Genomic DNA, 72,089 nt, shown 5'->3' with positions numbered 1-72,089 from the left:
TGAGCACGCAAGGAAGTTCCCCCTTCTGTCCCAGAGAGTCAACTTGTGCGGGGGGGGGGGGGGGGGCAAATCAGCAGAGCCAGGCCTTTGAAAACAGGGTATTAAACCAGCCCACAGCCTAGGCCCCTCATGGCATGTTCCAACACAGCCCAGCATGCAGGAGGCAGCTTGTTGGCCCCGACACAATGAACCCAAGGCGATTCTCCAAGGAAGAGAGCACCTGCTTTTACCGCACACAAAAGGCTATTCTATTGCACAGGCCATGCAGTGTGCTCCTGAGACCCACCACACACTCCATGGCAGGAGAACACTGCCAAGCTGCAGGGCCAGGCCATCAGCCCCCTGTCTCCTGCCTCCTGGCCTGGGGCATTGATCATCAGAGGTGCAGAAGGATACGCTGGAACTAAGTGTTCGAACAAGATTGAGGTAAGGGACCAGGGCAGAGGCAGTCTGGCCTAGCGGTCACTAGGGTTTGCCAACCCTCCAGGAACGTCCTGCAGTCTCCAGGAACTAAAGCTAAATCTTTAATTAAATATGATGTCATGTGGTGAAACCTCCAGAAATACGTCCAACCGAAATTGGCAACCCCACACGTTAGGGACAGCAGGCACTGAGCAGGAGTCGGAGGAATTCCAAGAGCCAGGTTCAGTGAGCAAGAGTTGGGGTCAGAGCCAGAGACTGGAGGTCACAGGTACCAGGCTGGAATCAGGGTCAGAGTCAGGGTGAGATCAGAGACCAGAGATCAAGTGAGATCTGGAGTTGCAACAGGCCAAGGTCTGTGTGGCTGCCCAGACAACTTCCTGTGCCAACCCCCGGGGTTAAATAGGGTGCTTGGCCGATCAGAAGGCTGCAGGATGCTGTCATTCTGGCTCCCTGGGGTGGGCCTTCCTGCGGCGTGTGCTCTCCACAGCGCTCCTGGGGGTGGCTATACACAGCTTCCTGCTGGCACTGTGGGACCATCAGTTCCCCCCGCCCCCAGCTCTTTAGACCCGGGTTCTAATCCCCAGGCCCTGCCAGCAGAGCCCTCTGCCTCACCGTAGCTAGGCCTGGAGGCTCTTGTTACTGGCCTCTCAGTGAGTGAGCCCATGGTTTGTTTCTGAGCCGAACAGAGAAGTTTTGAGCTGGGGGAAATCATTAGCCAGTTTAATTAGGAGGAAGAAGGGTGACAACAGGCCCCCAAGGTGGAGAATCAATTACTCAGCGCTGGGAAGGAGCGACCGTCTAGGGCCCTAGCCCATCCCTGGGAGCCATGGGCCAGCGCAGGACCCTGCCGTGTGTATTGCCCAGGCTTGGCTCATCATTTGGACATGGGGATCCAGGCCTGTTCCAGACCCCTTGGAGCTCTCACCTGCCTTTGACCAATAGCTATGTTTACAGGCTTCCTCGCTCCTTCGCTGCCCTGGGGTATGGAAACCCTAGGTCAATTCAGCCCGGGACTCCTGGAAGCCATCTTTGGCACATGCTCTGCAGGTGGGGGCAAAGGATGTGGGGGTTCACTGGGCTGCTGCAAACTTCTGTGGTTTCAGAGTAGCAGCCGTGTTAGTCTGTATTTGCAAAAAGAAAAGGAGGACTTGTACATTAGAGACTAACCAATTTATTTGAGCATAACCTTTCGTGAGCTACAGCTCACTTCATCGGGTCACTTTCTAGCACGCTGGCATTTCTCAGTCCTTTGCCCTTGCTGAAGATAAGCCGGGAGGGAGAAACGCAGCTGTTAGGAGTTTGAACATCCCTGGCTCCCAGTGGACTCCCTGGGCTGTTAGAGACACCACTGACTAGTGCTGTGGCTGGTGAGGCAGGAGGCGCCCAAGGAAGCTGATGAATTATGGGGCATCTACGTTATTAACAGATGGCCAGATCACCCAGGGCTTCAATTTCCATCCTCGGGAGACACGCTCCCATCACTCCAGCATCACAGTTCCCCCAGGCCACGCTCTGATGAGCCGGCGACACAGCTTCGCCCCATCATAGAATCATAGAATCATAGAATATCAGGGTTGGAAGGGACCCCAGAAGGTCATCTAGTCCAACCCCCTGCTCGAAGCAGGACCAATTCCCAGTTAAATCATCCCAGCCAGGGCTTTGTCAAGCCTGACCTTAAAAACCTCTAAGGAAGGAGATTCTACCACCTCCCTAGGTAACGCATTCCAGTGTTTCACCACCCTCCTAGTGAAAAAGTTTTTGCTAATATCCAACCTAAACCTCCCCCACTGCAACTTGAGACCATTACTCCTCGTCCTGTCATCTTCTACCACTGAGAATAGTCTAGAACCATCCTCTTTGGAACCACCTTTCAGGTAGTTGAAAGCAGCTATTAAATCCCCCCTCATTCTTCTCTTCTGCAGGCTAAACAATCCCAGCTCCCTCAGCCTCTCCTCATAAGACATGTGTTCCAGACCCCTAATCATTTTTGTTGCCCTTCGCTGGACTCTCTCCAATTTATCCACATCCTTCTTGTAGTGTGGGGCCCAAAACTGGACACAGTACTCCAGATGAGGCCTCACCAATGTCGAATAGAGGGGAACGATCACGTCCCTCAATCTGCTCGCTATGCCCCTACTTATACATCCCAAAATGCCATTGGCCTTCTTGGCAACAAGGGCACACTGCTGACTCATATCCAGCTTCTCGTCCACTGTCACCCCTAGGTCCTTTTCCGCAGAACTGCTGCCTAGCCATTCGGTCCCTAGTCTGTAGCTGTGCATTGGGTTCTTCCGTCCTAAGTGCAGGACCCTGCACTTATCCTTATTGAACCTCATCAGATTTCTTTTGGCCCAATCCTCCAATTTGTCTAGGTCCTTCTGTATCCTATCCCTCCCCTCCAGCGTATCTACCACTCCTCCCTGTTTAGTATCATCCGCAAATTTGCTGAGAGTGCAATCCACACCATCCTCCAGATCATTTATGAAGATATTGAACAAAACCGGCCCCAGGACCGACCCTTGGGGCACTCCACTTGATACCGGCTGCCAACTAGACATGGAGCCATTGATCACTACCCGTTGAGCCTGACAATCTAGCCAGCTTTCTACCCACCTTATAGTGCATTCATCCAGCCCATACTTCCTTAACTTGCTGACAAGAATACTGTGGGAGACCGTGTCAAAAGCTTTGCTAAAGTCAAGAAACAATACATCCACTGCTTTCCCTTCATCCACAGAACCAGTAATCTCATCATAAAAGGCGATTAGATTAGTCAGGCATGACCTTCCCTTGGTGAATCCATGCTGGCTGTTCCTGATCACTTTCCTCTCATGCAAGTGCTTCAGGATTGATTCTTTGAGGACCTGCTCCATGATTTTTCCAGGGACTGAGGTGAGGCTGACTGGCCTGTAGTTCCCAGGATCCTCCTTCTTCCCTTTTTTAAAGATTGGCACTACATTAGCCTTTTTCCAGTCATCCGGGACTTCCCCGGTTCGCCACGAGTTTTCAAAGATAATGGCCAATGGCTCTGCAATCACAGCCGCCAATTCCTTCAGCACTCTCGGATGCAACTCATCCGGCCCCATGGACTTGTGCACGTCCAGCTTTTCTAAATAGTCCCTAACCACCTCTATCTCCACAGAGGGCTGGCCATCTCTTCCCCATTTTGTGATGCCCAGCGCAGCAGTCTGGGAGCTGACCTTGTTAGTGAAAACAGAGGCAAAAAAAGCATTGAGTACATTATCTTTTTCCACATCCTCCGTCACTAGGTTGCCTCCCTCATTCAGTAAGGGGCCCACACTTTCCTTGGCTTTCTTCTTGTTGCCAACATACCTGAAGAAACCCTTCTTGTTACTCTTAACATCTCTCACTAGCTGCAACTCCAGGTGTGATTTGGCCCTCCTGATATCATTCCTACATGCCCGAGCAATATTTTTATACTCTTCCCTGGTCATATGTCCAACCTTCCACTTCTTGTAAGCTTCTTTTTTATGTTTAAGATCCGCTAGGATTTCACCATTAAGCCAAGCTGGTCGCCTGCCATATTTACTATTCTTTCGACTCATTCGGATGGTTTGTCCCTGTAATCTCAACAGGGATTCCTTGAAATACAGCCAGCTCTCCTGGACTCCTTTCCCCTTCATGTTAGTCCCCCAGGGGATCCTGGCCATCCGTTCCCTGAGGGAGTCAAAGTCTGCTTTTCTGAAGTCCAGGGTCCGTATCCTGCTGCTTACCTTACTTCCCTGTGTCAGGATCCTGAACTAGACCAACTCATGGTCACTGCCTCCCAGATTCCCATCCACTTTTGCTTCCCCCACTAATTCTACCCGGTTTGTGAGCAGCAGGTCAAGAAAAGCTCTCCCCCTAGTTGGCTCCTCTAGCACTTGCACCAGGAAATTGTCCCCTACGCTTTCCAAAAACTTCCTGGATTGTCTATGCACCGCTGTATTGCTCTCCCAGCAGATATCAGGAAAATTAAAGTCACCCATGAGAATCAAGGCATGCGATCTAGTAGCTTCCGTGAGCTGCCAGAAGAAAGCCTCATCCACCTCATCCCCCTGGTCCGGTGGTCTATAGCAGACTCCCACCACTACATCACTCTTGTTGCACACACTTCTAAACTTAATCCAGAGACACTCAGGTTTTTCTGCAGTTTCGTACCGGAGCTCTGAGCAGTCATACTGCTCCCTTACATACAGTGCTACTCCCCCACCTTTTCTGCCCTGCCTGTCCTTCCTGAACAGTTTATAACCATCCATGACAGTACTCCAGTCATGTGAGTTATCCCACCAAGTCTCTGTTATTCCGATCACGTCATAGTTCCTTGACATCACCAGGACCTCCAGTTCTCCCTGCTTGTTTCCAAGGCTTTGTGCATTTGTATATAAGCACTTGAGATAACCTGCTGATCGCCCCTCATTCCCAGTATGAGGCAGGAGCCCTCCCCTCACAGACATTCCTGCCTGTGCTTCCTCCCGGTATCCCACTTTCCCACTTACCATCACCCTTTTCTCCCCGAAAACAAGGAATATTCAGAGCTGCTCACGCCAGTGTGAACACAGAATGTCCTCAGTGAAGGGCAGGCTGGCACCTGAGCAGAATCTGGCCCCTAATACCAGCTGACCCCAAGACTCTGGAATAAACGAGGACACAAAACCCCACTGCCTACAACAGTGGTCCCCAAACTTTTTACCTTGGCCCCCCACCCTCCTGGAGCCTGGCCGCGGCTCCAGGAGTGGGGGACATGGACAGGGATAAGGGGGCTGAGGCCTACACGATCTGATTCTACAGCATCCAAGAGTGTGGTTGGGGCTTTGCAGAGCACACAGGCAGCCCCAGTACCCAGCTCTACTCTTGACCTGCCCCCTTGAGTTCAGTGGAGTCATCCCAATATCTACCAGTATGAGCAAAAGGAGAAGCAGGCCCATGACCCATTGCCCCCAAGAGCTCACCAGCTAACAATTGATGCAAGAAGTTGTGGGGGAAGCAAGGAGGGGACGGGATGAGGAAAGACAAAGTTTCCTCCAGGTACTTAGATACGCTGTGATGAGGAAGGAAAAAGAACCTAAGTAACCACTGACCTGCTCTGGGCCTGAGGGTGAGTCCCTGCCCCACTCTGGTCTTGTAGCCCCTTCTATCCATTGTCTGTTCAGACCGTGAGCCCTTTGGGGCAGGGCCTGTCTCCCCTTGTGTCTGAGCAGTGCCCAGCCCGAAGGGCTCCGAATGCAAGTCCAGACTCTCGGTGCAGATGTTGCCTGCGTGGAGTGGAGCAGAGCAGGGTAGGAGAGTGGCTGAGGGGACAGCACTGGGGGGACTCTGCACAGCATGTGCACCTCAGTGGGTTAAGGTCTGCTGGGTTTTCTGATCATCTCTGTGACGTTGCACCCCCTAGTCTTCATAGAAATATTGTTATGAGTATGGCACAACTAAGATGCTTTTTATGCAAGAGGGGTCATGTAAGGGATCATTGGAATGGTTCTGATTTACTGAATGTGTTTATCCAATGTGTATGCAGGTATCATATCTGTATCTAGAGTTAGGAATATCGTCTATGTAACAATTATAACTGTGGATATATGCTTTGGAAATGCCCCCCGGACATTAAGCAATCAGCCTTACTAGCCCCTTAGGAAAAGACAATGAGTCTTTGAAGATCTTCCCAGGAGTTCCTTCCTGTGGACCTTGCAAATAAACCTTGTCTCATAGTTGCCCTAACACTGCAAGGTCATGTGATGTCACCTGGTACAAAATACCACTGTGGGCACTGCTGGTACTTGTCCACTGGAAACCAAGCCTTCCCACCTTATGTAAATTCTATTTATGGCTGGGAAGCAAGGCATTCAGGGCTCTCCATTTGCCTCCCCACCCAAGAAGGAAGACCGCTGAAAGCTCCTGAAGAAACCAAGGAACTAAGCTAGGAAGGCAAGGGCTGAGTCCAGGGGTCTAGCCTGTAAAGAGACGTAACTGGAACTCTGAGCTGTAGAAACTCTACAACCTGCCTAAACAACATTTAGGGTGAGAAATTACTGTATGTAACCTGCTTCTTTAGTGTATTAAGCTTAGTTGGCATGTTTTGTTTTATTTGTTCAGTAATCTGCTATCTGTTTGCTATCCCTTATAATCTCTTAAAATTTACCTTTTGTAGTTAAACAAACTTATTTCTTGTTTATTTCAAAACCCAGTTTGTACAATTCATATGTGTGTGTGGGGGGGGGGAGCTGTGCATGTCTCTCTCCATATTGAGGGAGAGGGTGAATTTTTATGAGCTTGCGCTGTGCAGATTTTTCTATATAGTGCAAGACATTATTATTTTGGGTTTATACCCCAAAGGACATGTGCAAGTGAGTGCTGGGCAATCCTCAAGCTGATCCCTCCCACACAGAGCTGATCTCAGTGTCTCTGTCCATTTGCAGCTGGGTGTGTTCCTACCGGTGTCTGTGTGCTGGAGAAGCTTGAGGGCCTGGCCCAGCAGAACAGGGTGAGGAAACCCAGACTGGTGGAAATGGCGGGCTCAGTGCGACCCCAGCACATCAGGTAACATCCCGGACAGGGGGTTCAATCTATCACAATTTCCTCTGCTGCTCTGCATCCTTTGGGCATGGGGGAAGGAGTGAGCCACTGCTGGGGGGTGAGTGAGACGAGCCTGGGCAGAGTTGCATAGGGAGCAGCATGGGAAAAGGCCAAGATGCTGTGAGAGAGGCAGGCAAACAGGTCATTGAGGCTAGTGCCACTGGCAGAACAAGGGGCTGTGCTGACATAGCCAGAAAATGGGTCTGGTAAGTGAGCAGAGACCTACCGATATCACTGTTCCTGCAGCTATAACATGTCCCCAACTTACATCTTGCAGAGACTTGGAGCATAGCTCAGTCTAAGGATAACTGGACACCGCAAAGACTTGGGCTTCTCAAGTGCAGGCTGGTGCTAGAAGGCCAGATTTCCAGGAGATTCCCTGCTGGTCCAGTGCAGCCTAGAACACGGACTCGTGTCCAACTTTGCTGGCAGGGCAGGCAGCTTTGTAAAGCAAGGAGGAGTTCCCAAAGGCACCTGTTTCACCCTTAGGAGAGAAGCAGAAGGTCAAGACCCATTTCCATTCAGCAAAATGGTGGGGAGGCCTGTTCTGACCGACGAAAGACTCTGGCCTGGGGAAGGATCTCACATGGCAGATCGGGGCTTCAAGTTTCGGTTAGCACTAGGGATTTGTTACTAGGTTCATTGGTGGCTTTAGTATCCCTGCTCAGGGCTGGCCTGGGGCTATATATGGCAAAGTGCTGGTCTTGGCCAGGACTCCCAGAAGGGCCTAGTGTCCGCAGCACATCAGGTGCTGAGCTCCTTGGAAATCCACCACTAAGGGTCCCAGTGGGAGCTGCTGGTTGCTCAGTGCTTGGATATCCAGGCCCATGTACCAAATCCTCCTGGTGGTGAAAGCTGCGGGAAGGCAGGAGAAATTGTCCCCCCCCCCCCCCAGCCCCTCCATACAATCCTCTCATTTTCTTTAAAAGACAGTGCAATGTGTTCAGGCCAGGGTCTCTCCACGTGCAGTCAGCTCACCCCACATAGCAGAGCTCAGAGTCCCATCTGGGCACGCACTCACCTTCTTGGTGCACTCATGTAGCTCAAGCAATTTTAGAACCCACAGGCCCAGCCATCCTTGTTGCTTCTGCTCCCAGTGGGATGTCCAGGGCCCCACGTCACACTTCAGGTGGGGAAATCTCATTGGATTATCTGAAGTGGCGAAAGCCACCCCCATTTCTCCTGGCTTTGGAAAGGTCAGCCCTGGTTTATTAAAGCAATAATCCTCATCTGCTTGCTCTGTCCCCTTCAGCTGCTTCCTTTCAGATGGCAGCACAGGGGTTGGGAAGATGCTGCCAGACAGCGTGGAAGATTAGGGACAACAGGAAAGACAGGAGGAGCCTAGTGAAATTGCAGCTGCTGAAAGAATGGGGAGATGGGGCAGCCCCGGGTCTCGGGCTGTGCAGAATGATCAGTCAGGCAGCAGCTCTGGAGTCACCACTCTCTCTCCCCTTTGCTGAACCCGGGGCATTCCAGGTTTCTTCCAGTTTTACACCAGAGCAGGTTTTCCAAGTAAAATCTTGTCAGACCACAGTGCAAATTTCATGTCTGTAAAGTTTTCAAAAAGTTATGGGAAGTGAGACATATAAAGGCCACTCCCTATCATCCCAAAACTAACGGTCTGGTAGAAAGATTCAATGGGGCTTTGAAGTCTCTGCTGAGGATGTACATTACTCGGAGAGAGAATGACTAGGATGTGTGGCTCCCTTATTAGTTATTTGTGTACAGGAGTGCACGCAGGGGCACTGGAACCGGGGAGGGGGGGACCAGCACCCGACCACTTTTGACCAGATAGAAGGGTGAGCAATTGGGGTTGGGGAGGAGGGGGCGGGGGCGGGGCCTCAGAGGAAGGGGTGGGGGCTTGGAGAAGGGGCGACACAGGGAGGCGAGGCCACGGTTCAGGAGCTGGTGGCCCCCCACTTTTAGGAAGCTTTCAACACTCCTGAGTGTACCCCAAAAGTCTAGGGGCTTGTCCCCCTTTCATCTACTTTACAGGAGAGGGGACCCCTGGCTGTATTTTGAGGCTCTTGAGAGGGAGTATAGGAGAGTCAGGACAGTGTGGAGGGGAGTATGTCACTTGTTTTAAAAAGAATGTAAAAGCTACGGTGGACTTAGTGGATCAGAACCTTGGAAGGACCTGGTGTCCCAAAGCTTGGTATGACAGGCACTCCGGAGACAGATGCCTTATCTAGAATAAGAAAAGGAGGACTTGTGGCACCTTAGAGACTAACCAATTTATTTGAGCATAAGCTTTCGTGAGCTACAGCTCACTTCATCGGATGCATACCGTGGAAACTGCAGCAGACTTTATATACACACAGAGAATATGAAACAATACCTCCTCCCACCCCACTGTCCTGCTGGTAATGGCCCAACTTGATGATCACTTTAGATAAGCTATTACCAGCAGGACAGTGGGGTGGGAGGAGGTATTGTTTCATATTCTCTGTGTGTATATAAAGTCTGCTGCAGTTTCCACGGCATGCATCCGATGAAGTGAGCTGTAGCTCACGAAAGCTCATGCTCAAATAAATTGGTTAGTCTCTAAGGTGCCACAAGTACTCCTTTTCTTTTTGCGAATACAGACTAACACGGCTGTTACTCTGAAACTTATCTAGAATAGGGGAAGCCCGAGGCATATTCAGGAGAGCCAGAGACACCCCTTCCTACACTGTTTTTGCACTGCGGGTTTGAGGCTGGCAGACCAGGTTCCAGCTCATACCAAGGTCCCCATGTCTCAGCTGAACCCTGACAAACACAGAGCTGGAATCAGGCTGGCTACCATGTCATATTGTTAAACCAGGTATCAGGGTTATACAAATGTGTTTAGGGTTTAGACTTTACTGAATGCTTGTGAGCTGCTGCCTGCATTAATCTCACTTATAAAAAATGGTTACCTACCTTTCGTAACTGCTGTTCTTCTACACGCGTTCCTCATGTCCATTCCATGTTAGATTTGTGCGCGCCCATGTGCATGGCTGTTGGAAATTTTTCCCTTAGTGGTATCCATAGGGCCAGCTGTGGCAACCCCGGGAGCTGCTCATGTGCCAATCTATGAGGCGCCACCGGCCCTGCACCCTCTCAGTTCCTTCTTGCCGGCAACTCCAATAGTGGGGAAGGAGGATGGATCATGGAATGGACACAGAAGCACATCTTGAAGAACAGTTACGAAAAGTAGGTAACCGTCTTTTCTTCTTTGCGTGCTTGCTCATGTCGATCCATGTTAGGAGACTCACAAGCGGTAACCCTGGAGGTGGGGTGGGAGTTCAGAGATGTGCGGCTTGCTACGCTGCTCTGCTGAAGCTGCTGGATGATGGTGTAGTGGGACGCAAAGGTATGGACGGACAACCAGGTAGCAGCTCTACAGATGTCTTGAATTGGCACCTGGGCCAGGAAGGCTGCTGATGAGGCTTGCGCTCTGTTGGAATGGGTGGTTACAATCGCCAGAGGTGATACCTTTGCCTGTTCATAACAAAACTTGATGCAGGCAATTATCCACAAAAAGATTCTCTGAGAAGAGACCGGTAAACCTTTCAACCTATCTGCCATGGCGACAAAGAGCTGCACTGACTTGCGGAAGAGTCTGGTCCTCTCGATGTAGAAGGCTGAGGCCCACCTAATATCCAGGGTGTGCAATCTGCATTCCTCACCAGATTTACAAGGTTTGGGAAAGGACACTGGAAGAAATATGTCCTGATTATTGTGAAACTGTGACACAAACCTTTGGTAAGAAGGCAGGGTGAGGTCGCAGCTGGACCTTATTCCTGTAGAACACTGTGTAGGGTAGTTCTTATGTAAGCACTCTAATTTTGGAGATTCTTCAGCCTGAAGTAATTGCAACCAGGAAGGAGACCTTCCACAAGAGAAGTAGCAGCGATCATGAAGCTAACGGCTCGAAGGGGGGCCCGTGAGCCTTGCCAGTACCAGGTTTGGGTTCCAAGGCAGAACAGGGTCACAAACTTGAGGACAAAATCATTCCAGACCTATCCGAAATCTTATTGTCATATCACTGGAAAGAACGGATCTACCCTGAACCAGAAGATGGAAGGCCAGGATGGCTGGCAAGTGAACTTTGATAGACGAGAGCACTAGACCTTGGTGCTTGAGATGTTACAGGTAGTCTAGGATGGATTGTAGTGAGGTCCAGTCAGGAGACGGATTCTGGTCCAAGGCCCAACATGAAAAACGTTTCCTGGCGCAGGTCTTAGCATGCTTCCTCCTCCACCTTCAGCCATGCAGCAGCCACGCTGCCGGGGGTAGGGATGCTGGGTTCTGGGTTCTGGTGCAGCAGACGGTCGTGGCTCTCGGACAGTAAGTCCGGCCGGAGAGGGACTACTGGCAGTGCTATTGAGAGCTGCAACAGTGCTGGGGTGGCCTCACTGGAGCTATCAGGACAACCTTTGCCCTGTCCCTCTTGATCTTCAAGAGTGCTCTGTACACCAGCGGTATCGGCAGGAAGGCACAGAGTAGTGCCCCCAACCCTGGAAACAAGAAGGCATTGGACAGGCAACCTCTATTAAGCCAGTGGATCGAACAGAACTGGTGGCACTTCCTGTTGCATCTGGATATGAACAGGTCCACCTGGGGAGTCCCCCACCTCTGGAAGATCACACTCACCATCTCTGCGTGGCGTGACCACTCGTGGCGAGATGAGAAGGATCTTCTGAGATCTGCTAACGTGTTCCTGGCACCCAGGAGGTGCAAAGCCACGAGATGAATGGCACGCTGTCAAGGTTCCCTCCCCACTCTGAACTCTAGGGCACAGATGTGGGGATCTGCATGAAAGACCCCCTAAGCTTATTTCTACCAGCTTAGGTTAAAAACTTCCCCAAGGCACAAATCCTTCCTTGCCCTTGGATGGGTACTGCTGCCACCACCAAGTGAATTAGACAAAGATTCAGGAAAAGGACCACTTGGAGTTCCTGTTCCCTAAAATATCCCCCCAAGCCCCTTCACCCTCTTTCCTAGGGAGGCTTGAGAATAATATACCAACCAAATAGGTAAACCAGATTCTTAAAAAACAGAACTTTATTATAAAGAAAAAAAAGTAAAAGAAGCACCTCTGTAAAATCAGGATGGAAGGTAACTTTACAGGGTAATCAGAATCAAAACACAGACGATTCCCGTCTAGGCAAAACTTTAAAGTTACAAAAAACAGGGATAAACCTTCCTCTCAGCACAGGGAAAATTCACAAGCTAAAAACAAAAGATAATCTAACACACCTTGCCTTATTTACTTACTCTTTTTGCAATATTGAGACTCATTTTAAGATGATTTTAGGAGAAGGAGTTTTCTGACCTGATGCTTCTCTGCTTCCCCAGAGAACACACAACACAGAGCACAAACAAAGCCTTCCCCTCCCCCTGTACCCCCCCAGATTTGAAAGTATCTTCTTTCCCCATTGGTCCTTTTGGTCAGGTGCCAACCAGGTTATTTGAGCTTCTTAACCCCTTACAGGTAAGGAGGAATTCTAGGCTACCCATAGCTGTATGTTTATGACACATGCTGAATACAGAAGTCCCATAACCGGAGAGCCTCCTGGAAGAGGACCGATGAGCAGGCTCCGCCTTCCTTGTTGATGCAGATCATCATGGCGGTATTGTCCGTTAGGAGTTGGACCACTCTGTCCTTTAGGTAGGAAAGGAACGCTAGGCAGGCCAAATGTATCACCCTGAGCACCTTGACGTTTATATGGAGGGAACGATCTTCCTGCAACCAGAGCCTTTGCGTGCTGATGTTGTAGAGGTGGGTTCCCAACCCCAGGTTTGAAGCGTCAGAGACCAGCATCACCGACGAAGATGAGGTCATGAAGGGAATTGCTTCCAACACTGATTGGAGGTCCATCCACCTCTCCAGGGATGGCAGAATGTGTGGTGGTACTGTGATGACTAGGTCCAGATGGTGCTTGCTGGGAGCATAGACCAGTGCTAGCCACATCTGCAGGGTCTGAGATGTAGCCACATAAGTCCATATGGTCCAGCAGGCTGAGGCAGACCCAGGCGGTTGTGGGGGGGGTGGGGGTGGGCTCTTACATGGGCGATAAGGTTCGAAATGGCCCTGAACTACGACACTGGTAGGAAGGTCCTGGCCTGGGTAGAGTCAAGCACTGCCCCGAAAAACTGTATCCACTGAACTGGGGTCAGAGTTGATTTCTGCTCATTTATAAGTAGATCCAGATCCTGACAGATGGCCCACACACCTGACTGAGGCTGCGCTGAACCTGTGCTTGACACCAGCCTCTGACAAGCCAGTCATCGAGATATCGGTAGATCTGAACGCCCCGGCACCTTAGATAAGCTGCCACTACTGCCATACATTTCGTGAACACCCTTTGGGCAGAAGAAAGGCTGAAGGGCAGAGCCATAAACTGGCAAGGATGTCGACCCATTATAAATTGTAAGAACCTCCTGGGTCCATGGAAAATGGAGATATGTAAGTAAGGGTCCTTTAAGTCGAGGGCAGTGAACCAGTCTCCTGGATCCAGAGACGGGATGGAGGAGGACCGGGAGATCATGCGGAACCTCAACTTCTTGAGATACTTGTTGATCCCTGCAGGTCTAGGATGGGCCTGAAACCCCGCTTGGCCTTTGGGATTAGGAAGTATCAGGAACAGAATCCCTTTCCCCTCTCGTCCTGAGGAACTTTGCCCACAGCCCCTATCCGTAGGAGGATTTCCACCTCCTGGGTGAGAAGTTGCTCATGAGAAGGATCCCTGAAGAGGGATGGGGAAGGGCGATGGGAGGGAGGGAAGGAGGAAAACTGCAAGGTGTAGCCAGATGTTATGGTGCTGAGCACCCAACGGTCTGAAGTAATTCAGGCTAATGCAGTAAGGAACTGGGATAAAGGGTCCAGAAAGAGAGGGTGGGGTACCCTCAGGTGCACCTTCAAAATGCTTGTCAGTGGCCACTTTGTTGGCAAGCAGGGCCTGACTGTGGGGCTGAGGAAGACTGGGTTGAATGGAGCTGCTCAACCCACCTGTCTTTCCTCCTGCAGCAGCTTTGCCAGGGAGGACCTGAGTACCTGGATGGCGGTGGAGATGGCTGGAAGTGCCGCCTTGCGACTTAAGGGGCATAGAGGCCATGAGAATGCAAGGCAGCCCATGAGTCTTTCAGTCCATGCAGCCTGGTGGTCACAGTGCCATAGTGGACGAGGGCAAGGCAGTGGCCAGAGCCTCTCTCCAAGTGGCATTGGATTCAGCAGCATGCTCCATGGCCTTGGGTGTCACCATGCGGTGCAGTTCATGGCTGCAGTCCTTGGGGCTCTCGAATGAAATCCAGCTCTCCAACCAGGATCTCCCAACTGCTAGGAGAACAAAGCATCACCCTCAAAGGGGAGGTCCTGGTTGGAGAGATGGACCTCATTCGAGAGCCCCAAGGACTGCAGCCATGAACCACATGGTGACACTCAAGGCCATGGAGCGTGCTGCTGAATCCAATGCCACTTGGAGAGAGGCTCTGGCCACTGCCTTGCCCTCGTCCACTATGGCCAAGAACTCCTGCCTGGTCTCCTGGGACAAGGAGTCCTTGAACTTGGACACTGAGTCCCAAACATTATAATTGTACCGCCCCAGCAATGCTTGCTGGTTGGCAAGATGCAGCTGCAAACTGGCAGTCAAATAAATCTTTCTGCCAAACAGGTCCAATTTCTTAGCATCTTTATTTTTGGGGGGTTGCACTAGTTTGCCCTGTCTGTCCTGCTCATTGGAGGTGGAGACCACCAGGGACCCAGGGGGATACACATATTCAACCCCTGGGCTAGGACACAGTACTTTTTCTCTGCCCTTTTTTGAAGTTGATGGGTTTGCCACCGTGCCTTCATGAGTTTAAGCACCCTGCCATGCACTGGAAGGGCCACTCTGGATGGGGCCACCGCAGCCAAGATATCAGAAAGGCTGTCAGCTGGCTCCTTAAGTTCCTCGATCTTTAGCCCTACGTTGGGGCCACCCTCTTGAGAAGCTCCTGGTGGGCACGGATGTCGTCAGGTGGCAATAATGTGGCTGGACCAGCCACTGCCTTGTTGGGGGAATAGAAGGAGGCAGCCACCGCTGGTGCGGCTGGCTCCTCCTCAGCGGTTGAAGCCGGCTGCACCGGAGCTGCTGAGGCCTCTGTCTGGTTCTGAGTCGGTCTCTGGTATGGTCATTGCATAGATCATGTGTGAACCTCTGAAACCACGGAGGGCACTTGTTGGGAGTATGTGCCCAGCCCAAGAGGGAACCTCCAGGGGGTCCAATACTGCCATTGGAGTGGCCATTGGGCAGGTGGCCAGGGGCCCGATGGTGGGCCGGCTGCGGACTCTTGTCCATAGGATCAGTAGCATCGATGCTTCGGGGGAGAGCTAGGCTCACTCTCGGAGCCTGAGGAGGACTCCTCCCCGGGAGACCAGGACGGCGTTGTTGCAGCCGCGGGCTGACTGTGGCATGCTGGAGAGTGGTGCTGTGCTGGGGGGCTGTGCTGGTGACCGATGCCGCTGGGCCAGAGTCACGCTGTGTGCTGCTGTGGGGACTGCCATCACGGTGCTGGAGCCATACTGCATGGTACCAGCGACGTGCTCCAAGGGGCTGGGGAGCAGTGTTGGGACAGTGAGGACCAGTGACCGGCAGAGACCGTCTTTGTGAAGGGGAATGCTGAGCTGGTGACCAGTGCCACGACAGCAATCGGTGCCACGCAGGAGGTGAGCCCATCATGGATTTCCCTTTCGAGGGAAGTGCTCTGGAGGGCTCCCCCAAAGGGCTCTCCCCAGTCGTAAGCTGTGGGTCGAAAGGGGAGAGACATTAAGTCCTTTGCAGCCTGAAAAGCCTCCAGTGTCGAGGGGTGTAAAGGGCCCTGATTGCTCCTGGGAGTTGGTGGTGGCTCGGTGCCCTAGGCAGCATCCCCGCCACTGCACACGGCTCCGGGGATGATGAGTGGCCCTGCGCGGGTGTCAGTTTGCTTGGAGACTCTTGTGCTGCCGTGCGCAGAGTTGGAGAGGGACCCATGTGTCACTGCGACTTTTTCTGTCTTTCCTTGGGCACAGGGGAGGGAGGGCGGTGCCAGGAGGCGCCCAATGCCAGAGGAGCACTCCGCACCGATGCCGACATGCTCAGTACCAAGTCGGAACAACCTGGTTCCGATGCAGGGCATAGGGTGGCCTCCATCAACAGGGCCTGCAGCCTAATGTCCATGTCTTTAAGCATGCGGGGTCTAAAGTACTTACAGATCCTGCACTTCTGTTGAATATGAGCCTCACTGAGGTACTTCAAACAGCTCATGTGTGGGTCACTAACTGGCATGAATTTGTGACATTGTCACATGGCTTAAATCCTGGGGACCAGGGCATGCCAACTAACCCCAACTACCAAATACACTCAGCTAGCTCACTGTGTACAGTAAGATTAACTCGGAGAGTCCAGAACAAGAACACCATGATGGGAGCTTGCAAGAGAAAGAGGCATTTCAGCAACCATCATGGGTGGTAAGGAACGGAGAGGGTGCAGGGCCGGTGGCCCTTCCCACACTGCGCATGAGCATGGGGCTCCAGGGGGCACCAGAGCCAGCCCTACGGATACCACTGAGAGAAAAGCATCCGACAGCCGCGCACGTGGGTGTGCACAAACCTAGCCTGGAATCGACATGAGCAAACACTTGAAGAAGAACATCTCCTGCTTCGAGCAGGGGGTTGGACTAGATGACCTTCTGGGGTCCCTTCCAACCCTGATATTCTATGATCTCTATCCATATTGTAAGGTAATATGTAGCTGTGTAAATCACCAAACAGGAGAGAGATATTAACTCGTGTGAAATGCTGATTTCCCAACAGGAAAAGGCCATCAACCCCAGACGAGTGTGGGAAGGACAAAAGACTTTGTTGTTCAGTTATTCCTCCCATGGAGATGAGTCATGCAAGTGGATTCCTCCCATCAGCTGAGTTTGCACATGGCGGGGTGGGGTGGGAGGAAGGGAAGAGAATAAAATCCCCTAACAAGAATGATGTGAACTGGCTCTCTAGGCTGCTTGGATTCTGGAGGCAAAGTTTCTAGCCAGAGCAAAAAGAAAAGGAGGACTTGTGGCACCTTAGAGACTAACCAATTTATTTCAGCATGAGCTTTTGTGAGCTACAGCTCACTTCATCGGATGCTGTAGCTCACGAAAGCTTATGCTCAAATAAATTGGTTAGTCTCTAAGGTGCCACAAGTACTCCTTTTCTTTTTGCGAATATAGACTAACACGGCTGTTACTCTGAAACTAGCCAGAGCAAGGGATTCTCAGCTGCTTAGCCTGGGTTAGCTCGACAGGACTTTATTATAGAAGCTTTTCTAATCTTTTGAAATTTAAGATTGTAACTTGTGTGTATCCATGTTTGCCTGCTTTAACCTTGTCAATAACTCTTGTTTCCCTTTCCCACTAATGAATCTTTAAATAGCATATTACACGATTGGGAGATCTAAGGTGCAACTGACCTGGGATAAGGGACTGGTCCTTTGCATCCAGAAGTAACTTGAATATTGCTGTGATTCTTGGTATAAGAGACCATTGGTCACAAACGTAGGCTTACTGGTGGCAAGACATGGAGCACCCAAGGGACTGTCTGTGACTCCTTGCTAAGGCTGTTATAGTGCTTGGTGAGTTTACACTTGATGGTGAAATCTAAGTACAGAACTCACAGTCAGTTTGGCGTTTGTGCCCTGCTACTTGAGGTTGGCACTCACATTCTTGAGCCACTGCAAGACAGGCTTGATAGCATGTACCTGGCTTGGATTTGCCACACCGCCCATGGGCCCTCCGTCCTGTACTGAGTTCGATTGGGCCAGGGTCAACGTGCAGTCAGCTGTCACAGGTGGGCCAACGAGAGGCTCCCACAGGCCATGTCACACATCACTGACACCTGCCTCTGACCAGATTCGAGAGGGGGCTGTGGGCCCTGCACTTGCCAGATGAGGCTGCTGCAAATTGGCCTGGCAAGCTTCGCATCTGCTAGGAAGAGCAGTTCAATCACACCAACCCAGACATTTCCAGTCAATCTGTGCTCACCCCTGTGTCTGGAAAGAGGTTAACCCCTTCACATCCAGACAGGAAAGGGTCACTGCATGAGTCACACAGACTTTTAATAAACATAACACAGAAACTTCCCACATTCTTCACGGGCACACTCATCAAAGCAATGACTGTATTACCCTATATAAGGTCAGACACCCACCCTTCCATCTTATCATTGAGAACAGCAGGCTAAGTAGCTGCTAACAGGTACGGCACCATCCAGAGCAGATTAAAAACCTCCTAAAAGGAAAAAAAAATCTTATTTATAGGGGTGAAAAAAGCGTATTCTTAGCAAGCACCGTGCAGATCCCTGCTATTCTGTAATGAGAAATTTCTGAACTTAGCATCTCCTTTGCTCCTCTGATTCCAGAACTTACCATAGACCATCTGGCTGTGATTTTTCAGTCATGACTGAACGGAGCAAGCAAAGCAAAATCCATTTCCCTGTCTGGCCCTGCACATGGAAAAATACAAATTATTTGGGACTCCTCAACAGCCTCATAAATCCAGGGAGTCCGTTAGGACTGCGACATCAGAGGCCTAGCGCAACATAGCTAGGTCCTACTGGAGCCAAAGCTAGGTCAATGGAAGAATTCTTCCGTCTCCCTAGCACCACCTCTCAAGGAGATGGATTCACTACAGAAGTGGAGAGACCCTTGGCACTGCTGTAGCCAGTGTCTACACTACAGTGGCTGCTGCTGCCGTGCTCGTAGTGTAGACGTACTCGAACATCTTTCATCTCTCGCGCAAAAACAGGTTGTTGTCGCCGTGTTGGTTCCAACCTATTAGAGTTACAAGGTGTGGGGGAGGTGAGGGGGGGCAGGGGAACAGTGTTTTCCCCAGGAATTTAAATGGGGGGGTTTGAATTTACAGGGCACGGGGAGATCAGGGCCAATGAGGGGTGACACCATGAGGGTGAAGGTGGCTCTATGGCACCATAGTAAACATTGAAAAATGTTTCATGACCATTTGATTAGATTTAACTCATGTTTTAAAATCATCACACAAATTAAAGTTGGCTACTCAAGCCTTCTATGAAGCTCTACATCTACATCCTTCTTGGTTTCTTGTTATAGTTTTGCACAACTCTGTTAATGAACTTCTTGAATGCAATGCGTTCATCTTTGGTGGCTTCTCGTGTGTCCGGTACTTCCATTCCTTCAATTGATGTGCTCATTAGTTCATTCACATGATCAGGCAGAAGACGACTTCTTTCAGAACACAAAATTCTATTCAATGATGAAAAAGAACGCTCAACTGTAGCCGTTGTGACTGGGAGAAACAAGAGATGAATTCCTACTTCTTTCAGCCCAGGAAACATAGCATAAAGATCAGGTCGAGCCACTAGTTGTGATAAAAAAGAAGCTGAAGCCAAATCTTCATTCATTCATCATATGATATTCCACTGTGTGTTCAAATTCTCTATTCTGTCCTGAGCGCATGGATGAGGATGAGGACTGAGAGGTCAGATATAGAGTGATCACTTTTCACAACGTGTTCATCCATGGGTGATAGGGTGTTTTTGTTTTTTATCATTTGTCTCTGAGAGTTCATTCGAGAGTGCAGTGATTGTCTGGTTTCACCCACATAGTTGTCATTGAAGCATTTAGTGCACTGGATGAGGTACACCACATGAGATAGGCACGTGCGTAGGATCCATAGATATTGAAAGGTGTGTTGTGGGCGGTGTTGATCATCGTAGGACTGGAGATATGTCTGCAGGTTACATCTGTTGTTCTGGCAGGGTCTGGTGCCACTTTGAGGTGGGGTGTCCTGGTCTGGGGGAACTTGTTCCTGATGAAGAGCTTGGCAGACTGGGGGGTTGTTTGAAGGTCTGAAGAGGAGGTTCAGAAGGATTTTGTTCAGGAGGGGGTCCCCATCAAATATGGGTTATAATTATTTGATGATACCCTGTAAGGGAGCTTAAATTCATAACTTTGCTAGACACTCAAAAACATGGTCTTAATAAAGACACTGGGTTTATGGCTTATTACAACAATCTGTAACCCACTAACCCCCCCTTTATTGTGGTCTGACTGTAAATGTGTTAACAGGCCACTTCACTCTGAATGGTCTCTTACAATGTGTGTTAACTACTTATGCTAAACAATCTGTTCTACCTTGTATTTAGCTGTGACGCTCTGAGGGCTTGTCCACACTTAAAATTCTACAGTGGCACAGCTGGATATGTGTAGCACTTCCATGTAGACGCTGCCTATGCTGACCAGGGGTTCTCCCATCGGTGTAGTTAACCTACCTACCCGAAAGGTGGTAGCTGGGTTGATGGAAGAATTCTTCTGTCGACCTAACTCTGTCTACACAGGGACTTAGGTTGGCTTAACTACTATGCTCGGGTGAATTTTTTATACCCCTGAGCAATGTAGTTATGCTGACCTAATTTTCTAGCAAAAAAACCGAGTACTTGTGACACCTTAGAGACTAACAAATTTATTTGAGCATAAGCTTTCGTGGGCTAAAACCCACTTCATCGGATGCATGCAGTGGAAAATACAGTAGGAAGATATATATACACAGAACTTGAAAAAATGGGTGTTGCCATACCCACTGTAACAAGACTAATCAATTAAGGTGGGCTATTATCAGCAGGAGAAAAAAAACTTTTGTAGTGATAATCAGGATGGCCCATTTCAAACAGTTGAGAAGAAGGTGTGAGTAACAGTAGGGGGAAAAATTAGCATGGGGAAATAGTTTTACTTTGTGTAATGACCCATCCACTCCCAGTCTTTATTCAAGCCTAATTTAATGGTGTCCAGTTTGCAAATTAATTCCAATTCTGCAGTTTCTCATTGGAGTCTGTTTCTGGAAGTTTTTTTATTGGAGAATTGCGACTTTTAGGTCTGAAATTGAGTGACCAGGGAGGTTGAAGAATTCTCTGACTGGCTTTTGAATGTTATAATTCTTGACGTCTGATTTGTGTCCATTTATTCTTTTGCATAGAGATTGTCCGGTTTGGCCAATGTACATGGCAGAGGGGCATTGCTGGCACATGATGGCATATATCACATTGGTAGATGTGCAGGTGAACAAGCCTTTTATGGTGTGGCTGATGTGATTAGGCCCTATGATGGTGCCCCCTGAATAGATATGTGGACAGAATTGTCAATGGGCTTTGTTGCAAGGATAGGTTCCTGGGTTAGTGGTTCTGTTGTGTGGTGTGTGGTTGCTGGTGAGTATTTGCTTCAGGTTGGGGGGCTGTCTGTAAGCGAGGACTGGCCTGTCTCCCAAGATCTGTGAGAGTGAGGGATCGTCCTTCAGGATAGGTTGTAGATACTTGATGATGCGTTGGAGAGGTTTTAGTTGGGGGCTGAAGGTCATGGTTAGTGGCGTTCTGTTACTTTCTTTGTTGGGCTTGTCCTGGAGTAGGTGACTTCTGGGTACTCTTCTGGCTCTGTCAATCTCTTTCTTCACTTCAGCAGGTGGGTATTGTAGTTGTAAGAATGCTTGATAGAGAGCTTATAGGTGTTTGTCTCTGTCAGAGGGATTGGAGCAAATGTGGTTGTATCTTAGAGCTTGGCTGTAGACAATGGATCGTGTGATGTGGTCTGGATGAAAGCTGGAGGCATATAGGTAAGTATAGCGGTGAGTAGGTTTCTGGTATAGGGTGGTGTTTATGTGACCATCGCTTATTAGCACCGTAGTGTCCAGGAAGTGGATCTCTTGTGTGGACTGGTCCAGGTTGAGGTTGATGGTGGGATGGAAATTGTTGAAATCATGGTGGAATTCCTCAAGGGCTTCTTTTCCATGGGTCCAGATGATGAAGATGTCATCAATGTAGCGTAAGTAGAGTAGGGGCGTTAGGGGACAAGAGCTGAGGAAGCGTTGATCTAAGTCAGCCATAAAAATGTTGGCATACTGTGGGGCCATGCGGGTACCCATAGCAGTACCGCTGACTTGAAGGTATACATTGTCCCCAGATGTGAAACAGTTGAGAGTGAGGACAAAGTCACAAAGTTCAGCCACCAGGTTTGCCGTGACATTATCGGGGATAGTGTTCCTGATGGCTCGTAGTCCATTTTTGTGTGGAATGTTGGTGTAGAGGGCTTCTACATCCATAGTGGCCAGGATGGTGTTTTCTGGAAGATCACCAATGGATTGTAGTTTCCTCAGGAAGTCAGTGGTGTCTTGAAGATAGCTAGGAGTGCTGGTAGCATAGGGCCTGAGGAAAGAGTCTATATAGTCAGACAATCCTGCTGTCAGGATAGCATAGACCAAGCCTGAGTACCTTTCTCAGAGCTGAAGAGCTCTGTGGAGCTTGAAAGCTTGTCTCTTTCACCACTGAAATTGTCCCACTAAAGATATTACCTCACCCCTCTTGTCTCACAAATAAAAAAAGATCAGTCAGCTGTTACAATGCATGTTCGGGGCCTGAAGGGGATGTCAAATGGTCAGAAGACAATGCTGCAGTGGGAAATGAAACGGTTAGACGTCATCCTCAAGAGGAGGCCATTAAAAGCATGAATGCTGGATTCTGTAGCCTTTTATTTTAATTAAAGTGAATTTTGTAATATTCACCATGGGGTAGGCTCTGGTCGCTACAGTTTCAAGTTTAACAGAGTGAAAGTCACCTCTGCTACTTGCTTCAGAGTTAGAGTCTCTAGGAACACACAAAGACCAAGGGTAGTGACCACACATACAATCATCAGTACAAAGTCTGCCCTATTTTACAAGATGTATTAAAGTTACAGTTATGATAACCCAAACATATAGAAATTCTATACACACCTATGCACAAGTTACAATATAGTTATACTCACATCCTTAACAGTAGTGTTAGGGTCTGATGGGTCTCATGGCTTGATCATCAGTAGAGAGATGGTTCCTGCTGGAGTCTCCCAAAGGGAGCTCAATTTTCCCGTTCTTGGCATCCCCTTTTTATAATGTGATTCTGTCTATACCTACATTCTGTGCATATTCATAAAAGTGTCAATCCTCTTTTCTCTTATTGGTCTGTGTCCCCTGGAAACTTAGGGGGACCCCAATTTTCTATAGGCTATGTAAGTTCCCTTTGTTCTCATTAGCATTGACGCACAACCTGTATCCCGTGGTTTAAGACACATGTCTGAGACCGATGCGCCTTGGAGTATTTTTATGATCTAATATTAATCTGGGTCATTTTGCACAGTATTACCATTTGGTATCTCTTTTCCCATAATCTTAGGACATTGGGTTATTTCTCGGTCATTAGCTTAAGTCATCATTTCTTGTCTCCAAGGCCTGAAATAGCTAAGCTAAAGTCTTGCAGGCCTCAGCCTATGGGTTCTTGCGTTTCAGCTTGTCTTACTCATGTTTAATATTTGGTTCCTGTAAATACTGATCAATCTTATACTTTTATTATCCTACAAATTCATTCTAATTAACATACAATGAATATATGTAACATAACATATTGATTAATCATAACGTCACACAATAAATGGATACTAAACTAAAATCATTGGCTACAATTCACACATCACACACACACCCCTCATGCACTCACAAACTGCCCTTGTTGTCACCTAGGAAAGGGCACACACAGGTCAGTAGCTTTGAGACTCAGTAGAAGCAGCTGCACGATGCTCTTTGCCTACAGCAGGGATTGGCAATCTTTCAGAAGTGGGGGGCTGAGTCTTCATTTATTCACTTTAATTTAAGGTTTCACGTGCCGGTAATATATTTTAATGTTTTTTAGACTGTCTCTCTCTCTCTATAAGTCTATATATTATATAACTAAACTATTGTTGTATTGTAAAATAAACAAGGTTTTCAAAATGTTTAAGAAGCTTCATTTAAAATTAAATTAAAATGTTGATCTTACACCGCCGGCCCGCTCAGCCCGCTGCTGGTCTGGGGTTCCGTTCACCTAGGCCGGCAGCGTGCCATTAAAAATGGGCTCGCATGCCGTCTTTGGCACACGTGCCATAGGTTGCCGACCCCTGGCTCACACGGAGCTGCAGGGAGCAGCTGCCAATCCCCTCCCCAAATCCAGCGCATTTGGGATGAGGGATGCCCTCGCAGGAAGCATTTCCACGCAGTGCATGGGGAGTGCAGGTAACAGATCAGCTGATGAGCCTGGTCTGTTAACACCTGCAGTCTCGCACCTTCACCTCGCACCTTCAATCAGGCCCTTTGCTGCACACAGGCAGTGCGGCTCCCAGATACAGGGGTGCAGCAGTCTGCACATGTGCACTGAATTGCAGAATCAGGATCTAATTCCAAACCCAGCCTGTAAGGTGCAGTAGGTGTGAGCCACATTGTAGGTGTAAGCAGAGTCAGGATGAGCTCCACCCTGACATCTGGTGGTGAGGTGTGGCAAGTTGTGGAAAAGAACTTCAGGGGCCGATCTCATTTGCATAGGCACACCCACCACGCCTAGAATGAGACCATAGTTGCCCAAATGGTCACTTTGGCTGTTGTGGGATCCCCAGTGTCTCTGTTATTGGGGCGGGAAGAATAAATTGTTATTACCCTGATTATGGGAACTGTGCTTGGAACTGCACGTGGCCTTTTGTTATGATGGAGGGATTCACCATCAACTAAGTAGCACTCGCTAGGCAAGGGTCATGGGTTCCAAAACTGTGTGAATGGAGAGAGGCTGGGGACAAGTATTAATACTTGGTGGCATGGGCCCCTTGGTGAGGGCCTTACATGCTAATTGCACTTCCTCCTCTCTCCACTGTGGAATATCAGAGCTAATTTTGATTTCATTAGAAGTCTAGTTATAGGCTGCTGAGCTCACTTTGGGCTGACAGTGCACCAGCACTGGGGCTCCCCTATTATAAGCTGAATTCACCTAAGAGCTGAAATCACTGAGTGTTGTGTTGAGTAGTGGGGGAGCCTGAAGATATATTGTGGAGCAGTTTGATGCGGCGCAGTGTGTGGATGGCAGGAGCTGCTTGTGGGCCGTGGAGCTGAGTGAAGGAGTTCGTGGGGCGGCTGGCGGAGCGGAGCGCAGCTGAGCGAAGGAGTTCGTGGGGCGGCTGGCGGAGCGCAGCTGAGCGAAGGAGTTCGTGGGGCGGCTGGCGGAGCGGAGCGCAGCTGAGCGAAGGAGTTCGTGGGGCGGCTGGCGGAGCGCAGCGGAGCGCAGCTGAGCGAAGGAGTTTGTGGGGCGGCTGGCAGAGCGGAGCGCCACTATGGAGCTATGGGGCGGTCAGCTTCAGATCACGTAAGGTGCCTCTTACCCCTGTCCCATTTCCACCCAGGTTGGGAGGTAAAGCTCCGCAGATAAACTTTCGAACTCTGGGGCTGCCCTGACCAGGGACAGAGACTTTTGGGGCATTGGACTTTTGGGACTTTGGGTGATTTGGGGTTGCTGGACTCAAGAACCAAAGGGAAAAGGGCATGCCCCAATTTGCCTGGGGTGGGGTTTTTTTGCTCATGGGTTGTGTTATGAATCCTGTTGGTGGTGTTTCCCCAACATAATGCCACATTGTTTCTCTCTGTTATTAAAAGACTTTTGCTACACTCAGACTATGTGCTTGCGAGAGGGGAAGTATTGCCTCTTGGAGGCGCCCAGCGGGGGTGGTATATATTTGTCCCAGGTCACGGGGTGGGGGCTCGAGCCGGTTTGCATTGTGTTATTGGAATGGAACCCCTAGATATTGAACCCGGCCCTTGTTGCTGCCAACTCTGACGGGCAGAAGGGTTACATAGGGAATGGCTTACGCCCTCAGTTTGCCCAGAAGCTGAGCATCTGCAACTTCCATTACTATTATGTGCATTCAAGTAGCACCTAATGCCCACACCGAGATTGGTACCCCATTACACTAGGCGCCTACCTCCCATAGTAAGAGGTGGTTCCGACGTCAGTGCTCACACTCTGAAAAGGCAAGACAGCCAGAGGAAGCACTGTCATCCTCATGTTACACATGTGGAATTGGGGCCTAGCGGGATTAAATGACTTGGACCACGGTCACATTGCTAGTCTGTGGCAGAACCACAACCAGAGCCCAGATTTCCTGGGTTGCAGTCCAGGGCTTTACCTGCAAGACTCTTCTTCCTCTCTACATAGCTGAGCACGGGCTGCTTGTCTGAGTAAAGTCTGCCCAAACAGGACCTTCATTTCTCCTGTCCAGTACAACGTGGTAGTTGGTGAAGTATGGGAAAATTCCCTGGGGCCAGGGTTCTTTCCCCCCTGCTGTGGAAAGTTTGCTAATTAGGCTCCAGCTGCAAGCATGAGAAATCAAGGCCCAGGCAGGAAGCAGCAGGGGGAAAAGCTGGTTCGTTTCTCTGGAAGGCAGTGACACCTGTCAAGCAGCATGTGCAGCACTGTCTGTCCGAACCACACTTCAGCCCTGCTGCTGCATCCACAGCATGTGCGCTCAACAGAAGCCTTGCCCTGCATTTTGGGTGCAGCTCCAGCCTGAGATCGGGGTTAATTTACTAAGCATGAAACGTCTGAAAAGGGGGTTTACGTATCCAGTTTCTGGTAACTGTTAAGAATCCGGGGTATGCTGGGATGGCCTCTCACTGCGGCTGTACGCTGGGTCGAAGGTGGGGAGTGTGAAGAGCTTGCAGAATCTTGATGAAGTTTCACAGCAGCTTCACAGTTGCAATGGGCCAGTCAGAAAGCGACTGTAACCCATCCTCTGAATTCTCTCCTGCTCATCCCTTAGTCACACACATTTAGAATAACAAACAAGCATCCTTGGCCTTAGCTCCCACGGATGTCAGTGGAGGTTGCAGAGACTCCGTGCCCTTGAAAAGACAGGCTCCCAGGCTCCCTAATTAAGAGGCCACTTTTGAACATTTGGGTCGAAATGACTTTCCCAAGATCACACAGGGATTCGGGGCAGAGCCAGGAGTAAAATCCAGGGTTTCCCTGCCTCCCTGTCTCATGCTGCCTCCAAGACACTGACGTAGCGTGGCCTGCTTATGGGATCTGGAGCTCACAAATAGGGTTTTTTACCCTCTCTCTCTCTATGGCTCCATGGGCAGGAGGTGACACATTTCACTGTTGTAACATGGGGTCACAGTGTGAAAACAGGTTGAGAAGCAAGCCCCACTTTCTGTCAGATTGGGAGCCCGTTCTCTGGAGCTCAGCTGAGCCCACTGAGAGCAGCAGCAAAAATCCAAATGGGAGCAGATCCAGGCTCTCACAACCCAATGTTACAGCTTGTATAGCATGGTCAAGCAGCAGCAACCTGATGGACTGAAGTGAGGGTCAATGCCTGCTTGATCCTGCATGAGTAGGACTCCAAAGTGGGACACACTTGTGCTACTGGCAAGCTCAGCTTCTCTGTCAAAACGCTGCGGCATCAGTAAGGAGGGTTACTTACCGCACAGTAACTTGAGCCCGTCCAGATGGTTTGTCCCTGTGTGTGCTCCACTGTGAGATGCACGCGCAGCTGGGTGCTCTCAACCGGAGAAGGCAGAGCAGAGTTTGTGGGGCCGGGCCGGCACAGAGCAGCACCTCATGCCCCCAAGCAAGGGCATACAAGGAGGCGTAGGCCTGCTGGCACTCATTTCCTCCAGTTCCAAGTGTTTGTCTCTCTGTGTATTCCCCTACCTGCACTCCTTCCCCTCTGCTCCGGATCCTGTTGGACTGTGGTGTTCAGGGTGGCGGAGGGTGCGAGGAAGTTGGTAGCAGGGATGCTTGTGGTGCTGCCGTTCCTAGCCGCAGCCGCAGCCGCAGCGACGCGAATAAGCAGACAGAGCACCAAGCTGCACATGTCCTCTAGTAGAACGTCCAATAAGGATGCCGTAGAGGCCACCTGTGCTCGCCTGGCGGGAGCTGTAATACGACCAAGAGGGGGAAGCTTTGCTATTTTGTAGCATTCTGAAACCTACTTAGAAATCCTCTGGGAGGATATGTCCTGCTGACCATTCTGCTATGACAACAGAGGCCCAGAGATTTTCTAAGGGGTTTGGTTCTTGGCAGGCAGAACACCAGGGCACAAGTGATGTCGAGGGAGTGAAGTCTCTTGGCTGTGGAAGAGGCAGGGGGTTTCCTGAAAAATACAGGTAAGTGAATCGACTGATTGATATGGAACTCAGAAACAATCTTGGGGAGGAATTTGGGGTATAACCTAAGGGAGACCTTCTCCTTGTGGAATATTATATACGGAGGGCTTACATCATGGCCCCAGCTCACTGACCCATGACCAAAGCTATGGCCACTAAGAACACCACCTTCATAAACAGGTGGGTCATGGCACATGTTGCCCTGGGCTCGAAGGGCAGAGCTTTGAGTGCTGACACAACAAGGTTAAGGTCCCATTGAGCTGTAGATTTAATGACTGTTGGAAAGGTCCTGATCAAGCCCAGGGCTGTGGTGGGGACAAGAGAGACGCCTCTCCCCTGGTCCCAGCTCTGGGGCTGTCCAGGATGCCTAGAACTTTAAGGAGAGGAGACAGTCTAGGATGCCTCTCTCCCGGCCCCAGCTCCAGGGCTGCAGTGGGGATGGGAGAGACGCCTCTCCCCTGGCCCCAGCGTGAAGAGACACCTCTCCCACAGCTCTGGGGCAGCGGCGGGGAGAGACGCCTCTCCCCCGACCCCAGCTCTGGGGCTGCGGTGGGGACGGGACAGACGCCTCTCCCCCTCTTTGCTTTAAAAAGTTAAGCTTTCTAAGTAACATTCTCTAACTAGCTTATATCTTTTGCATGGCTTTTGTTTTAAGGATATACAATTTTGCCTAAAAATTTAAGAGTCAAGTGATGTAAAACTTCTAAAGTATTCATTAAAATCTTGGTGTTTTAGAGTCTAGTGAATGGTATTGGCCGGTAGGAGGGTGGGAACAGAGGAGGAAGGTGGCTAAAAGATTTTAGTGATGAGAAATGGCTGGCATTAGCTGCTGGTCTGAATGTTCAAAATATGTAGAACTTGCAGTAAAACAACTCAAAACTCAGTAATCGAAATATAAAATTTCTTTATTTTTATATTGCTTTTATCAGTAAAATTAGAAGCTGTAAATCCCTTGCATTACAATGAACGATTTCTTTACCTGTTGGCATAAAGAGCCATTTCCCTTCACTTTTAGACCTAGCATTTGAGGATGCACCATCATTAGAGTGTATTTTGAGAATCCAGACACCTCAGAGCAGCATTACCTAAAAAGAAACATTTTTACATTTATGGGGGCAGGTATTAGGGTTCATACTAAATAAACATCCCAAGCAGTGCGCCTTGTTATTTATCCCTTGTTTTAATATTCTGTCTTCTTCCATACCTGTGTAAGCAGAGTCAGGATGAGCTCTGCCCTGACATCTGGTGGTGAGTCATGGTGGGGTGTGGAAAAGAACTTCAGGGGCTGATCTCATTTGCATAGCCCCCCCCACCCCCCCGATGGTCATTTTGGCTGCTGTAGGAGCCCCAGTTTCTCTGTTATTGGGGCAGGAAGAATAAACTATTATCCTGATTATGTGAATTAAGGACAGTGGAACTGTACTTGGCCCTTTGTTATGATGGAGGGTCTCACCATTAACTAAACAGCACTCACTAGGCAAGGGTCATGGGTTCCAAAACCCACTAAATTGAGTGAGAGAGAGGCTAGGGACAGGTATGGGCCTTGGTGAGGGCCCCATGTGCCAATTGTATTGTCTCCTCTCTCCAGGTGGAGTATCAGAGCTAGTTTTGATTCTACTAGGAGTCTAGTTACAGGCTGCTGAGCTGAATTCACTTTGGGCCCATGGTGGACCAGCCCTGAGGCTCCCCTGCTACAAGCTGAAATTACTGAGTGTTGTGTTAAGTGTGGGGGGCCTGAAGATATATTGCAGAGCAGTTTGCGGGACGGCTGGAGGGGCTCACAGGATGGCGAGCGGAGCGGAGCGTGGAGCATTTCCACCCAGGTTGGGAGGTAAAACTCTGCAGATGAACTTTTGAACTCTGGCGCTGCACTGACCAGGGACAGAGACTTTTGGGTTGCTGGACTCAAGAACCAAAGGGAAAAGACAAAGCCCAATTTGCTTGGGGTGGCTTTTGGCTCATGGGTTGCGTTATGAATCCTGTGGGTGGTGTTTCCCCAACATAATGCCACATTGTTTCTCTCGGTTATTAAAAGGCTTTTGCTACACTCAGACACTGTGCTGGTGAGAGGGGAAGTATTGCCTCTTGGAGGCGCCCAGCGGGGGTGGTATATATTTGTCCCAGGTCACGGGGTGGGGGCTCGAGCTGGTTTTGCATTGTGTTATTGGAATGGAAGCCCTAGATACTGAACCCGGCCCTTGTTGCTGCCAACTCTGACGGGCAGAAGGGTTACATCTGTGGTAACTTTTAAAAAATCTTATATCTAGGTGTTTTCGTTTCTACTGACGGCACACATCCGCACATTACCTCAGTATTGGTGCTGCACATAACAAAATTCATTCCACACACATGGGTGGAAAAAATTAGAGGGAACATTGATCATGTTCCCCCCCCCCTTAATCTCTTTTCCAAACTAAACTTACCCAGTTCCTTCAACCTTTGCTCGTATGGCTGCATTCCATCCCTCTGATCATCTTTCTTGCTCGCCTCTGGAGCCTTTCCAGTTTCTCCACATCCGTTCTATACACTGGTGACCAAAACTGGACACAGTACTCCAGCTGAGACCTAACCAGAGCTGAGTACAGCGGTAAGAGACTGAAAGCCAGGACCTCCATGGTGGCATTCTCTGAAATGCTCCCAGTTCCACGCGCAGGGCCAGTTAGACAGGCAGAACTGCAGGGTCTCAATGCGTGGATGAGACGATGGTGTAGCGAGGAGGGGTTTAGATTTATTAGGGGGCTTTTTGGAAAGGGGGAGCCTGTACAGGAAGGATGGGCTCCACGTACACCAAACTGGAACCAGATTGCTGGCACTTAACATTAAAAAGGTCGTAGAGCAGTTTTTAAACTGAGGGCTATGGGGGGAAACCGACAAGTGCGGAGGAGAACATGGTTTGGACAGAGACATCTCTTAGGGGAGGATCTATTAATGGAGATTCACTATGTCCTATAAAGGACAAGAGGCTGGAAGATGATAAAGTACGGCTAGGATCTGATGAGAAACAGTCAAATGGAAAAGAGTCCCATTCAATTACACCATGTAATGGCAGACAGCTAAAAAGTGACAAGTTTTTAAAGTCTTATATACAAATCTTAGAAGTCTAAATAATACGATGGGTGAACTAGAGTGCCTGGTATTAAATGAGGATATTGATATAACAGGCATCACAGAAACTTGGTGGAATGAGGATAATCAATGGGACACAGTGATACCAGGGTACGAAATATATCAGAAGGACAGAACCGGTCGTGCTGGTGGGGGAGTGGCACGATATGTCAAAGAAAGCGTAGAATCAAATGAAGTAAAAATCTTAAATGAACGAAACTGTACCATAGAATCACTATGAATAGTAATTCCATGCTCTAATAATAAGAATATAGCAGTAGGGAGATATTACCGACCACATGACCAGGATGGGGATAGTGACTATGAAATGCTCAGGGAGATTAGAGAGGTTATAAAAATAAAAAAATCTATAACAATGGGGGATTTCAACTATCCCCACGTTGACTGGGTACATGTCACCTCAGGACGGGATACAGAGATTAAGTTTCTTGACACCTTAAATGACGGCTTCTTGGAGCAGCTAGTCCTGGAACCCACAAGAGGGGAGGCAATTCTTGATTTGGTCCTAAGTGGAGCACAGGATCTGGTCCAAGAGGTGACTATAGCTGGACTGCTTGGTAATAGTGACCACAATATAATTAAATTTAACATCCCTGTGGCAGGGAAAACACCACAGCAGTCCAACACTGTAGCATTTAATCTCAGAAAGGGGGACCACACAAAAATGAGGAAGTTAGTTAAATAGAAATTAAAAGACACAGCACAAAAAGTAAAATCCCTGCAAGCTGCATGAAAACTTTTTAAATATATCATAAGAGGCTCAATTTAAATGTATACCAAATTAAAAAACATAGTAAGAGAACCAAAAAAGTGCCACCATGGCTAAACAACAAAGTAAAAGAAGCAGTGAGAGACAAAAAGGCATCCTTTAAAAAGTGGAAATTAAATACTAATGTGGAAAATAGAAAGGAGCATAAACTCTGACAAGTGAAGTGTAAAAAGATAATTAGGAAGGCCAAACAGTTAGCCAAAGATTCAAAAAGTAATAGCAAAAATGTATTTAAGTACATCAAAAGCAGGAAGCCTGCTAAACAACCGGTGCGGCCACTGGACGATCAAGATGCTAAAGGAGCACTCAAGGATGATAAGGCCATTGTGGAGAAACTAAATGAATTCTTTGCATTAGTCTTCACGACTGAGGAGGTGAGGGAGATTCCCAAACCTGAGCCATTCTTTTTAGGTGACAAATCTGAGGAACTGTCCCAGATCAAGGTGTCATTAGAGGAGGTTTTGGAACAAATTAATAAACTCAACAGTAAGAAGTCACCAGGACCAGATGGTATTCACTCAAGAGTTCAAATGTGAAATTGCAGAACTACTAACTGTAGTTTGTAATCTGTCATTTAAATCAGCTTCAGATGACGGGAGGATAGCTAATGTGACTCCCAGAGACCTAAGCCTGTCTAGATTCAACACCTGCAGCTTCCTGGCACTTCATGTCTCGACTGTCTCTTTGCAACAACTGTGGCTTCGCTTGAAGTTGGACTTCAAAACAGCAGCCGGTATTTCATAGGACACACGTTTTCAAACTTTTTGAGCTGAATCCCCCCCTTTGAGTTACAATTTTTGGTTGCACCAACTCAGGCAGGCTGGGTGGCGAGTCAGGGGGTGCCTCTGAGCCCCACCACGTGGGGACTGCCTGAACCATCTGGGCGTTGCCTCTGGCATTGCTGCTCCCCCACCCGCCCCCACAGTGTTCCTCCGCACCCCCAGTTTGAAAACCTCTGATTCTGAGTCACACAGCAGAAAAGAAACGGTCATAAATATAAAGGGAAGGGCAACCACCTTTCTGTATACAGTGCTATAAAATCCCGCCTGGCCAGAGGCAAAACCCTTTCACCTGTAAAGGGTGAAGAACCTAACGTAACCCCGCTGGCACCTGACCCAAAATGGCCAATGAGGGGACAAAATTCTTTCAAATCTGGAGTGGGGGAACAAAGTGTTTGGTCTGTCTGTGTGATGCTTTTGCCGGGAACAGATCAGAAATGCAGCCTTCCAACTCCTGTTAAGATAGTAAGTAATCTAGCTAGAAAATGTGTCAGATTTTCTTTTGTTTAATGGCTGGTAAAATAAGCTGTGCTGGAGAGAATGTAGATTCCTGTTTTTGTGTCTTTTTGTAACTTAAGGTTTTGCCTAGAGGGATTCTCTATGTTTTGATCTGATTACCCTGTAACGTATTTACCATCCTGATTTTACAGAGGTGATTCTTTTACCTTTTCTGTAATTAAAATTCTTCTTTTAAGAACCTGATTGATTTTTCATTGTTCTTAAGATCCAAGGGTTTGGGTCTGTGTTCACCTGTACCACTTGGTGAGGATTATTATCAAGAGGGGGTGTAGGGCTTGGGGGGATGTTTTTGGGGGAAAGACATCTCCAAGTGGTCTCTTTCCCTGTTCTTTGTTTAAAACGCTTGGTGGTGGCAGTATACGGTTCAAGGACAAGGCAAAGTTTGTACCTTGGGGAAGTTTTTAACCTAAGCTGGTAAGAATAAGCTTAGGGGGTCTTTCATGCAGGTCCCCCCACATCTGTACCCTAGAGTTCAGAGTGGGGAGGGAACCTTGACAGGAACATACACCAATATGGCTGTAGTTTTAATTGAAAGGAGATTATTAAATGCTGATTAGATTCCCAAGTCTTACTAAACAAAATGCATTATCCCCCATTACAGGATTTTTCTCGCGTACTCCAGTTTGAAAACCACTGGTCTAGTGGACAGCCTGAGGTTAGCAGCCTTGGGGGCTGTTCCCAGCTCTTCTTCTGACTGGATTTTACACCAAGGGCACATCACTTTGCCTCTCTGTGCCTCAGTTACCACTTTTTGCCTGTCCTCTTTGGGGCAGGGACAGTATCTATGTGTTTATACATCATCCTATTAAAATAGGTCCCCAATTTCAGCAGGAGCCGCTAGATGCGACCACAAATAGTAACAGGAATAAAAATTCAACATCTGCAGCTACATCACTAGCACAGTATTTGAACCACACAGTCTGTATCGCATTCAGATTGCACGCGCGTTGGAGCAGGAGTCATGTTTTCCTATTTATACACTGCCTAGTATGCTTCATTCAACAAAATAATTTGTTTGACATAATTCAATCCCCATTAATAACTACTCAAAACAAAGGTTTCAGAGCAGCAGCCGGGTTAGTCTGTATTCGCAAAAAGAAAAGGAGGACTTGTGGCACCTTAGAGTAGAGTAGAGACTACTCTAAGGTGCCCCAAGTCCTCCTTTTTACTCAAAACAAAACATTTTGTTTGCCACAGTGCACAGATAAAAAAATTATCTTGGCAAGAATCCAAGAGTTATTCTGAGTCATCAGTTCCCAAGTCCATTGACCACTGGTAGCCATGGACCACTGATGGTCTGTGGAGTGCTAGCTGCTCATATAATCCGCCTCCTCATTCCCAGGGGCTAAACTGCACTCAAAGGTAAAAGTCTATTAAACACTCCTAGTGACCCTGTTACTTCTGAACATAAGCAAGTGCCACAGCAGCATTATGTGATCGTGAACATGGGCACCAGGTTTGTATAATTTTTGGTGATGCAGAATGGGCGCCCCCTTCCCCACACCTGCCTTGTAAGCCAATATAGATTTTTTTAAATAATGTAAAAATAGACTGGAAACAGTAAGTGTTTAACAGTTCCCCAATATTGCACAATGTGTGGGGGATGAGGGCTCTGGCTGGGGGTGAGGGCTCTGGGGTTTGGGAGGGGGCTCAGGCTGGGGCTGAGGGGTTTGGAGTGCAGGAGGGGCTCAGGACTAGGGCAGAGGGTTGTGGTGCGGGAGTGAGGGCTGCAGGGTGGGGCCGGGGATGAGGGCTTCATGGTGCAGGAGGGGGCTCAGGACTGGGGCAGAGGGTTGGGATGTGGGGGGATGAGGGCTCTGGCTGGGGCTGAGGGGTTTGGGGTGGGGCCAGGGATTAGGAGTTTGGGGTGCAGGCAGGCTGCCTGGGGGCTGGGGCCAGAGAACTCCCCCCAGCCCTCTCCACGCCGGCAGCAGCAAGCTCTGGGGGAGGGGCCCCCCTCCATGCCGGCCAGGCCTGCCAACAGGGGGGTAAAGGCGGCAATTGCCCAGGGGCCCGGGCGATTTAAAAGGGCCTGGGGGCCCCGGCCGCTGCAGCTCTGCCTGCTCTGGGGAACAGCGTGTCTTGATTCAGACACTTTTGATATGCCCCATGCAGGTTCCGGGGAGACTAAGGCAAGGGAGTAGCAAATACAGCTGCCTCAGCTGCCCCGGACCCTGTATGGGGCATATCAAAAGCGTCTTTGAATCAAGAGATGCTGGGGCTTTTAACCCAGAGCAGGTTGGTTGATGCGCCGCAGCGGCTGCCCTGAGGCTCCTCCGCACAGGTGTGTGTCGGGGGGGTGCTTGGGGCTTCTTCAGGCGGGGGAGGGGAAGGGGCTTGTGGCGCTGGCTGAGGGAGGGGGACAGGGAGCGGCACCTACCTGCTGCCCAGGGACTCTCCGGGGGAGAGGCCTGGCCACGAACATGGGTGGAGCCGGGCCCCCATGCCCGTGCTCCACCAGGAATATTGGTGGAGCACGAGCACCACAGGCCCATATAGATTCATAGATACTAAGCTCAGAAGGGACCATTCTGATCATCCAGTCCGACCTCCTGCACAACGCAGGCCACAGAATCTCCCCCACCCACTCCTGTGAAAACCTCTCACCAGTGTCTGAGCTACTGAAGTCCTCAAATCGTGGTTTAAAGACTTCAAGGAGCAGAGAATCCTCCAGCAAGTGACCCGTGCCCCATGCTACAGAGGAAGGTGAAAAACCTCCAGGGCCTCTGCCATTCTGCCCTGGAGGAAAATTCCTTCCCGCCCCCAAATATGGCGATCATATAACTCGCTGCCTAGGATTGTGAATGGTAAGATGTGGGCCATGCTATGAAAGTTTGAAAACCTACGTCCTGAGCTAACTGCCCTTTGTTCTTCCCCTTAATGTGCCTGAAGGCAAGGGGTTAGATTGTAGGCCTGATCTATACTAGAAAATTAGGTCGGATTAACTATATTGCCCAGGAGCGTGAAAAATCCACACCCCTCAACAACGCTGTTAAGCCTACCTAAGTCCCCATGTACACAGCGTTCGGTCAATAGACGAATTCTCCCATTGCCGTAGCTGCCGCCTCTCAGGGAGCAGATGGAGAATGCCTGTCCCCGCCCCACTAAAGTCGGCCATGTTTACACTGAAGCCCTGGCACTGTAGTGGCATAGCTGGGCTGCTGTAGCATTCTCAGTGTAGAGAAGCCCATAAGAACGGCCACACTGGGCCAGACCAAAGGTCCATCTAGCCCAGGATCCTGTCTTCCGACAGTGGCCAATGCCAGGTGCTTCAGAGGAAATGAACAGAACCGGGCAATTATCGAGAGATCCATCCTGTTGTCCAGTCCCAGCTTCTGGCAGTCAGAGGTTTAGGGACCCCAGAGCATGCGGTTGCATCCCTGCCCATCCTGGCTAACAGCCATTAATGGACCTATCCTCCATGAACTTAGCTAATTCAAGGTATACAGACACCTGTAGTAGGATTCAGCAGCCATGGCTAAAATGGAGAAAGCCTGCATACACCTCTGCAATGAAAAGCAACTTTGCTGTAAGAGGCTCCGTACTGCATACAGGGAAAACATCTGCCCCGTTTCAATAGTCTCGCTAGGATAAATCACTAGCTAATTCACATTTGCCCTATATTCTTATTCATACAACAGTAGCATCCAGAGCCATGACTGTTGCCATATTGTTCGATAGTGAGAGAAAGCCCGTGCCCTTAAGGGATTACAATCTAAGGAGCCACAACAAAGGAAGGCCACTCTGCCCATTTAATCAATGGGGAATTGAGGCCCAGTGATTTGCCCAAGGTTACACGTGGTATCTATGGCAAATGGTGGGACCTGACCCCACACCTCGTGAGTCCAGTTCAGTCTCTTAGCCACAAGACCATCTTCTTTCTCTGCAGGAATCTCATAGATTTATAGACTTTAAAGTCAGAAGTGAGCATAGTGATCACCTAGTCTGCGCCTCCTGCACATTGCAAGCCACAGAACTTCACCCAGCCACTTCACTCTTTTACAACTTTAGTTATTTCAAGTTTCTGCACAAATCATGCTTTGCAGTTACTATGGGAACATAAAGGATGAGGATACATACATATACATAAGTTACTCTGGAGTTAAGCTTGGAGGCTGTGGATTTGTCTCAACTGCAAACCCACAGAAGAATCTACGTGCAGTTGATGTAATCCAAATGTCTCCGTGTTTTAAAAGCGGTCTGAACTCTTCACAACTTTATTACCAAATATGGTTGACTAATCTGACTTTTTCTGATTCATGCTTTTCTTGTTAGACGAAGGGGTCTGTCGGTTCTGCCTGAATGGTCTTTCTTGGCTCAGTGGAAAGCTATTTCATCCTCAAGAGAAGATTTGAAGGACATTGTACAGAGGCCAGATTCTCACACACACAACTTCCCTGCCAACATTTAATTTGTACTATGGGTCTTCAAATTAGCCAGGGAAATGGTTAATGAAAAGCAGTATTTTGCTGAACCAGCTCAAGTAAATACAATTTCCACAGGCCAAAATGTCCAGCTGCAGCTCTCTTCTTGTGCTCCTCTCTTCTCCCTAAGGCAAGGGACTCTGGAATCAAGCTGGTCTGAACATGGGGTCATGGAGCTTTCACCTTAACTTCTCCTCCCTGCATTTCCACAAGCACAATAGCCAGCTGCAGTGCAGCACTTGCTGGGTGAAAGGGCTGACATGCTTTTCCAGCCCATAACACCATTTTAAACTGACTTCCAGGAAACACGTGTGAGCATGCAAAAAATTCCACCTTGCACTACTTTGCACTTATACAGAATTTTGCATCAGAGGATCTCAACATGTTTACAACCCATCCTTGGGGTAATTCCACTGAAGTCAATGGAATTTATCAGGGATAAATTTGGTATATTAGGTCTCAATACTGTGAGGCAGGTAAGCAATATATAACAATCACTTCACCCACCACTGAAATGCCAAGTTTTTTAACACTGCTTAGCAACATGTTCCAGCAGTGTCAGACAGAAAGTGAATACCACTATTATCCAGTTAAAATGCAAAAGAAATTTAGGTTGGCAAAATGTAATTACTTGAATTAAAATCCAGTCAGGACACAGGGATTTAGATCCCCCACCTCTTACAAAAATGACAGGGAATCTTTAATGGTAAGAGTGGTCAGCTCAATCGAAAAGCATTAGCATACAGTAAATATTTAGTGCTACATTTAATATAAGTGCACTAACAACAATGTGGTCCATACAGAATAGGATAAATTGCCAGTATTCTAAAGTTTTCTTGTAGCTGATTTCAGCCGGTTTCATTTTTCTGGGAAAAGATGCACAAACCACAAGAGAAATCTTTAAAAACTGTGTTCAGGATTCTCAAAAAATTCTTTCAGATGTGTAATTTTATTCTTTCAAAGTGTGTTATTTTAGTGTTTTGACTGGTCTATGCATTTCATAATTTTTATTTCTCTATTACGCTTAAATTTAATTCTTTGAGTAGTGAGTTCTAAAATGCCTAACCTGTCCTGGCTGGAGTAATTATCCCTATGGTAACTTTTTAAAAATATGTATTATATCTAGGTTTTTTGTTTCTACTGGTGGCGCACATCTGCACACACCTTGGTGCACATAACAAAATTTATTCCATGCATGGATGGAAAATATTAGAGGGAACATTGCTGGGAACCCATCTTCCATAGGCTCCTTAGAAATCGCAGCCTCAGCTATTGCAGCTAACACTGCACTTTCCACCAGTGGATCTCAATGTGTCCATTCATATATACAAATGCAGGTTTCAGCAGGCAAACATTTCCATACATGTCGGTCTTGTCTACACTACACAATTAGGTCGATGTAAGGCAGCTTACATCAGGGTATGCACTACAGCCTTGCTCCCGCCGATGTAAGTGCCCTACTCCACCGACAACATAACTCCATCTCCACAAGAGGCATAGGGCTTATGTCGGTGTAGTTACGGTGATGCAGTGTCTGTGTAGATGCTGCGTTCCTTACATTGGCTGTTTGCTGTCATTCTTTTCTCCAGAAAGGATTGAAATTGACAAGAAAACTGGGCTGTCACTGGGGTGGGGGTAGGGAGGCTCCAGCTAGAGCCCAGCTGCCCCTTGGGTCTGTGCTCCCAGCCAGGCTGCACCCGCCCTGCTCCCCACTTGGCTGTCCCCTGAGTCCTAGCTCCCTGCTCCCAGCCAGACTACAACTGCCCTGCTCGGAGCTCAGCTGCCCCCTGGGTCCTGGCTCTCTGAGGGGAGTGCAGGAGCCACCCAGACTCCGGGTGCGGATCTCCGCCCGCTGGGAACCCAAGAGGACAGCTAGACTCCCAGGAGCAGGGAGCCAAGAGCCCTGGAGAGGGGCACTTGGGTTCCCGGCAGGGACTGCGTGCAGACCTGAGATCCTGCCCCTCTCCCCACTGCCCCTCTTAAGTTGGTGGAAGTGCTCCTGGTGAGGATGTGCACTACCAACAGAAGGAGGATAGTGTAGACATCAACCTCCGTAGTAACTACCTAACATGGGTCGACTTAAGTTTCTAGTGTAGATATGCCCTCACACAGTTTGCCTTTTTTTTTTCTTTTTTTTAAATGTGCTATTGTTCCACTGGTCACTGAAGAGTGAGTCATTTGAAAAAAGGCATCGTTAGCTTCTAATGCCCAATCTACGTGACTTTAAATAACCCCAGGTCAAGTTTATGAAAATTCCAAGATCTGGGTCTATGAGCTATAAGACAAAGCACACATGCACATCCATATACCCACAGACTGTAACCCATCACTGAGAAAAGAATCTAGAGTGGATTTTTAGCAAATGCTAGGTAGTTTCTTTCAAAACATGGTCCAAAAATAGAGAACTCTGTTAATGACAACAAAAATCCAAGTTTATTCCATTTTTTGTTTAAGGTCTCTTCTGAATATTTATTTCAGATGGCCCAGATTTAACCCAAAGCCTCCCCCGCTTCCAAAGAGGACACCATTTTAGAGTAATGCATATGAAAATTCTTCAAAGGGAAAATTAAAATGCACTTTGAAACTGAACGTCATCATAAACATGAAAATGTACAGCTTTAAAAGACATCCACCTAGTGAGTAGCAAAAACTCAGTTTCAAAGTAAAATATGGATTTTTTACACAATTGAAATGAATACAAAATAGCTACAAAAATATGAGTTCAGTTACTCTGCATTTCTGGAATGAATTCAGTGCTCACAGTGGAATAATTATGTATATTCTAAACAAAATATAGCTGTAAGGTAATGGAATTATTTCCTGTTTTTGAAGGAAATCTCACAGGATTAACGTGAGCTAGTGATTTTAAAAAGGTAATTGTTTAGGGTCAAATGGAAGGATGACTTGCACCCAAAAAGTAAGCAGTAATGACTGATACAGAAAGCATATGGAGCAGCTGGCAGTAACTGACTGTTAGGTAATTTTAAACTACAGGTGTGGTTCACTGGTACAGGAGATGTAAACAACAGCCAGGAGCAAGGAATTTTAAATTATTGTAATCCTGCTTATTAAACAGCATTCAAAGAAACTAGAAGGGGTTAAGACCAATATAACCCTCTTGGGAAGCTGGAGGGAACAACCAAGCTGCAGCATTTGTGGATAATGTTTATCTCCAGGCTCCAAATGTCTTTTCCACAGTTCTTTCAGACATCGCTGCTTTTCACCCAGCCTCCCCATCACTCTCATATCTTCCCTCTGGCTAATACCTTCTGTCCATCCTCCATCTCAGTATACTTCCCTTCAGACTCCTACTTTTTAACTAGAAGATCACTGATATTCTGTCTCACCAACACAAAGTTAGTGACACAAACCCATTTCTCGCTTCTCGCTGGCCAGATGGTCTGGAATTTCACTTGCTGTTTTAAAGATGACTACATAATCTGGTCCATTCTTCACTTAAAATAAAATAGACCATCCCCAAGAACTTTTAACATGTAGGGATTAAGTGCTAAAATACAGAATTCAGACAAAAAGAAAAGGAGTACTTGTGGCACCTTAGAGAAATGCTGGAAATGGCCCAACTTGATGATCACTTTAGATAAGCTATTACCAGCAGGAGAGTGGGGTGGGAGGAGGTATTGTTTCATGGTCTCTGTGTATATATAATGTCTTCTGCAGTTTCCACAGTATGCATCCAATGAAGTGAGCTGTAGCTCACGAAAGCTCATGCTCAAATAAATTGGTTAGTCTCTAAGGTGCCACAAGTACTCCTTTTCTTTTTGCGAATACAGACTAACACGGCTGTTACTCTGAAGACTTCAGACACTCACTTCTCAGACTAACAGGGGATGAGCGTATTGCAAGAGAAGAAGTGGGGAAGCAAGTTTTATATCCATAGCATGGAACATCTTGCTGCCTGAAGTGGACAGGAGCACCCTGCCAATGTGCATCGAACAGGGCTCTATCCTGTTCACATTTAAATGAATGCTACTTTTACCACTGACTTCAAGGAGAGCAGGACGAGGCCCTGCAGGTACATCAAGAGAGCAAAAAAACAAACAACAAGCCCACCAAGCCTTGGAGTCTGGGTGAACTAACTTGGGCACATGGGGCTCGCGCTGCAGAGATAAAAAGAGCAGCATAGATGTTCAGACTCCAGCTGGAGCCCAGGCTCTGAGACCCTCCCCCACCTCGCTGGGTTTCAAAGTCCAGGCTCCAGCCTGAGTGGGAATGTCTATACTGCTATTTTTAGCCCCGCAGCGGCAGCATGTGCCTGACTCAGTTGACCTGGTTCTGAGACTCACTGCTGTGGGTCTTTTTTTGACATACAGAGAACATTCTAAAATTAATAATGCTCAGGAAGGAATTAAAGGGGAACAGTGTGGCCTTCCATGAAACTAGTGTTTTCAGGGCTCAGTTCAGCAAATCATCCCTTAGCAAAGCACTTAATGACAGTTTTCAGAGTAGCAGCCGTGTTAGTGTGTATTCGCAAAAAGAAAAGGAGTATTTGTGGCACCTTAGAGACAAAGCAATTTATTTGAGCATAAGTTTTCGTGAATGCATCCGATGAAGTGAGCTGTAGCTCACGAAAGCTCATGCTCAAATAAACTGGTTAGTCTCTAAGGTGCCACAAGTACTCCTTTTCTCAAAGCACTTAAGTATATGCTTATGTCCCATTAATTTATTTTTAACGTGAAGCATATGCTTAGGTGCTTTGGGAACAGGAATTAACTTATACTTAAGTATTCTGCTGCACTGGGGCTTGAGCTCCCTTACTGCCTCATAAGAACGGCCATACTAGGTCAGACCAATGGTCCATCTAGCCCAGTATCCTGTCTTCCAGCAGTGGCCAATGCCAGGTGCCCCAGAGGGAATGAACAGAACAGGCAACCACCAACTGATCCATCCCCTGTCGCCCATTCCCAGCTTCTGGCAAACAGAGGTTAGGGACACCATCCCTGCTCATCCTGGCTAATAACCACTGATGGACCTATCCTCCACGAATTTTTCTAGTTCTTTTTTGAACCCTGTTATAGTCTTGGCCTTCACAAAATCCTCTGGCAAAGAGTTCCACAGGTTGACTGTGTGTTGTGTGAAGAAAAACTTCCTTTTGTTTGTTTTAAACCTGCCCCCTATTAATTTCATTTGGTGACCCCTAGTTCTTGTGTTATTTACTCCTTCTCATAATACTTCCTTATTTACTTTCTCCACACCAGTAATGTTTTTATAGACCTCTATCATATCCCCCCTTAGTCGTCTCTTTTCCAAGCTGAAAAGTCCCAGTCTTATTAATCTCTCCTCATACAGAAGCTGTTCCATACCCCCTAATAATTTTTGTTGCCCTTTTCTGAACTTTTTCCAATTCCAATGTGTCTTTTTTGAGATGGGGCGACCACATCTGCACGCTGTATTCAAGATGTGGTACCATAGATTTATATAGAGGCAATATGATATTTTCTGTCATATTATCTATTGCTTTCTTAATGATTCCTTTTCTCACCTCTGGAAATGTGCTCCTGATTAACGGTATCCAGGGTGATGTGGGAATGAGGGAGCCTGACGAAAGAACAGGAGGTTCCCCTTAATACTTTCCCCCAAAATCTATTAAATGGTCTAAAACTTCACAGAAGAGAAAACAGAGCATGGCCTTGACTATATTATAAATAGTAGCTAAAAGCATACACAACTCATCAGCATCTCTCAAACATTAATGCTTACCCTTGCCAAAAAGACACTGCCAAAGGCAGTAACACTGCATTCTCCGTTTTCTAATTATAAATTTAACTTTAATGCCAAACCCTCAGAATGCTAAATCCAGCTAGTATCTCAAGCAGAAATCTAATATTTACATATTGCTCTGTTTGAGCTGAGTTCCTAGGACACAATGGAGGAAAGATGACTTGGGGGCGAGGCATCTTTGTCAAGTTTTCAATATATTCCTATAAACAAAGTTTTCGTTGCGTTTTTTTGGGGAGGGGTCTATCAAAAGCTTCCTTCTAATGTAATGCACAACACACACAGTTTACAATGACTACACAAAGTCAGATCATTTTGTAAAAAAAAAAAAAAAAAAAAAAATCAGTTATCCAGAAGTTACTGTAACAATTTAATTTGCTCATTGGTTTTTGTGTTATAATAAGACCTTACGAAACAAATACCTTACCATAGATTTCACATAAATGTCATGGAATTATTGAATACACAGTCGTTTCTACCCATATTTTTTTAGAACATTTTATAGTAGTTCTAAGTTTTTCTTTCCCCTGTTGGGCAAAGCTTACAAAACCCTGCCCTCCCCAATTATGTATGGCATTCTTGCTTTGAACTGATGCCTTCCAACCTGTATTCGTTTGTCTAAATAATTTAAACCACATGGTGCAACATTCTGGCACATTCTGGTTAGTATATGACACTTCCGGTTTGTGAGCTGCACATAACTGTATAAAGACGCGCCCAGTGGCACCATTAACAAATATTCTCCAAACCCTTGACTGCTCTGCTGCTAAGCAGTCAACTCGAAATAGGTTCCCTAGGTAACTGAAGTATCCTCTGTCCTGTGCGCATGTACAAGGCACTTCTGAAATGCAGAGACAGCTTCACATTTAAAACAAAAAAAGAAAAAAATATGTCCGTTGGCCACAGTAATAGAACAAGCAAAACGCTAAGAGTTACCTGTATTGTTTTCTTTTCTTTAATATAAAAAGTATAACTGCAGAGGTCCAACATACAAATACAAAAATTGTGCATAATAAATGCACCATAATACTGTACATACAGTGTAAACCGTTCAACAAGAATGATTTAAATATACCTGTTCTTCTCCTGACCTGGAAGACACAAGAATAAAATTCTGTAACTCTAGGACATGTGCATAAACACTTTTTGAGAGCTTGGATTGCCAGCCAACAGTATCCCTGAAGATAAACAGAGTCAAATGTTCACTTAATGAAAGTAATTATTCAGTGAATTGCTGGTTATCATTAACTAAGAAAAAAAGTACAAGTTCAGCCAACATTAAATCCAGACAGAGGTCTTTCCATCTCCCGATTTGCTACTGGCGCTACTTTTGTTTGAGCCTGCTCTGGATTTCTTCTCTCTGGAACTGCTGGGATTTGTTTGGTTATTATATGCCTGGATTGCAAGGTCCAGACGTTCCTGAGCCACTTTAATCTCCCTCTGCAGATTTTCTAGGTCAGCTGGAATGTTTTCTTCGTTGCTCCCATACTGCTGTTCCTGAGCTATATTAGCTTTGTTTTGCTTGTAGGCCATTTTGGCATTGGACAATTCAGTATATTGGATTTGATCTGGCTTGACTGCAATGTTATAGCCAGGAGGAGCAGATGGAGTATTCCAAGTAAAAGGGTAGTTATAGGTACCAGAGTCTTCCAGCTCTTTTCTTTTATTGTTTAATGTGTCTCGGATTGTACCAAATCCCAAATGGAGCATCTCCCAGACATTCAAAAGTAAACACAGGCAGCTTACGCCATACATTATTAAAAGGAAAATGGTCTTTTCAGTAGGCCTTGAAATGAAACAATCTATCTTGTGTGGGCATGGTTTCCTGCTACATATAAATGTGGGGCTGACTTCGAACCCATACAAAAAATATTGACCAACAAGAAAGCCAACTTCGAACATAGTCCTAGACAGCAGCTGCAGCACATAGATTTTCATAAGCCCATCCTCTCGAATTCGCCGCCTACCATCATGTTTAGCTTTAGTGAGGGCTGGCTGCTGCTTGTTCTCCTGCTCACTTTCTAGCTCTATTTCTGGGTACATCATTGGATCTTCTTCGTGGTCATCCTCTGTCTCCTCCAAACCACGGTGTTGTTTCCAGCGCATTGAAAAGGTTTTGTTCCTGGTTCTTTTGTCAGGTTCGTTATGTTCCACCATTCTGGCAATTTTATGAATGGCATAGCCTAAATACATCACAGATGGAGTGGCTACAAGAATGATCTGAAACACCCAAAATCTCACATGTGAAAGAGGAGCAAAAGCATCATAGCAAACATTTTCGCATCCTGGTTGTTCCGTGTTGCACACAAACTTGCTTTGTTCATCATAATAGATGGATTCCCCTCCCACAGCAGTAAGGACAATCCGAAAGACAATCAAAACCGTCAGCCAGATTTTGCCAACAAATGTTGAATGATTGTGGATTTCCTCTAACAGACGGGTCAAGAAACTCCAACTCATGGTGGTCAAATCGTTTTATCTTTAAAAAAAGAGACACATGTTAAGAGTTTAAAACGCTCAGCCCCAATACTGCCACCATTTAGTCAAGAGAGCAAGGAAATTTAATCATCCATACAAAAATGCTACCTCTAAACTCTTTTGCTGTCTCACCTGTTATCCAGAATCTCTACCAGCCAAAATTTGCGTGAAGAATCTAAGTTTCCTTTGTAGGTTTTCAAGAATGCCACTACAAATAAAGAAGGAAAAAAAAATTCTTAAGTCCCAATCCACAAACAACTGTTTCCAAAGTTATTACAAAAAGGTGGGATAAACATGCTGATGCTGCTGTACCTCGAATTTGAATAAAAGTGACTGTTTAGACATTTAGGCTGAGATTCTCAAAGCAACCAATGGGATACAAAAGCCCAATTATCATGAAATGTAATGGGAATTGAGTATCCAGAACTCACTGTGTACTCTCACTAAAATATTTCATCAACTCTCTTGTACACATGCATTTTAAAAAAAAGATTTAACAAAATCCATCCATTTTCCCCTTGAATTGTGAAAAATACAGCACAGAGAAAGCTGAACAATGCTAGTAACAACATCCTGACAGACAAGAAATTGTAGCAGAAACATAACTGCACCTTTTTCTCAAGGAGGATTTTATTACAAGCCCTTATTCCCAAGCCTAATAAAGTCAATGAGAGTTTTTCTATTAACTTCAGTGGATTCTGAATTAGGCTCCTAGTCAGGCTAATGTAAGTGTAACATTTTCCATTCATTACACAAAACATACTTAAGAAGTGCCTACTCTGAAAGGAGTCACCATGAGATTAATAGGCAGTGCCAGTTAGGGGGGAAAAAGGAAAATGTAACACTTCGGAAAAAGGGAAATCAATAGCAATCAGTAAAAATTACTGAATTTTTAAAGAATTTTAGGAACAAAAGAAATCCTAACAATGGTAACATTACTAGATAAAGATGATAAAACCATTAACAATGATGAAGTAGTATCAAAGGGGTAGCCATGTTAGTCTGTATCCCCAAAAACAACGAGGAGTCCGGTTGTGGCACCTTAAAGACTAACAGATGTATTTGGGCATAAGCTTTTGTGCGTAAAAAACCCACTTCTTCAGATCCATGGAGAAATGATGCAGAAAAGGTCAAAGTGTTCAATAAACATTTCTGTTGTGTATTTGGAAAGCAGCAGGATAATAGACTCACATCACAAGGATGACAAAGTATTTCCAGAGATAAGCTAGGTGAGGTAATATGTTATACTGGACCAACTTCTGTTGGTGAAAGAAACAAACTTTCAGCAAGCTACACAGAGCTATTCTTTAGGTAACCAAGGATGTTAAACTATATCTATTGAGGATACACACATTTAAACCAGCAGACCCGCACAACCTGCACCCAAAAGTCCTACAAGTGTTGGCTGAGGAGATCTCTGCCCTGCTGATGTTAATTTTTAATAAATCTTGAAATACTGAGGAAATTCCAGGAGACTGAAAGAATGATAAAGCTGTGCCAATATGCAAACAGGACAAGCTGATGACCCAGGTAACTACAGGCCAGCTAGTCTGACATAAATCCTGGGCAAAATAATGGGAAAAAATTGATACAGGATGCAATTCATAAATAATTGCAGGATATGAATATAATTAATGCCAGTCAACATGGTTTTATGGAAAAAGATCAGGTCAGACAAACCTAATTTCATTCTTTGTTGAGATTACAAGTTTGGTTGATAATGGTAATTGTGCAGATGCAATATACTTAAGACATTTGTAAGGCATTTGACTTTATACTGCATGGCATTATAGTTAAAAAATTAGCACCATACAATACCAAGACAGTGCACGTTAGATGGATTAAGAACTGGCTAAGTAACAGATCTCAAAATGCGGTCACCAATGGGGAATCTTCATCAAATGGAGTGCTTCTAATTGGGTTCCACTGGAACCAGTACTGTGCTTTTCAACATTTTCATCAAATTAAAATTTGCAGATAACCACAAAGATTCGCAGAACAGTGAATAAGGATGAGGACAGGGCATGGAGCGCATGGTCAGTGGATCCATTCAAACAAAATACATTTTAATTAGAGCTGAGTGAATAATTGGTTTTTTGGTTCAGGGGCTAAGCCTAACCTCTCCTCCAACCCCTCAAATCGGCTTTAACCAAAACAGATTTTTTTTTTTTTCCAGTTTTTCTGAAACAGACAAACAGAAGAGGGAAAAATTCTGTTTCGGGTCAATCAGAATGCTTCATTTGACCCAAAACTACATTTTGTTTTGTTTCAGGTGTTTTTTCACCCTTGTTTAATCAGCTATATTTCAAAATGAAATCCCATTTCATTTCAAAATGGTCAAAAACAAACATTTCAAAATGAAAAGTCAAAACATTTAGTTTTGAAATGGTCAAAATGAACCATTTCAACTTTTTCAAAATGTTTTTCCTTTTTTTATTTCCAAATCTGATCTGAATCTGCAAATAGTTTTGATGCCCTGAAAAATGCATTTTTTTGGGCAAATTTACTATTTCTCGAAATATTTTCACCCAGTTCTAGCTTTAATATAGCCAAATGCAAAGCTGTACATATAGGAGCAAGAAATGCAGGCCACACCTACAGAATGGGGGACTGTATCCTGGAAAGCAGGAACTCTGTAAAGGATTTAGGGGTCATAGTGGGAAAGCAACTCAACATGAGCTCCCAGTCCAATGCTGTGGCAAACAGGGCTAAAGTCATCCTGGGATGTATACACAGAGGACCAATGAGGAGGGTTACGGAGGAGATTTTACCTCTGCATATGGCACTGGTGAAAAGTTGGAGAGAGTGCAGAAAAAAGCCATACAAATGGTTTAAGGGTTGGAGAAAATTGGGTTCTAATTACAACCGAGAGACTTAAAGAGATCAATCTATTTAGACTATCAAAAAGAAGATTGAGAGGTGACTTGATTACAATGAATATGCAGAAAATGGGGAGAAAATACAGGGTACCAAAGGGCTCTTTAATCTAGCAGAGAAAAGCATAACAAGAACCAAGTGGCTGAAAGCTGAAGCCATACAAATTCAAATTAGAAATAAGGCTGAACTCTCCATCTCTTAATGTCTCCAAATCAAGACTAGAGGCCTCTCTGGAAGATATGCTTTAGTCAAAAACAAGTTATTGGGCTCAACATAGGGTAATAGTGAAATGTAATGGCTCGGGACATACAGGAGGTCAGACTAGATGATCTAATTGTCCCTTCTTGCTTTAAACCATACAAATCTAGTTACTTGAGAATTCTGACTGTACAGATGGACCATGTATGATGCTAGTTAATATCTTGGTAGTTGGCCAGTGAGCCACAAAATGTACTTACTTTTTTTTTTTAATTGATGACATCATAACTCAGAGCAAAATTTGGCCCTAAATTTACTTTAAGTAGCCACAATATACATTTGAAATGAATTCAATGAAGTTATACCAGTGTAAATGTGGAGTACAAGCAGAATTTGGCCTTTAATTTCTATCAATGTTCATTCCAAGTTCCCAAGAGCTGAAAACAGAGAAGCCAACTTTTAAAACAGACCAGCTTACAGTATAACAGAGGAAACTGGATCATTAGTTTTAAAAGACATTTATCGTGAAATCTAGCAAGTTTAAGTCCCTTCAGCTGCTTTTCCTACCCATGAACCCTCCCCCCCACTGCCAATTTTTTGTGATTTTACAGCACCACCATTAAAAAAAAAAAATCTCTCATCTTGCTGTGTGTCAAAACATAAAATACGTGGGAAACAGACTAACTGTACACAGTACTTTTAAATGCAAACACAATGAAAATTTCTCTCTCTCTAGGATCTGTCAGTTAGTGATCATAGGTGTGACAAATAACAGGAGGTAAAAAAAAATTACAAATATAAGTGTGATTTTTAAGTTGATTGTATCCTTTAATAGCCTTATGAAACTGGCTGCAGTTACAGAATACATGTCTCTGCCTTTACAACATGTATACTGCAGGACTCGGCTATAACAGTAACCTTCACATACACACTGTACACTTAATACTTCCCATATTTGCTGTTCTGGGAACATTTAACTTAATAACTCTCTACTCTTTGAAACGAAGGCTTATGGACAGAGACACCCATCTGAAAAAAGCAAACTGTCAGCAATTTCCACTAATTTACGTCATGCCACGCAAGGCATTTGAGAGAGACCTTCATTCCTTATATTTATCATAAGTTCATAACACCACTTGGAGCAGCAAAGGCTGCTCAGAGCAGGCAGAGGAGACAATACAAACAGCATGATCTTTTTCTCTGGCTGTAAGTTGGTCCCAACCTACCTGCTTTCGGATGGCTCTCTAAGGAGGAACTGAAAAATGGACTTGGCATAAACACTGACTCAGAGTTGGGATGAATTATTGTAACACTCAGTGGCTGTTTGCAGTGATATATAACACTAGCTCCACTATTCACAGAGTTTGCTAAAGATGTAGGATCTTGGAGAAACAGGTCAGGAGTCAACACTCTATGGGCCAAATCCACTGCCCTGCCCAAGCCTGACTAAATGGGCTTGGAACAAAGGGGTTCTGCAGCAACTGGGTAGAGAATGGAATCCACCCAGTTCCCAGGCTATGGAGTACAAGTAGAGCTGCTCCACACACGCCCCTGTGTACGGAGTCCAGCCAAAAGATCTACAGTCATACCCTTCCCTGTATATGGAGTACAGAGCTCCCATGAACCTGGGCAGACACAGGTACAGCCCTCTTGTGGACGTCACCAGATCCAGCCTCCCATCCCCTGATTCTAAGCCATATGTGACTAAGAGGCCTACCTGACCACGAGGGTTGGTGGATCTCCCTGTGTATTATGGCTGAACTTTCCAGTGGAGCCTAAGGGGGTTAGGCTGCCAACTCCCACTGAATTTTAATAGGATATTAGCACCTAACTCTTTTGCACTACATTGAAAAGTTCAACCTTAAATAGTAAGTATGGGTGTGTGCTCATTTGCATCGCGAACAAGCAATCATTTAGGAGGAAGGCACTCAACTTAGGGGATTCCCTCACTACCCACATCTTATCACATCTTCTCCAATTAAATTAGGTTCATTCATGTTCTTCAAATCATATTCACTTCATTTTGCTTTCAAACAATTTAGCAGCTGTGTGCTGAGAAGAATGTGGGAGTTACCAATGAACTTACCAAATGTCAACCAATTGAGCTTCCAAGAAATGCAGAATGAAATTTAAATTGGCCCCAAAGGCCAATTAAAATGACTAATCGTGACTATTCATTCAAATCTCATTTCTATTCAAACATCAGAGATCATAAGATGTACAAGAGCTTGAGAGGAAGGGAAATAGCTTCCTTTTCTTTCATTTAAAAATTAGCAAGATCTTATTGCTCATGAAGAGAAGGAATAAAAGTCACTGGCTTGTGCTGAACCCAATACAGGCACCGTGCAAGCTTCCCCAACACAGCATGGTCAACAGGCATCTATCTTGACCTGCAATTCAGTTCCCAAGTCCCTCCTGAATTAGACAAGCGGAACTGTGTAGGAGTTTTGCAATGCTGACAAATGGAGACTGTTCTCAGTGGTACCAGATGACAGAACAAGGAGCAATGGTCTCAAGTTGCAGTGGGGGAGGTTTAGGTTGGATATTAGGGAAAAAAAATTCACTAGGAGGGTGGTGAAGCACTGGAATGGGTTACCTAAGGAGGTGGTAGAATCTCCTTCCTTTGAGGTTTTTAAAGTCAGGCTTGACAAAGCCCTGGCTGGGATGATTTAGTTGGGGATTGGTTTGACCTCCTGAGGTCCCTTCCAACCCTGATATTCTATGATTCTATGCCTGGGATGAGACGATGTAATATTATTAAGCTTCCTTCACTTGTGACATGAAACGGGATTTGATCCCAACTCTCCACTAATCCCCGGCGCCACTGACCCCAGAGCTGTTAATTAAAGTTTATGATTTTACACAGCTGAAATAGATGCATGTAAAACCAGCCGCACTGGATAAAAATTGTTTGTTTCTATGTGTTTATGTAACATTTCCGACTCAGGATTCTACTACTCTTTTTTTTTTAAAACCCTGTTTTTCAAATATCTGGGCTATTCAGTCTATCTTGCAAGTCTCATGTGACATGTAAAAAACAGAAAAGGGCTCAGAAAAAGCCAGACTGTCAATGTCTATTTGGAGAAGATTCCTGAACAGACATTTGACAACTTGTCTTATTCTGCCCTCACATTTTGGGCATTTTAACAAGGTTCTGTTGATTCCCTACATCATTTCCCCAGAGTTTAAAGTTGTATGTTAAATATGAGACCTTAGATCCAATCCTGCCTATAAACAAGACTTTAAAATGGGATATAAATAGGTTTTGCAAGGAACAGAGTTTTATGAATACATGTTTGTAATCGTCAATTTCACTGTACATGCACCAAGAGATGAAAAATATTTCCAACAATAAAAATGGAAATTTAAAGACAGACAGAAAAATGTTGATTGAGAACTTATTAGAGTTTGATTTAAGGGTATTTACTTTGTATATTTTGACAAGTGAGGTTGACAATTCGTGTTTTAACTGTTATAAAGCTTTAACTTTTTGAATCTCGGCTACTCTCTACTGTCATTCAATAATTGTCTGACTCCCTCCATTGTCTGACCCTCCATAATTTGCTGCAACTGTGAAAATTTAAATTGATAAAAATAGGGAAAAATGCTTTAAAATAAACATCAATATTATCTGTCAAAACTTTTAAAAAAATAAACATCGAATTCTGCCAAGCCTAGATACAACCATGAAATACTTGTGCTGTCAAAAAAAACAAAGAGGTCAAGTTCAGGTCTTTCCTTTTTGAACAATCCACATTATGTAAACCAGATTAGAACACAAACCTAAATTTACAGCTAAGGAATGATCCTCCAAGTAGCCTGCTGTGCCCTATAGGTAACACGAACATGGATGCAAAAGTGGCCTTCAATTTAGGAATGCTCGCCTACAGTTCAGGTAACACAGTTCACATGAAAGCATTACATGCTTCATTATGTCCAAAAAGGTGGTTTCCAGTGCAATGTGTGAGGAAGAATAACAACTCCCATTAACAAAAATTGACTAAGACTCCTGTCCATCATGATGCAATTAATTCTGATTTTGGGTGTGTATGTATGTGTGTGAGGAGGGAAATCAATAGTTCTTTCCGTTCCTCCACCTAATCTAACTGCTGTGGGCTCCCTACATGAGAAGAAACCCCTGCTTTCTCAGGAACTTATCACAGTGCTATGCACACACACAGAGGATCCAAGTTTCCCAGAACAGGCCCACATAACAAGCACATTTCAACAGCACAGGAACAAGCTCTCCAGAAACCTGTTCACATCCAGCTATCAGGCTAGGAGGAATCAAATTGTCCAGTAGCTTGGGAGAAGAAAACCCACAGTGAAGACAAGTATTGCTGCCTGCCAGACAACTAAAACTTCTGGGTATATCTATTGTCTGTCTGTCAAATCTGACTTGAGGCAGAAAATAGAAGCTGATCTTTCCCCTCAGTTTCCTTGTAACTGCTATCCCACAGTAGTTTATTTTATTCATTCATTCATTTGTATTTTGATTGTGGCAACACGAGCTCACAGCCCAATTTCTGGGCACACTCAGATCAGTGAGACATTAGTCTCAAAAATTTACAACACAGTCGCAACAACTGGCTGCAGTAAATAGCCAATCCCCCATTTTTCAACCACCACCATGGCACAGCACAGAGCAGACTCAAAGGCAATGTCCCCAACCAAGCTCTTAGCAACAAGTCCTTCACATCCAGACCATCTCAGGAAGAAGCCTGCAAGTCAGCAAGCAGCTCCCACTAACCGACAAAGCATGCAAGTTCCAATGTGAAGGAACCTACATGGACAGTCTCCAAAACAATTGATATAGGGACTGCTGTCAGCACTGTAGAAGATCCCAAATGTCAGAAGCTACACAGGGACAAAAGGTGATTATCATTTCAGTTGTCAGGCTTTATACAAGCCACTGCCAATTGCATTCAGAGGTGAACAGCGAGCTAGTGAAGCACAACTGTAATGAACTCAGAAAAATCTGCCCCTCTCAGAAAGCAGCTTGCAGAGTTGTGCCTTAGCGGAACCTTCTGAATGGTCTTTGAGGGTAGATGCAAGGAGAGCAAGTCGCCACAGTCCAGCCTAGAGGTGACAGAGGCACAGAGAACTATGGTGAGATCTGTACCCCAGAGAAAAGTTCAAATTCTCCCAGCCAAGCAAAACTAGGAAAAAGCTCTGCTACCTAGCAATCGAGGAATGGAGAAGAGTTCAAAAGAATGCCTAGACTGTAAATCTCTCTGACAACTGATGGGTATATGCTCTCAGCAGAGAGAACTGAGAGCACTTGAGAAATCCACCAAAGGCTTCCTCCTCCTTAGCAGCTCCACCTCCATCTCCCGAGAGTAAGCTTGAGTCAGCTAACCTGCATCCATGCCCTGTCTCAGTCAGGCACCAGGAAAAGGAGACTTCACTTTCTGGATGTGACGAAAGACAGACCCAAAGGACCACAACACACTGAGTGCACGACAACCCCAAACCCCTCTCCTTATCTCCCAAAGGGAACCCTCCTGTGTGTTAAGTATGGGTGACGACACAGGCCTGCAGAAATCTACCCCACAAGGCAGCTAAGCCAAATATCACCCTCGGGGACATTTCATGAGAGAGAAAGAAGCCACAAAAGAGCAACTCTGTCCATGCTTGGCAGTCTGCAGGCAAGTCAACAGCACCTTGTGGTCAACTGTATCGAAGACTGTAAACAAAGACAACCACATTGGCATGAAACCTGACCCATCTCTCACCAGATTACGATGGTTAAAGAAATCAGTACAGTCTCTGAACCACACACACAGAGGCCTGAAGCCAGATTGGCAAGAATGGTGTGCTGAGAAAAATCAAGAGACCAGAGCTGCTTCACCACATTGTTCTCGAGCTGCTTCCCCACCAAGGGAACATCTGACAGATAACTGAGCAATCCCACAGACTCTGCTCAGGGAACCACTGCTTGAATTTGGCAGTTTTGTCAGTTGAGGGAAGCAGATATCCTTTCTACGAATCTCCATGAGTTGTAGACCCCAAATCCTCCCAGCCATGAAACACAAGGATTCTGTCAGGTTGCAGCATTTATACTACACTCATTGCTTTGACGTATGAGTGCTTTCTTAGCCTGCTCCTGCGCCCACAAAGACAGCCAATCGGGTGCTAAAAAGGTGCAATTTACCTGCAAATTTTAGTGGAGAAGTTTGACTGTATCTGTGCAGACAGCCTGGATTTAACAGGCTGTCCAGCACTTTGAAATCCCTGCTGGCCTAGGCTTTGCAGGAAAGGAAAACTTTCTAAGCTTCTGCCACAGCACAGGAGTGCAAGACACCTTCTACAGTAAGCACTGAACTCTGAGCAGCAGGGCTGCCACCAGTGAGCAGAGCTGAACGGCCCTCTTCACAAACTGCTTCATCTACTGCAAGTTTTCTGTCTACCAAAGTGACTTATGAGCAGCATGTGTAGGGAGGGGTCATCTGTGCTCAGGGATAAAAGAGGACTACACTGTCCTACTGAACCATCAGCAGAGTTTTCTAAACCACGCTGTATCCAACACACATACCAGGTAGGCACCATACAGCACCACATGGACAACAGGTGTTTAGCCAGGGGCACTCTTTCCAAAGTTCAGTATCGGTGCAAATAATTTAATGGAACAAGAGGAGATTAGCAGGTTGGGCAGGCAACTCATCATCCATTCCTTCTGCAAACTATTAGCCAGCTGCCTCCGTTTCCCTGTAAATGCTATCAAATACGAGAACTGACTGAAGCTTCAGCTCCACTAAATCAGTTGCACCACCTGCTTTGTTTCGGGGAAAGCGAATAGCGTAAGCTGGAGCTGGTTGCTGGAGTACAGTCAATGCTGGGACACACATTTCAATTTAACAGGAGTTTAAAAACCTCTATTTTCTAAAAATACTCATAAGAATTATCCCAAACCCCCAAATAATGGAATGCAAGCGTTGAGTAATATTTGAATTTTTATGGTAGTTTGACAAAAAATGGGTGAAGACTAAGAGAACAAAAAATTCAAAATTACCACTTTCTAAAAATGTGATTGAGCATCTGATCTTTTCTGGACCCCTTTTCCAATAAATCTGAAATTCTAGGCTTTACACCATATATTGTTCCTCACGTGCTAATTACTACAATATCGGTTTTGCTTTGGTTGTATTTGTTCGTCTAATGATTTTTCACTTTTTAAAATAACCGAAAAGAAATGCGCCAGAGGGTAATCAGTTGTATATAGAAGGGGAAAAAGACCTTCATGGACCATATCCTGTAGCCTGGAGAAAACTACATTAAGCTAGGAGCCTAGATTGTGAGAGTTCAAACCTTGCCTCTATTAACTGCTGTTTATATTTCCATGTATTTCACCACCCTTATTATTAAGTAAGGCCATGAAACCTACCAGCAACCTCCAAAACCTTAATGCATATTAACTTCCCAACTGCACAGAATGTGAGACAGTTAGATGCATCGATCTGCTGATACAAGAGCATACAAAGTCACTGCTAAGGTTTTGCAGCAGAGTGCAAGCTGGGAGACATACTACTTTTAGGAGAGGGAAGTGAATGTTTATGTTGGAGTGTGTTACCAACAGCACTGTAGGTAATGTGAACATGTCATTGAAGCCAAGAGACTTCTTTAATTTCTTATTTCCATGCTTTCAAGATTTTGGGTGGGTAGGGTGTATCCTGATACAAGTTCAACCCTCATTAAATTAAGTTTTTGCTTGTGTATACACACCTTACTTGAATGCAACATGGGACAGAATTACTGCTTAGTAAGATTATTATTCAACTTCAGCCTCAGCACAGACACACTGTGCAGTCAGAAAAGGAGTACTTGTGGCACCTTAGAGACTAATCAATTTATTTGAGCATGAGCTTTCGTGAGCTACAGCTCACTTCATCGGATGCATACTGTGGAAGACATTATATACACAGAGACCATGAAACAATACCTCCTCCCACCCCACTCTCCTGCTGGTAATAGCTTATCTAAAGTGATCATCAATGCTGGAAATGGCCCAACTTGATGATCACTTTAGATAAGCTATTACCAGCAGGAGAGTGGGGTGGGAGGAGGTATTGTTTCATGGTCTCTGTGTATATAATGTCTTCCACAGTATGCATCCGATGAAGTGAGCTGTAGCTCACGAAAGCTCATGCTCAAATAAATTGGTTAGTCTCTAAGGTGCCACAAGTACTCCTTTTCTTTTTGCGAATACAGACTAACACGGCTGTTACTCTGAAACCTGTCACTGTGCAGTCAGGGGCACAAAATTTTAAGTGCTAGCCAGATCAGATCAGATCAGCAGTTTGTCCTTACAAGCGGGACTTCACAAACACACAACTCAGGACACATCGAAATCTTTAAAAACTCCATTTGGATATTTAAAAAAATAGTGGCAAACATACATTCTCTTGTCAGACAACCAAGCTTGAGATCCAGGTTGTCCTCAGACAAGACACTATATTTCCAAGACTGGGCAGGTTTACACTATAAAATATGGATCCCAATAATCTCCCACTTGCTTTAGAATCACAGAATATCAGGGTTGGAAGGGACCTCAGGAGGTCATCTAGTCCAACCCCCTGCTCAAAGCAGGACCAATCCCCAACTAAATCATCCCAGCCAGGGCTTTGTCAAGCCTGACCTTAAAAACTTCTAAGGAAGGAGATTTCACCACCTCCCTAGGTAACGCATTCCAGTGTTTTACCACTCTCCTAGTGAAAAAGTTTTTCCTAATATACAACCTAAACCTCCCCCACTGCAACTTCAGACCATTACTCCTCGTTCTGTCATCTGCTACCACTGAGAACAGTCTAGAGCCATCCTCTTTGGAACCCCCTTTCAGGTACTTGAAAGCAGCTATCAAATCCCCCCTCATTCTTCTCTTCCGCAGACTAAACAATCCCAGTTCCCTCAGCCTCTCCTCATAAGTCATGTGTTCCAGTCCCCTAATCATTGTCGTTGCCCTCCACTGGATGTTTTCCAATTTTTTCACATCCTTCTTGTAGTGTGGGGCCCAAAACCGGACACAGTACTCCAGATGAGGCCTCACCAATGTTGAATAGAGGGGAACGATCACGTCCCTCGATCTGCTGGCAATGCCCCTACTCATACAACCCAAAATGCCATTGGCCTTCTTGGCAACAAGGGCACACTGCTGACTCATATCCAGCTTCTCGTCCACTGTAACCCCCAGGTCCTTTTCTGCAGAACTGCTGCCTAGCCATTTACAACAATAAAAATTTAAGAGGAGACTGTAAAGATAGAGAAGAATGTTAAAACATTCTAGACAAGCTAGTTTTTGTTCTAAATGCTTCAACATACATCCATACTATTCGCTGTAATACATGTGTACAAAGGGCCATGACATTACCTGGTGTAACTGATTTACCCGCACTTTGAAAGAGCGGCAGCACTGGTCTGTCCAGACTGATGTAACTGGTTTCTGATTGAGACATCAGCAATCCTGCTTAATACAAAGACGATTTGTGCCCCTGCCACATCTTCTGCTTCATTCACTCAGAAAGAAAGGACAGACGGGAGCTCTTCATCCATAGTAGCTGCCAGCAGGATGTGGGAACAAGGAAGCACTGATTATCTGCTGGTTTATCATTTCTAAGGCACCATTTACACTAGGAAATTTCCCCTTGCCTGACTTGGTAGAATCAGGTTTCAATTGTATAGGGATGCTGAAAACAATTTCCTTCCCATCACTTCATCTATGCTACCAGGGCAGCTGTTTTGACTACCATTGCTAGCTGATAACCATTATCAGCAATAGGTTAATTTCCTAGTGCACCCGGGACAAGTCACAAGTAGATCACAAAAGACAGCACCTCCTCAGTAAGCATGTGCTAGACATAAACACAGCATACACAAACCAATCAGCTGGAGTAAGACAATAATAAAGTAAAAACAACTGTGCCACTGGTAATTATTGGTAGACAAGTCACACTTACTGGATTAGTGTTTGCTTAGCAGCTGAATTTCGCTTCCCTCCTCTTTCAGAAGGTAGCACAGGGATTCGTCCAAGGTAATATATACTCAGCCCTGAACGCCAGTGAAAATAGCCAAATTTGCTGACACTGAGGTCAGTAAGAATTTTGCCATAGACTGCAACGGGAGTAGGATCAGGCCATTCTGTAAAAAAGCTGAATTGCGGCATGGAAATGTCGAGCTGAAGAGATGGAAAGTTCCAGTGAAGGGGGCAGCAGGAACACAGAAAAAGACTTGATCTGGAGCAGGACTAGGGAAGATAATTTTTAGACTGATGGAGTGAAAGTGGAGATACTTGCAGAGTTTTTTTGTACATTTGAATTTATTTTTTTAATAAAGTATTTTTATTTGGGTTCTGTTGAAGTTTTCAGTTGTAAGAGTATTTCCACTTTTAAAAGTGTTTTAACCTCAGTATCTTCGCATTTGCCTGGGTATCTGTTTTAAATGGATGTCTGCTTTTAACCAAAAGTGTACATGTATTTTTAAAAATAGTTGAAAAATGTTTGAAGTGAGAACTGGGAGATTATTTTTACTTCAATACAATCAAAAAGGAAGTTGTTTTATACAAGAGAGCACAGCCTGAAGACAAATGTATTCCATGCCCATAAACCCTGGTCAGTGTTAGTTTGAAAGGATGAGTACAAAGTTAACACAATTGTTTAACTGGGAAGGGAGTGGCATTATCACCCTGACCTCCTAAAAGTGTCTCTTCCAATTAAATGGCCTGATCCTACCATCCTTACTCACATGAGAAGTGCTGACTATTTGCACAAGTACGGTTTTCAGGAGTCACCATTAACCCTTAAAATAAAAAGGACACACACACCAGAAATTCAATGCATCATTCAGGTCCTTTGGATAGCATACTGTTCTATAAATACATACCATGAGTGAAAGTAAGAGAGGGAATGAGAATGCAGGGTGGTGTGATGTAAAACACTTTATAAATGGTGATTAGATACACAGATGCTTCACCAATGAGTTAGCAATGGCCACATTATTCACAAGTGGCCAAGTCATGGGTGAGTTATTCAGAGCTCCCCAAATGATGCCAATAAAGCCATTACGCCAAACGGCACTATCATTTATTCTGTAGATGCCACATATTTTAGAAGTACTTCACGGTTTAATTTCTCTTTTTAAATAAAGAATAATTATTTTCCACATCCCTTCACCTGTAAAGCTCAGGTCCTTTACTAACATCAATCCAACTGCACAGACAGAGGAAAAACACATGTAATAAATTTAAGAATCCTCTAAAAAGTGACCTAAAATTGATCCTCCTAACATAGTATCATACTACTAAAGTCTCAGGAGTTTCCAGGAACCTTTCAAATAACATAAAGTGCCCAAGTCCAGCCCTTCATCAACCACTGAATTATATTAGACTCATAGACTTTAAGGTCAGACGGGACCATTGTGACCATCTAGTCTGATCTCCTGCATATTGCAGGCCACCGAACCTCACCCATTCCTAAAATAGACCCATAATCTCTGGCTGAGTTACTGAAGTCCTCAAATCATGGTTTAAAGTCTTCAGGTTACAGACAATTCACCATTTATACTAGTTTAAACGTGATTCATGACCCATGCTGCAGAGAAAGGCGAACCCCCCCCCCCACACACACACACACAGGGTCTTGACCAATCTGACCCAGGGGGAAATTCCTTCCCAACCCCAAATATGGCAATCAGTTTGTTAGACCCTATCACTAATCCACTGCTGAATGTCACCAGTTCTGCTCCTCTTACCAGTACAAATTTCCACATTTGGAGAGTAAAGAGGAATCAATATGCCAACAGGCTGTTTCTTGAATGAGAAATGGCAACTGTTTGAAGTGTTGAGAAGTTTTAAAATAGGGGACAAGGATTAGTGGTTAGAGTACAGGTGAGAGTTGGGGCAAAGGTGAATAATAACATGCAATGTATCACCTGTTCAGCAGCACCAAATATGTGGTGTTTGCATAAAAGAGTTTGGTATGTAACACTTGCCGATTGCCTGTTATGAAGTTTACATTTCCTTTTGAGGACTGGAGCCCAGACAAGTACCATACGCTGTTATAATTCTGTTGTCTGACACACCTGTATCTAAAAAGGTGAAACTAATTTCTGTGATAGTTCAAGACCAATCCCATGTCCTTATTTAGGCAAAACTGCTGTTAAGAAAGGAATGCAGGATTTAGCCTCATTTCCTATGTGGAAATTTAGATCCCAATTCAGCAAGTCACTTAAGCACATGCCTAACTTTAAACTTGTGAGCAATCCCACTGACACCAATTGCACCACTTAGTTAGACAGGTTTCAGAGCAGCAGTCGTGTTAGTCTGTATTTGCAAAAAGAAAAGGAGGACTTGTGGCACCTTAGAGACTAACCAATTTATTTGAGCATAAGCTTTCGTGAGCTACAGCTCACTTCATTGGATGCATTCGAAAGCTTATGCTCAAATAAATTGGTTAGTCTCTAAGGTGCCACAAGTCCTCCTTTTCTTTTTAGTTAGACACATGCTTAAAGACCTTCCTGACTTTGGGCCTTGGAGGTGAACTAAAAGACACTGAAAATAGGTATTTAAAATGGAAGTGTTCACAAGTTAATCCTGGTGGTGTAAATGGAGCTGCTAATATTAAACTTGCACTGGAATAGATGTGTGTCTGTGTTTTGAAGCATCTGTTCAAGTTTAAGCATATAAAACATTTTTCAGTCCAATGATTCCATAGGGAAATGCCTCAAACATCAGCTCAGCTGACTCAAATTTTTCATTGCATTTCCCTATGACCATAAATACACCATTACTTCAAATATATCTTTTTATTTATAGCTTTAGAAAATAAGCTTCTAATTCATTTTATCACATAAATCCTGAGATGTTAATTTAAACATCACCACTACTTAAAAAATATCTACTAGCCCATAGTCCAACATGTTTTATAGCTAGCCTTTAACTAAGCAATATACATTTTCAGCAGGCAAAATGCAGTTGGTCTTTTTGCTACTGTGCAATGGTAAGTATTGTATCTTGCTGCAGAAAAGCTCTGAACTTTAAATTAAACACACAATCCTCCCTCCAAAAAGTTTTACTTCTGAAAATATCACTTTATTAGAATGTCACCATGCTCTGTTACCAAAACACACTTGGCAGCATGCTAATTTAAAATAGTTCATAAAGACTTGGTGGTCCTTTGCCCTTATTTTTCATTTGTGATTAAATTCAGAGTATTTGCAATAGCTGATTTCATGATTCATTTAATTTTTTTCTGAACCTCAAAAGACTTCTGAAAGTCAAAAAGAAACTCTCACCTAGATCTCCATGCTCTCTAGCCCCACCCAGAACACACAAACACATACCACAACTTAGCAAAACCCATGCAAGAATTCAATCCTTATCAGGCATACAGAGTCTTTGTCTAAGAAAGAATTCCTCTTCATAAGTTTTGAAAAGTTGGATTGGTTTGAAACTCAGCGAAAACCATCTTAAGAGACCATTCACAAGACTGACAGAAACGGGTAGCTTAGCAGAAGTAGGTCTAATATCAAAACTGTACTCAACATGTTTGGAATCTTTGATAGTCTCTTAAAACAGATTTATCTATAATCAAATCAAAAACAACTTCCCAAACCTATAAAAAGAAGTTTATTGTTGGACCAAGACCTTGCATGTGACATTTCAAATTCAGAGCAAAATGTTACAGTCCTATCACCAGCAGGAGAGTGAATTTGTGTGGGGGGGTGGAGGGTGAGAAAACCTGGATTTGTGCTGGAAATGGCCCACCTGATGATCACTTTAGATAAGCTATTACCAGCAGGACAGTGGGGTGGGAGGAGGTATTGTTTCATATTCTCTGTGTATATATAAAGTCTGCTGCAGTTTCCACGGTATGCATCCGATGAAGTGAGCTGTAGCTCACGAAAGCTTATGCTCAAATAAATTGGTTAGTCTCTAAGGTGCCACAAGTACTCCTTTTCTTTTTGCGAATACAGACTAACACGGCTGCTACTCTGAAACCAGTCAAATTACAGCTACTCAAACAGAAAAGGGAGATATTGAAAACGGAAAAAAGTTCCTTTCACAGGAGTTGTAGATATACTTGTAAAAGACACATTCCTAATCTTGATGTAATTCAGTCAAAACACTCTAAAATGGTGATCAGTCTGAATGTACAGCTGACTTGGTTCATGAACAGCACCTGAACCTTTGCTGTGTATCCTGCATACCCCTGATTGAGAACCACTGTTTTTAGCACTCCATTCAAAAGACTGTCAGGGTGCTCTACAACTACTCAGGTAATAGCTGGCTTAAAACCATTCTGATCTGCCCAAGCAAAACTTGCTGCTACTGATGTTTCAAAGTCTTAAAACAGCTGCTATCATATTTATACCCTTCTTCATCTCCCCCCTTCACCCCCATCCTTGCAATTGGACCACAGAATATATAGCTCTCATAGGTACAGCTTAGTTTCATTAGAAGGAAACAAAAACACACAACAACAACAAAAAAGAGTTGATCACCCCAAAAGTACACCTCCTAGCCAGCCCCATATGTGCTATACTGCATTCAGAAATAAACCTTTTTCCAGCTTGCACCTTGAATTATTCCACTAAGCTTTATAGAAGTTATATCAAATGAATTTTGGGGAGAAAAGGACAGACTGTACGTACATCAGTCCTTCAGGAGGTCGCACCTTAGAGCGGAGAGTATGCAGCTGTGTACTTCCATATTTCCTGTCTAGGCACACAGAGAAGTCAGACAGCGCCTCTGTTGCTAAATCCAGGTTGGGAACAGTCTCTTCTCTTCTTAGCCCAGGGGTTCTCAAACTGGGGGTCGGGACCCCTCAGGGGGTCGCAAGGTTATCATGTGGGGCCTCACGAGCTGTCAGCCTTCACCCCAAAGCCCGCTTTGCCTCCAGCATTTATAATGGTGTTAAATATATAAAAAGTGTTTTTAATTTATAAGGGGAGGGTCACACTCAGAGGCATGCTATGTGCAAGGGGTCACCAGGACAAAAGTTTGAGAACCACTGTCTTAGCCTATCACCATTTTAACAGTTTTACATAAATGTAGTAAGAGAAGGTGATTTAAGGCAGCTATTTGCAACCTCATTTTGGCGCTGCTGGTAGAATTTAAAATTTGGGGCCAAAAGGTCATGAGATCAAGTTCTCACACTGGGATTGGTACTTGCACCAAATGCTTGCAGGCTGTTTAGGAGAGTAGGGGTGGGGATGGGGAGAAGCAGGATAGATCTGATGAGGTTCAACAAGGACAAGTGCAGAGTCCTGCACTTAGGACGGAAGAATCCCATGCACCGCTACAGACTAGGGACCGAGTGGCTAGGCAGCAGTTCTGCAGAAAGGGACCTAGGGGTTACAAGTGGACGAGAAGCTGGATACAAGACAACAGTGTGCCCTTGTTGCCAAGAAGGCTAACAGCATTTTCATAGAATCATAGAATATCAGGGTTGGAAGGGACCCCAGAAGATCATCTAGTCCAACCCCCTGCTCGAAGCAGGACCAATTCCCAGTTAAATCATTCCAGCCAGGGCTTTGTCAAGCCTGACCTTAAAAACCTCTAAGGAAGGAGATTCTACCACCTCCCTAGATAACGCATTCCAGTGTTTCACCACCCTCTTAGTGAAAAAGTTTTTCCTAATATCCAATCTAAACCTCCCCCACTGCAACTTGAGACCATTACTCCTCGTTCTGTCATCTGCTACCATTGAGAACAGTCTAGAGCCATCCTCTTTGGAACCCCCTTTCAGGTAGTTGAAAGCAGCTATCAAATCCCCCCTCATTCTTCTCCTCTGCAGGCTAAACAATCCCAGCTCCCTCAGCCTCTCCTCATAACTCATGTGTTCCAGACCCCTAATCATTTTTCTTGCCCTTCGCTGGACTCTCTCCAATTTATCCACATCCTTCTTGAAGTGTGGGGCCCAAAACTGGACACAGTACTCCAGATGAGGCCTCACCAATGTCGAATAGAGGGGAACGATCACGTCCCTCGATCTGTATAAGGCTGTATAAGTAGGGGCTTTATAAGGGCTGTATAAGTAGGGGCATTGCCAGCAGATCAAGGGACGTGATTGTTCCCCTCTATTCGACATTGGTGAGGCCTCATCTGGAGTACTGTGTCCAGTTTTGGGCCCCACACTACAAGGAGAATGTGGAAAAATTGGAAAGCATCCAGTGGAGGGCAACAAAAATCATTAGGAGACTGGAACACATGAGTTATGACGAGAGGCTGAGGGAACTGGGATTGTTTAGTCTGCGGAAGAGAAGAATGAGGGGGGATTTGATAGCTGCTTTCAACTACCTGAAAGGGGGTTCCAAAGAGGATGGATCTAGACTGTTCTCAGTGGTAGCAGATGACAGAATGAGGAGTAATGGTCTCAAGTCGCAGTGGGGGAGGTTTAGGTTGGATATTAGGAAAAACTTTTTCACTAGGAGGATGGTGAAGCACTGGAATGGGTTACCGAGGGAGGTGGTGGAATCTCCTTCCTTTGAGGTTTTTAAAGTCAGGCTTGACAAAGCCCTGGCTGGGATGATTTAGTTGGGGATTGGTCCTGCTTTGAGCAGGGGGTTGGACTAGATGACCTCCTGAGGTCCCTTCCAACCCTGATATTCTATGATTCTATGTGCTTCTATAAGTGCATCCTTGCAAGAAAGAATATTAAAGGTCCACCTGCTTATTGCTGTTCTGATGAAAATTAGAGACTCCTTGGTACGTCTTGAAACCAAGAGAAAGTAACCCTGTGATTTGGGGCAAATATTCTCTATCAAGCAAAAAAGCAAGTGCTAATGCTGAAGGCTGTGTTAACATTACCCAATCTTTGCACTACCAGTATATAACATATTCCCTCCAATGCCAAAACATATATATGAAAGTAAATTTTTTTCTACTTAGAAAAGGAAGAGATTGCATTACAACTAATTCAGAGATATTCAAGGCTTAAAGTCTATATGGCCATAATCTGATATTTATTTGGCATATGTACTGCTAGTTGGATTCTGCTTCCCCAGACCGCAGACAAGCTGCAGCTGGGTACTTATGGGGGACACATCCTGAGTACCAATCCATTGTTCCCCCCCCCAATAATCTGATACAAATACTTAATGCCAACACAGAAGTTTCACCTCCAACGATGGCCAAAAATCCTATCTAGTTTAAAAAAGAATATCTAAAATCCTTTTTCATCTATAAAACTATAGCTTTGCACAACAAAAACAGCTCAGATCTATGGACTAACTACTTGGAAAGATTTACAGTCTTGGTTCTTAGTAAAAAACAGCTCTGATAACAAAAGACATTTTACAATTACATTTTCTAGACTCCTGCACTTTTTGGCTCAGGAATATATACGCATTTAGTCTTAATGTGCGTCAGCTGCTTAAGTTTTCCATGCAATCCTTTCTGTCTGCTCACTAAGCAAGCCTTTTTCACATTTAAAACCTAAGGGAAAGATTTTCAAATAGAAGTTAGGCACTTAATTCCTATTGATTTTCACCGAGTTAGGTGCCTTTGAAAATCTTCCCCCAAATCTAGTATATGTTACTCCCTGCAACTTCCAACTTTTTGTACATTTTAAAAGTTAATTTTTAATAGCCCAGAGAATTAATTTGATAAAATAACCTCTAAGTTGTTGACAATTCAAATGATCAAGTTACTTCAACAACAGCTAAGTGGGGCTCTTTGGTTCACTTTGGAAAGTTTTCAAACTAGAAAAACTATTGTAGTATTGTAGCTGGCCCACACTCATCAGCTAAGGTCACTTTGAAAACTTACTTTTAAATAATAATTATGAAGAGCAAATTCAAACAGCAAATTCAAGGCTGCCTTTTGAACTCTGCTACAAAAGAGCATGATCTATAAAAATAGCTTTGATAGGATTGATTTCACTAGACACATATTGTTAAAGCTTCCCTTTTACCTCTGTGATCACGATAGGCTGTTGTTGAAATTGCAGCACACTTGAAACCAAAATTCCACAAAGTAAGAGAAGCGGATCGGATTTTTTTAACAGAAAGAGAGGGGAAAGACAGAAGCAGCACAGAATTATTGCTAAAATTTACTCACATGGTTCACTGGTTCCTAGTGGAAAAAATATTAGACTCAATGCGAGGAGACGTCAAGTGTTGTACCAAAAGGACAAAGACAAGATACTCAAAATTATATTGTTGAATGTGTAGAAATAAAAATCTGTGAGCATCTATTTCAGCTAGGGTGAATATTAAAGTGCTCTTGAAAAAAAATATTGACAGAAGAAGCTAAAACACAAGAAAGTCGTTTTCCAGCACAATTATTGTTTGAGAACCTCGTAGCACAGCCCCCTTCCTCCTCCCCCTATATTGTGCAGACAAATTGCAATGCAAGTCAGAACAACTCCAGGGGGATACCATGGGTTTTCCTCTCATACTGGAGCCTGAAAACCTTTATGACAATGATCAGTAATGATGAGAAAAGCAAACTCCAGTCTCTTTCTAGCTCTAACCTCTCTCAACCAATTATTTCAGCAAAGTAGTTTAGGCAATAATATTTCATTAATCTTTTCCCTCCCCTCTAATTATAGCAGATATCTCAGACTCTGTGTGTGCAGGCATAGCTACTGGGAAGCAAAATGCAACCATGACAGAGACACAGAAACAAAGCTGTTGAAAAAAATAATGCCGATCTATCACCAAACCATGGCCAACCCACCAGCACCACCACAGCCCAACAAATTCAACCCTCACCCAAAAGCACAATCTCTTTGCAACTGCAGGTTGCTTGATAGGTTTATTTTAAGCACAACCACTCCTCCCCCAATTCAAATAAGAATTTAAATGATAAATATTTTTATTATCTAAAAACAACCAAAACAAAAAAGAAACCAAAACAAACTTGCACTCACTTCACCTGGTCTCACTGGGGCTTGAGCGTGAAAGCAAAAGGGGGACAGGATCCTAGCTGAAAGGACTGAATACCAACCCCAGAAAATAATGGGGAGCACTCAGAAGGAAAAATTGTTTTCCTAATCAGATGGCTTGCTCCATCAACACAAGAGTTTCCCCTCAATACTTCTGCCATGCTCACTCTGGATACATTAACTCCAGCTTGGCTCTTTACTGCTCTCAGAAGGTTCTTCCAATTTGCTACTTTGGCTATGTCTATATTACGCCACTTTTAGCGACAGGGTTATGTCGCTCCAGCCACGTCACTAAAAGGCACACAGTGTAGCCGCTGTTTGTCGGGTCTCCTGCTGACAAAAATCTTCCATCCCCAACAAGCAGTGTTAGCGTTGTAAGAGCTTTTCACACTGGTGCTTATCCTCAGCAACACTTTTGTCTTTCAGGGGTGTGTGTCTGTGTGTGTATTTTAACACCTCTAAAGACAAAAGTTTTGTCATTCAGTTGCCAGCATAGACATAGCCTTACATTCCTCCCCCATCTTTAACTAGCATTTAACTGGCATTAACTAGCTGAAGACTCTGTTCATAGCCCTACACTTTATCTATAACCCTCTTTTGTTAATAGGGTTCATAATAAATGCTCTAAAAGGGTTTTGAACAGTGTTGGATTTGGGCTATTTTCCAAACTATAGACATTTATAAGAGACAAGAGGGTCCCCACTTTTGCCTTCCACCTCTTCAAAGAATCATAGAATATCAGGGTTGGAAGGGACCTCAGGAGGTCATCTAGTCCAACCCCCTGCTCACAGCAGCACCAGTCCCCAACTAAATCTTCCCCTCTCCCTTGTCAGTCCTCTCTCTGACAAGGGCCAACTCCCTGCATGAACCTCATCCATATGATCAGCAGGGTATTTACATGCCGTAGAGGGCCCTACCCCTGCCTGTCACCTGGGGGTCTCTGTCCATCCTGTAAATGCAGTCAGGGCACTAGCCCACTGGGGGGCCTAAGCAGGAATATTTCCTCCCCCAATAAAACACATACTAATAATGAATGGGGAGGGCAAGGAATTGCTTAGTCTGCTTATGCCTAGCACTGGCTCTGCTGAGCTGCATCCCCGCAGCACCGGGGGCAACCAGGGAACCACTGGGAAGTTTAATATTTCAAAACTCACAGGACGGGAAGCAACTTGTAAACTACCCTGAGTCCCTGATACACACCTGATGTCCTCTCCTCCCCCTCCCCCCTCAGCCCCACTGTCCCCCCCAACCCTGCCAGCCCCAGTACCCCCAACCAACTCCCCCAGCCCCAGTGCCCAGCAGCCAACCCCCCCACAGCCTCACTGCCCCCCCAGCCCTGCCAGCCCCAGTACCCCCAACCAACGTCTACCAGCCCCAGTGCCCCCTGCCAGCCCCAGTGCTCCCCCAACCCTGCCAGCCCCACTGCCCTGCCAACTTCCACCAGCCCCAGTGCCCCCAACCAACCCCCCCAGCCCCAATGCCCCCAACCAACCCCCCCAGCCCCAGTGCCCCCAACCAACCCCCCCAGCCCCAATGCCCCCAGCCAACCCCCAGCCCCAGTGCTCAGCAGCCAACCCCCCCACAGCCTCACTGCCCCCCCAGCCCTGCCAGCCCCAGTACCCCCAACCAACGTCTACCAGCCCCAGTGCCCCCTGCCAGCCCCAGTGCTCCCCCAACCCTGCCAGCCCCACTGCCCTGCCAACTTCCACCAGCCCCAGTGCCCCCAACCAACCCCCCCAGCCCCAATGCCCCCAACCAACCCCCCCAGCCAACCCCCTGCCTCAATGCCCCCCAACCCTGCCAGCTCCACTGCCCCCGCCAACCCCCGCCAGCCCCAGTGCCCCCAACCAACCCCCCCCAGCCCCAATGCCCCCAACCAACCCCCCCCAGCCCCAATGCCCCCAGCCAACCCCCAGCCCCAGTGCTCAGCAGCCAACCCCCCTGCCTCAATGCCCCCCCAACCCCGCCAGCCCCAGTTCCCCCAGCCAACCCCCCCACCTCACTGCCCCCCCCAACCCACCCCCGCCAGCCCCGGTGTCCGCCGCTCACTCGCTCGCCCCGAGCGGCTCCCGGGCACGGTCCGGGCGGGGTCTCTGGGCGGCCCGTGCCCGGGGAGGGGGCCGGGAGCCGCCCCGCATCGCTCCCCTCAGCCGGCCGGACCCCGGGCTCGGAGCCTCCTGGGGCCCCCCCGCCCGGGGAGGGCAGCGGGGCGCATGCGCAGCTGCCCGTCGGTCTGCAAGGGGTGGGCGGCGGCGCGGGGCGCGCGTGGCTGGGCAGCAGTTGCCGGGCTCCGGTGGTTTGCACGCGCCGTGCCAGTTGCCCCCTACAAGGCGGTGTTTGCACGCGCGATGCCATTTGCGCGCACCGTGCAAGGCGTTTGCACGCGCGATACCAGTTGCGCGCACCGTGCAAGGCGTTTGCACGCGCGATGCCAGTTGCACGCTGTAAGCGCCTGGGTGACGCCAGTTGCACACGGATATCGGCTGCACACTGCAAGTTGCTTGCCTGATGCTAGTTATATACTTTGTGAGGTGTTTCTCTCTGTTAATTTCATCCCATTGCTCTTCCTCAAACCCCTTGCACACCCCAATACAGCTGTTCCCCAGACTTGAAGGGTGTTCAACACATCCTTTCTCAATGCTGAGATAGGTATCGCCTCCCCTTAGTCATCACTGAAGGAAGCTATGCATATTTAGCTCTTTTGACCTTCTAAATCAGTGGTTTTCAAACTTTTTTTTCATTTTCAGACCCCTAAAAAAGTTTAAATGGCGATGCGGACCCCTTTGGAAATCTTAGACACAGTGCGCAGACTGCCGCGGGCCGCGGAGCACAGGCTGAAAACCACTGTTCTAAATCATTCCCCCCCCCAGCTCCCCACCACTTCTGAACTGCTCTTCTCCCAACGCCACCAGTTTGTCAGGATCTTTCTGGGGATAAGCGCTCAGAACTGAATGCAACGGGGTCTATTGTTCTGCTTTGAACATTCATTTCTGGTTAGATGTTGGCATCAAGATAGGATGACCAGATGTCCCGATTTTATACTGACAGTCCAGATTTTGGGGTCTTTTTCTTATATATATTACCTCCCACCCCATCCCGATTTTTCACATTTGCTGTCGGGTCACCCTAATCCAAGGTCTCCTGAAAGCAATTTATTTAAAACAACATTTTAAAAAAATGGGATCCCCCCCACTCCAAAATATATAAAACATTTTAAAAAGTAATTATTCTATAGCTTCCCTCCACTTCTCAGAGAGACAAGGTGCGAGAGGTAATCTCTTTTATTGGACCAACTTCTGTTAGTGAGAGACACAAGTTTTCCAGCTTGTCACAGAGCTTGTCTCCCTCACCAACAGAAGCTGGTCCAATAAAAGAGAGTATCTCCCGCATTTTAGCTCTCTAATATCCTGGGACCCCCATGGCTACAGCTACACCGCATCTTTCTACTTATGACAGTTTGAAAACTAATTTGAAACAGCAATAATAATAATAACAAAACAGGACTAGTACCTTCTGCGCGGTTCCTTTCATCGGGAAGCTGACCCACACAGAAATACAGCCATGTCTGCAGAGGATAGAGGCAGCTGTTTAGCAGAGAATACCACACTTCAGGGCAGGAAGTGCAGAAGAACGCTATATCCAATTGAAATGACAGGCGTGGTGTAAGAGGGCAGAATGCAGAACCGACGTCCGAATTCTGCCAGGACACTGGAGTAATATTGGTAACTCCTTTCTTCAAAATGCTTATTACATCAATAGGAGATACAAGTCTCATTTATACAGTCACACCCATTCATTTCACATTAATTTCAAGGCAATTTTTAAAATAAACTATCTTACTTAATGACAGGTTTCAGAGTAGCAGCCCTGTTAGTCTGTGTTCGCAAAAAAGAAAAGGAGGACTTGTGGCACCTTAGAGACTAACCAATTTATTTGAGCAGAAGCTTTCCTGAGCTACAGCTCACTGCATCGGATGCATCAAATAAATGGGTTAGTCTCTAAGGTGCCACAAGTCCTCCTGTTCTTTTTATCTTACTTAAATAGCTGGTCAATGTGTAATATTAAAAATTATGCGTCTAGAAAAAAAAAAACGTATCCAGGGATCTAAAAGCACTTTACAAAGATAAGGAAGTATCATTAATCCCATTTCACAGATGAGGAACCTGAGGCACAACATCTCACAGGGAGTCGGTATCTGAGGTGGGAATATAATCCACATTTCATAGTCCCCATTCTGCCCTTAAATCGGCTTCCTTGCAATGCTTTAAAACACAGGGAGCAAGCAGATCCTCCATAGGTGTACATTTTCACAGGTCCATTGACTTCAATGGAGTTA

At 45.8% G+C, this 72,089-nt stretch overlaps 1 protein-coding gene across 5 annotated transcripts; it reads right to left on the bottom strand.

Annotated features, from left to right (window-relative positions):
- Positions 1–44,300: 44,300 nt before the first annotated feature.
- Positions 44,301–71,386, bottom strand: GJC1 (gap junction protein gamma 1). 5 transcript variants are annotated; one of them, XM_084615785.1, is made up of 4 exons: positions 69,803–69,939; positions 58,240–58,426; positions 45,933–46,008; positions 44,301–45,801 (listed from the first exon to the last, which is right to left on the bottom strand). In XM_084615785.1, exon 4 carries the CDS (start codon positions 45,780–45,782, stop codon positions 44,601–44,603), a length of 1,182 nt encoding a protein of 393 aa, XP_084471911.1. In that variant the 5' UTR covers positions 45,783–45,801; positions 45,933–46,008; positions 58,240–58,426; positions 69,803–69,939; the 3' UTR covers positions 44,301–44,600. The 5 variants fall into 5 exon arrangements, with proteins under 5 accessions (XP_084471911.1, XP_084471910.1, XP_084471912.1 ...); XM_084615784.1 differs by lacking the exons at positions 58,240–58,426; positions 69,803–69,939 and adding an exon at positions 71,264–71,386; XM_084615786.1 differs by lacking the exon at positions 58,240–58,426 and having other exon boundaries at positions 69,774–69,939.
- Between the last annotated feature and the right edge of the window lie 703 nt (positions 71,387–72,089).

This window comes from Lepidochelys olivacea, assembly GCF_965140295.1.
Source record: "Lepidochelys olivacea isolate rLepOli2 genome assembly, chromosome: 27".
In the NCBI taxonomy this organism is placed as follows: Eukaryota; Metazoa; Chordata; order Testudines; family Cheloniidae; genus Lepidochelys; species Lepidochelys olivacea.
Note: the sequence above shows the minus strand (reverse complement) of the source record. Positions and strands in the feature narration are given on the sequence as shown.

Bases quoted from the DNA above. Each gene is read 5' to 3' on its own strand.
- GJC1 (XM_084615784.1), bottom strand. From the start codon at position 45,782: ATGAGTTGGAGTTTCTTGACCCGTCTGTTAGAGGAAATCCACAATCAT.